General features: G+C 51.1%; 2 protein-coding genes across 5 annotated transcripts; one reads left to right on the forward strand and one right to left on the reverse strand.

Moving 5' to 3' along the window:
• Positions 1–372: 372 nt before the first annotated feature.
• RHBDD3 (rhomboid domain containing 3) lies at positions 373–3,435 on the forward strand (the record flags this gene model as incomplete). The annotated part of the gene is made up of 5 exons (XM_084253550.1): positions 373–520; positions 1,336–1,719; positions 2,640–2,802; positions 2,886–3,173; positions 3,258–3,435. The coding sequence occupies 5 exons, from the start codon at positions 373–375 to the stop codon at positions 3,433–3,435; spliced, it is 1,161 nt and encodes a 386-aa protein (XP_084109676.1).
• A 1,624-nt stretch (positions 3,436–5,059) lies between these two features.
• EMID1 (EMI domain containing 1) lies at positions 5,060–42,169 on the reverse strand (the record flags this gene model as incomplete). 4 transcript variants are annotated; one of them, XM_084254224.1, is made up of 15 exons in its annotated part: positions 5,060–5,184; positions 9,603–9,687; positions 15,940–15,984; positions 20,059–20,103; positions 20,208–20,270; positions 20,737–20,789; positions 20,943–21,032; positions 22,537–22,683; positions 23,454–23,543; positions 23,917–24,037; positions 25,801–25,862; positions 26,947–27,024; positions 34,430–34,533; positions 35,007–35,120; positions 42,069–42,169. In XM_084254224.1, 15 exons carry the CDS (start codon positions 42,167–42,169, stop codon positions 5,060–5,062), a joined length of 1,323 nt encoding a protein of 440 aa, XP_084110350.1. The 4 variants fall into 4 exon arrangements, with proteins under 4 accessions (XP_084110350.1, XP_084110347.1, XP_084110348.1 ...); XM_084254221.1 differs by lacking the exon at positions 9,603–9,687 and adding an exon at positions 8,563–8,653 and having other exon boundaries at positions 20,928–21,032; XM_084254222.1 differs by lacking the exon at positions 9,603–9,687 and adding an exon at positions 8,563–8,653 and having other exon boundaries at positions 26,947–27,030.
• Between the last annotated feature and the right edge of the window lie 28,455 nt (positions 42,170–70,624).

Below are 70,624 nucleotides of genomic sequence, written 5' to 3' on the forward strand. Positions count from 1 at the left end.
AAGCCCTGAGTTTGCCCTGGGGGTTTGCACGCCTGTCTTTTGGGAGTCCAGGGCCTCAGTTCAACTTTCCCGGTCCTATACCTCCCTGCCCAGGCACCTAGTCAGGACCTATCAGCACTCAGCCCTTTTGACCTGGCACCTGCTTGTCCTCAGATGTAAGTAGATGGGATGGCTAAGAATATGGTTAGGATCTGAGCAATCTGATTCTGGGTCTCCCTCTGCAGCCTCAGTTTCTCTTTCTATAAAATGGGGCTGTTGGTAGGGTAGTTGAAAGGAAGTCAGATAAAAAAAAAAGCAATGACAACTGTTACTGTTTTCCTTTACCCCTAGCACACAGCCCCAAGAGCACCCGTGACCACCTTCAGCCAAGCTATGCATGCCAGAGACCACCCTGGCCTACTGTGCCCGGCACTACCTTTTGCCTCTTCAGTCCTGATGCTGCTGATGTGTAGCCTGTGGCTGATAGGGGCAGGCCCCAGCCTTGCCCTGGCCCCGGAGCTGCTGCTGGACCCCTGGCAGGGTGAGGGTTGGCCCATGGGCCTTGAAAGAAGCAGACTTGCTGTAGCACCTGAAATCAGTTGGTAGGAGTGGCAACTGTACAACAGTTAAGAAGGAATAGGGCCCGGTGTGTCCTGGGGAAGGTTGGCCTTAAAAAAGTGCATGGCTGACTCATCCACAGCTAAGAAGGAAGGCCAGCAGACCCAGCTAGAGGGGCTAGAGAGGTGGAGTCTGTGAGTAGGACTTTTTTCAGATGACTTCCCTTTCTGATGGCTTTTCCTTGAAATAGGCTTTTAGCTAAGCACATGAATAGGGAGAAGGTATGGGTTTGAGAAATGACCCTGGCTGAGCACTTATTTTCCAATAATAACAGCAGCTCTCATTTAATTTGAGGAATCACTTGAGGCTCACCTCAGAGAGGTTAAGTGACTCATCCAAGGTCACACAGCTTTTGGGTGGAGATGGTGGGGAACTGAGTGGCCCTAAAACTGAAGCAAGCCGTCTCATCAGAACGTGTATTCTCAACAGGGCATACAGGATTCAGTGAGTATGCAAAGCACCTTCATCAGACATAGTGGGTGCTCAATAGCTGGTTACTCTTGAGAAGACTGAGTGGTGGGTCCAGTTATTTCTGTTTCATATAGCAGAAGAGCAGTCTCAGTGGTTGGAAGCTCTGGGTCCTCTCCACTAGTGCTGCCAGTGGTTCGAGTCCGGCTTCTGAAAGGGAATGCTGGCTTAGCAGGGCAAGGCAGAGGGGGGCTCCCAGCCTTGCACACATAGGTCAGCCTTGGGGGTTGGGGCCACTAACCTGGCACATAAACCCCTTCTTTCTCCCAGTGCACCGGCTACTGACCCATGCCCTGGGTCACACGGCCCTACCAGGCCTACTCCTGAGTCTGCTGCTCCTGCCTGCACTGGGCTGGCGGCAGGAGTGTCACCTGGGCACGCTGAGGTTCCTGCATGCCTCTGCCCTGCTCGCCTTGGCCACTGGGCTGATGGCTATGCTGTTGGCAGGCCTTGGGGCATCCAGCGCAGCTGGTGGCTGTGGATACATGCCTGTCCACCTGGCCATGTTGGCGGGGCAAAGTAACTGCCCTAGACAGCCCCATGGGGTACTGCCACCATGGCTGCTGCCGTGGCTGCTGCTCGCCCTGACACCGCTGCTCAGCTCTGAGCCACCCTTCCTGCAGCTCTTCTGTGGCCTCCTTTCTGGCTTGGCCTGTATCCTTTGCCTGGGCCCAAGGCCCATGTGGATGGGTTATATGTCTGGGTCGTAGGGTGCCTAGGAAGGAAGTGGACCAAGGGGTCAGGCTATCAATGTTGGAAAGCTGTGTACTCACCTTCCAGGAGCAGCACGGAGTCCTCTCTGACCAGACTGTGGGCTGGGGACTCGGCAGATGGAGGTGCCACATACAAATTAAAGGAGGCCTGGTTGGTGGCCCAAGGAGGCACCTAACCTGGACCTCTCCAATGGAGGTCGTGTCTGAGCTGAGATATGTAGGATGAGGGGTTCAGGTAAAGAGAAGTAAAAAAGGTGAATGGGCCACACTGGTTACCAAGTGCAAAGGCCAGGGGTGAGAGTGAACCTGGGGTCCTCTGGGCACTGAAAAGGGGTAACCTGGGGCTGGTGGCACAGGCGTGTTAAGCATAGGCTCTTGCTCCAAGATGCTTAATGTCTGTTGAAGAGAATAATGCAGTTGGAGAGAACAGTGGGCACAAGATGACTCACTGGACTTACATAGGATTGGGGACACAGCTGCCCAGGTAGCATATCACCCTGGCTGAGAGCACTAGAGAGGGGTATCAGTGGGCCCTGTCAGGAGTTCCTAAGCCACAGAACCTGAGCAGCTCACAGGGCTCTGGGAGGAGTGGGGCAGAGGGTGGCAACAGGATGAGACAGGTTTTGGGGTGAGGCACATCCAGTTCCAGCTTTTACTGTCTGAGTAGCTTCAGGCAGGTCCCTTTTCCTGTGAGCCTCTGCTGCTGCAGATTAGGGTGATGACACATCCCTTGCAGGGCCTTAGCGAGGAGACATTAGGGAATGCTCATCTCATGCTTGGTAAAGGGCCAGCCATACAGTGTGAGTTAACCCTGGCTGGTTTTGGTTTTCCTTGACCAGCCGCCCTGTCCTGGGCAGACAGATGCAGCTGGGGCCTTCTGGTGGCTGGAGCCCTCGGAGCAGCGGCTGCAGGTGCTACAAGAGGGCATCTTCTGCAGGACCCTGGCCGGATGGTGGCCACTCAGGTTCCTTCCCACCCCAGGAAGCCTGGCTGAGCTGCCTGTTACCCATCCTGCCGCAGTGAGGTGAGGGCAGTGCCAAGCATACTGGCCCTGGTGGTGGAAGCTGTGGCAGTGGCTGGCAGTCATGCCTTCTTCTGCCCCTCTAGGCCGCCTACCCTTGGACCTCCTAACATGGCCTCCTCTAGCCTCTGGTCCCAAGGAGGAGGTTCAGCCCCATACCCACCAGGTCTGGAACCTGTGCAGCACACCTGGGAGGGCTCATCAGAGCTGGGCCTGGCCTGGGCTGGGCCCAGCTTCCCCCCAGGGACCCCTTTGTGGGCAGCCTTGGATGACCAGATGCTACAAGAAGGGATCCAAGCCTCACTCCTCGAGGGGCCTGCGCAGGGACTGGAAAGCCCACTATGGCTGCCTAAGTCTTCGGTTTCCTCTCTGCGGTAAGGTGGGGTGGGCAGGAGTGGGGTACCCTGGTGTGAGGGCTGGAAATGACCTTCATACTTCCTCCCTGTCTCATCTCACAGGCTGCAGCAGCTGGAGCGCATGGGCTTCCCCACAGAGCAGGCAGTGGTGGCACTGGCAGCCACAGGTCGTGTGGAAGGCGCTGTGACACTGCTGGTTGGGGGGCAGGTGGGCGCCGAGACCTTGGTGACTGAAGGGAAGGGTGGATCTGCCCATCCTGAGGGTCCTGGACCCCCCTAGCACTGGCAGATCCTTAGGGACAAAAGGCCTGACCTGCAGGTGTATAGCCAAGCCCCTGCCCTGTCTCCTAAGAGACCCCCTGGGGTGCAGGGGGACCTCTGGAGGAGCAGGAGAGGACCCTTCAGCAGCCCACTCTGGTACTATTAAGAATAAAAAACAATTCACTTTTCAACCTGGACCTCCTTGGGGCAGCAGTTGTTTCTGACTCTTCTGTGTTGGCATCAGAGGGATGAGTGAGCAGTGAACAGTTCACCAACTGCGGGAGAGCAGCTTCCTGACATCCAGAGACACGATGTCACTGTCCCCACACCTCCTACAAGAAGCTGAGCCCTCCACCGCGGAGTGTTTGCTGGGCTGGACCCTCTTGCCAAGGCTCCTTCTTCGTTGCTGTTTCCCAGCACTGCTGGGTCCCCTGGGCAGGAAGCAATGGGCGGGAGTGCGGTGGGGGAGCTTCCTCAGCTTTGAAGCAGCAGCTCCTCCTTCCTGGCCCCCTCTCTGTTCTTGCCCCCTGCCCAGGGAGGGGAGGTAGACTGGAGCCAGGAGGGCAGAGGGGGTGGGGGGTTGAAGAAGCTGGACTTTGAAGGGTGGAGCAGGGAGCCTCATGTCCTGGAGCAGTCTGCACTCGGCTTCTGTGGGGGCTGTATCCCAGCCAGGGCCACAGTGGAGGGGCCACAGCCAGCCACCTTGCCATTTATGTTGTCACTGGTTGGGGGCCAGAAACACACTAGAAAATCTGAGTCACGCCATCAGTTTCCTTTTATAGGTGAGAAGGAAGCTGCCCCAAGTTCTGGCAGCTCCTCGCTCCCCGGCTGACTTTATTTGAGGAAGGGACTCAAGCTGCAGCCATTGGTGGACACCTGGCAAGGGGTAGTCTAGTCTCTGTTCTCACCCATGGCCCAGCTGCTCAGGGGACTCCTGGCGCCCTCAGCCTGTGCAGGCCAGCCTATTGCCCAGCTTTGCAGGTGGGCAATGAAGGCCACTAAAAGGGAAAAAGCTCCTAACCCTGCCCAGCTGTCCCCATTTAAGCATACACGGAGACCAGGCTGGGTAGGAATCAGGCTGGGGGCCTTTATTGGCCGGTACATGTTTATCTCCTGGTGTCACACACTTTTGTGGGAACAGGTGGCTCCTCTCCCACTCAGGACATGGGAGGGGCTAGGGACTCGGGATAGAACTGAGGCAAGGAGTCTTTGCAGGTCAGGTCAGATCAGGCAGCTTGACTTTAGGGTCAGGGACCCAGCACCAGAAAATGAGAAGAGAAGGGGAGGTCATTATCCCTGCACATGCTGAAAGTGGTGGAGCAGAATCCCTCTGCTTTGAGGACCAGGATCCTACCTGCACTCCCTCCCTGCAGGCCTGGCTCACTGCATTTCACAGAAGGAAACAGGCCCAGCGCCCTAAGCAAGGCCTTAGGCCTCTCCCTCCCTCTCAGGCGTCAGTCCATGATCTCCCTCATATGAGGCAGGAGCAGATGCGTCTAGGATGCCAGAACCAATCTGTTTACCCCACAGGCCTAGATGGCAGAAGGGACCCTGAGGAGATTAATAAATAGGGATGGGCAGTCCTGGGAGGCAGCTGGCCAAGTAAGCTTGGCCTGGCCCACCCTGAGGGGCCACCACCACCCTCAGCCTCTCTCGTGGTGGCTCCTGGGGGCCACGATCCGGTAGTTGGCTGTGTGTCTTCCCCTCTTGCCCCGCAGGAGGCTGGGGGTGTCTGTGCTGGCAGGGCCTGTCCCCGACCCTTCTGGTTCTGCCGGAAGGAAGGAGAGAAAACTGGGTTAGCGAGGTCTATGTATGGTGGCCACCTCCCGTTGGCCCTTTGGGGAGTGGGGGTCTGCCCTGGAGTCCGGAAGGCAGAGCTGTGAGAAAGAAGGGGGTTGTCTGCAAGCTGGTTAATGCACCCCTCCACAAGTTATCAGCCCCCAACCCAATGAGAGTACTCAGGGCCTCTATTTGATTTTCTGCCAAGTGAGGATAAATAAACCCATCATGTTTCTGAAGTTCTTAGAATGTAGTGAATGTCCCATAAAAGTACCGTTCTTTTTTTCTTTTCCACATTTTGGGATGGAGGTGTGTCCTGAACCATTCCCATTTCATAGTCAGGAAAACTAAGATGAGGGAGAGAGGAATTTTTCTTCCTCCTGCCTTGGGTTAGGCCATCTATATAGTGGGGAAGGGTTTAGTCTGGCTCTGCCACTGACCTGTGTGGCTTTGGGCAAGTTAACATTCTGTGAGGACCTCAGTTGTCTCATCTCTAAAACCAGAGGCACAGTTCTAGACATACTCTAAGGTCCTGGCCAAATCCAATACTTATTGAAGTCAGTTCCAATTTGGCTGTGGTGAGATATGCCCCTGAAAATAAGTTGACCCACAATGGTGAAACTGAATAAATGGCATTCTTACATCTGGAAAACTCCTATGCATCCTTCAAAACCCAATTAGAACTTCTAAGAATCTATCTATGACTATCCCCCCAATCCTTCTCAAAGTTAAAATGAGCAGGTCAGGCAGGTCAGAAGGATGGGTTGTTTTCTAGAGGAAGAAGATGGGTTGTTTCACAGGATGGATATCTTAGCTGAGCCTCCAAAACCATATTCACAGGATAGATTCACAGATTCTAGTAAAGTGCCATCTTCCCCTGAGGGCACAGCCAGGGGAATAGGCTATCCTTCATTTTCATAATTGTCCAGTGTCCTGACCCCGTGTGCCATAGCCCCCTGGCACCTCCGGGCTGTGATTCTAGGACAGCCCAGACATGTGTGGTCAGTCAAGGGATATTTCTTTGCCCTAAATCAGGAAGTAGGGAAGTGGAAGAGGAGGGTGGCATAGAGCAGGAGCTCCAGCATCACTGAGGGCCAGATGCTGGGCCCACCATGTCCCGGTTATAAGGCCTCAGCCAAGTCACAGAACCTCTGAGCCTCATCTGGAACATGAAGATAATACTATGTCACACACTTGCAGTAAGTTTTTAAGATGACCAGCAGTAGAAAGTGGTTTTCGTAGAAACTACTACTAGATGATTATTACGGTCACTGAATTGGTGTGCTTTCAACCCAGGCTTGTAGGTCTGTCCATCATAAGTCAGTCATGAGGTGCTGTTCTGACATGATCAGATTTGGGGCCTGGGTTTCTCTGGGTACCCTGAGTGCCTGGCTGAGTGGGTATGTCAGTGAACCTTTGTTTATGGAGCCAAAAGCACTATCACTTTATAGAGGGCAGATCTAAATTTAGGGTAGATTCCCGGCCTGACTGCTACTATGCCTCTGGCCCTGAGGGAAACATGTGAGCCCTCTGAACCTCTCTATCTTCCTCAGTAAAATGGGCATGGTATTGCCCACCTAGCAAGCTTGTTGTAAGGACTGGGGATGATCAATGTAAATCCCCCAGCCCAGATGGGCCAGATGTGTGGCAGTTTGGCAGCTGTTACTGTTATCATCATTATTGACTATGACCAAATATGAGCCCCTGCTGGGTCTTTAGTTTGTACCTGCTGTGTATGATGGGCCAGTGAAGAAAGTTCTATTTCCTTTTTTGCTATCCTCTTTACCCCCCAAGGACCCATAATCCCAGCAGGCTTGCGGGGCCTTCCCAGGTGACTGGCTCTTCCTACTTGGGGTGCCAGAGACAGAGCCAACTGGTGGGGCAGAGATCCAAGGCCAGGCATGTGTCTCTTCTGGCTTCTGCCCAAATCCTCTTGAGAGAGGTGGGGCATGACTGAAAAGGTATGCCGAGAGCCTGGGATTTGGTCCGTGGTCCACCCTTGTGAGTGGGGAGGTGGTCTGGTTGATGGTCACTGGTGTTACTGTAAATTAGAGAAGCCAGGTGGCATGGTGGGAGGAATTTTGGAAGCGAACCACACACATGCCTTCCACCCTCCAGGCCTTTACCCCTGCAGTTCTGTTCATCAGGGTTGCCATTCCCACCCGCTCTTCCTGACACACTCAAGTATCTTCCATGACCCATGCAGTGTCCCGTCTTCTGGGAAGTCTTCTTTACCCCACAGTGAGAAGTGACTGCTCCTCACCTACACTCTTTGGTGCTCCTGTACCCCAAGGCCTTCATCTCTATGAGTATTGAATATGCCACTCATCGGGCAGCTCCCCAAACTAGGTTCTCTTGGGATCTGCCCCAGTATCTGCCCAGACCTGGCACTCGGTCTATATTGCAGCTTTGCTGAATGAAGGAGGCCTGCCTCTCAACGGGGCCCGCCTTCCAGTGTGGGGCCTCGGTCTCCCCAGATGTAAAATAGACAGGAAGTTGGACATGATGTCCATGGCCTGTGTATACTGATGCACTAGGACTGGGCTGTGGGATGGAGCAGCTGTAGGTGGGAAAAGTGTGGCTGTTGCAGCCTCTTATTGGGTAGGTGAGAAAAAGGGCTCAGCCCTAAGGGCAGCCAATCCCTTCCTTTCCCCAGGGCCAGTCACAGGCTCCAGTTGAATGGGGGGGGAGACCTCCTTAGTCTCACCATGATGATGCAGGCACAGAGACAGTACTTCCCACTTGGTGTTAATCTTCCTAAGGCCCCCCGCCCCCAACCACCGCAACCTGCCTTTGAGGACATTCTCACACTGGGCCTAGATCCACTAGTCTTGGATCTTACTCCACAGCAACCTCATAGACAGTCCCTTAGGTTCTTTTTGACCTCTTGGCTTTTGCCCAGGATGTTCGTCTGCCTCTTCTCTCACCCCTAGTCCTTGCTCTTCAGGTCTCTACTTAGGGAACACCTCTTCCAGGAAGCTTTCCCTGAGACGTCCTCCTTCATCTTCCTGCCTGGGTCAGGTGCACTTCTATGCTCTCATGGTTGCCTATCTCACCTAGGATTTAAAAGCCAGTGGTTCCCCTAGTACCCCCATATTCTCAACTCCATGAGACTAGGACTATGTCTGTTTTATCTATTGGAGGTTATATAGCCAGCAAGGGGCCTGGCACGGAAAGGAGCACATTCATTCAAGAACTAGTTATCAGAGCCTTCTCTGTGCCAGGCACTGTCTACTGGCAAATGGAAAGACAGAGAAGGAGGAGTCCCTGGCCTGGGGCCAGCATTGGGAGGCACTGTCTGTATCCCCAGGCCCTTCCCAGGCCCTTTCTGAAAGGGGCTGCCCCTGCCTGCCCACCCTGCCATTACCTGGCCAGATGATGGCTTCCAGCAGGGTGACCCGTCTGGCCAGGAGCTCCAGCTGAGCCTGCTGCTGCAGAAAGCTCTGTAAGCTAGGAGCCTGATGGGAGATTGAGAAGAGCAGACGGTGCGAGTCCGGCCTCCAAGGGCTGGGCCGGGGAGCCAAGGGTAGGGTATAGGGGCCAGGCACCAGCCAGCTTCAGGACAGGTACCTGGAAGTGAGTCTCTATCAAGACCTCAGACTCTTAAGTGGGGACACAGCTTCCTTGGCCCCTCAGTGACCAGATGGGTGAAGAATTGCTGAGCAAATGCCTAGGCTGAGGGTCTCACTTAGGTCCCTAAAGGGACTTGCAGGGCAGGTTAGGAGGACCAGAGAGGGAACTGCAACTGTAAGGGATACATTCAAGGGCTAGGAGGACTTGCCCTATGAGCCTCTTGGGGCTCATAGGGCAGGGAAGGTCAGAACTGGTGGGTGGCATATTACCCAGAGTCCCTTGGGGCCTGAGCCTGGCTCTATCACCCATAATACCTTGCACTTCAGGAGTCTAGCTCCATGTTTTGTGGGTCTGAAAACTAGATCTGTTACTCATGATTTCTCTAGAGTTGAAGTCTCACTGGATCTGGATCCATTACCCACAATCCTCCTGTGGGCATGGGCTCTGACTTTCTTACCCATGATCCCCTGCACTGGCTGCATTACCCACAATCCCATGCTGGTCTGGAGTTTGGTACCATTGTCCATAATTTCTTCCAAACTTGAAATCTGTCACTTCTAATTCCCCAGCAGGCCTGGAAACCACATTACCCACGAAACCCGGAGGCCTGGGTGTGACCACAGAAGTAGGGGTTCCGGTTTCTAGGGCCCCCGTCACCTGTGGTAGAGGGACCAGTCATTGAGGGATGGGAGGTCTTGACTTCTCAGGTCCTCACCTGCTTGGGGCAGGGACTTTTTCCAACCTCATGGCTGGAATCAGGCAGCTCCACCCCAGAGGGTCGGGGGAAAGCCGGTGGATGGGGACTGGGCTGTCTGTCCGTCTGTCTCTACTCACCATAGAGCCCAATCATTGTTTCCAAGATTAAAACCCTCTCAGCTAAAATCTTCAAAGCCTCGCGTAGTTGGTGCAACCCCTCCCCCTGCGGAGGAAAGAGACAGATGCAGCCGTGAAGGGGCTAGGGGAGGGGCCCTGCAAAGCCTGTTGGTAGCCCATGCCCCGCCCTAGACATGCACCTGCAGCCCCACACCACCTGCCACAGCCCAGGGCCCAAGGACAGCCGGGATAAGACCAGGAGAGGGCAGGAAGGGTCAAGGCAGATGGAAGCAGCCCTCAACCAGTTCCTTTGAATTCCTCTGACTGCTTTCTCTCCACATCCCTGCAATTCTTGTTGCACTGCGGGCAGGGGAGATGGCAACCCACTGGGGCAGTGCTGCTGTGGAGCCTGCCACAGAGCCTGTGGCCTGACACCAGCTGTTCTCATATACCACCTTTGTGATTCCTGCCACATCCCTGGACCAGCTGTACTCTTGTTTATTTAACATTGTTTAAATACTGCATTAGTCTCATCCTAGTTAACTCTATTAGTGGGGTCAGGCTACTTTCTGATATTTCCATTCACATCAAAATGAACATACAAGTGGGCCTCCCCGGTGGCGCAGCGGTTGAGCGCTGGGTTGCGAAGCTGCCCGCAGCCTCTGCAGCGCCGGTTCAATCCCGGCTGCTCCCCGGCCACCGGAGGAGGGTCCCACGTGGCGCGCAGACCTCTCCTGCCACCCGCTGCTCCCCTCAGCAGTGTCCTTCGGTCCTTCTGCCTGCTCTGCTCCCCGCTCTGGCTCTGGTGAATTCTCTCACCCTCCCGCGCTTCTGACTGTACCCAGTGCTTGTATAAATAAATAAATAAATTTAAAAAAAAAAAAAGAACATACAAGTAAAATTAGGAAATGTTTAAATGTATCACTCCTGGGAAGCTGAGGCTTAGGCCTGGTTGCCCCCTCCCCAGTCTTTCTCACTTTTGGCTCATTTCTCCCCAGCTCTGACTACTCCAGGTCCATATTTTACATGTCCTAAAGCCAGGCCCTGAACCCCGCCCTCTCTTCTAAGCTGCACCCAGCCTCAGGGATGTGGCAGAGGGCCCGCAAACCCATCCCCCAGGCCTCCCTGCTCCATGGCTCCTCACTCCCTAAGTGGTGCCAGCTGCTGCCCAGGGCTCAGGCCAGAGACCAGGACTGGCCCACCCATCGCTGACTGTCCTTTCCTTCCCCAGCACAGGTTCCACAGTCTTGCCGAAATTCCACACTCCCTCGCTCCTTCCTCTTTCCTAGACCAGACTAAAGTTATTTCTGGAATGTAGATATCTTAATTCCACCAGAGCACGAGGATGGCAAATAGAACTATTTCAGTCCTGACACATCTCAGAGTCTCTCTTGGCACCCTTTCCTTAGTGCAGATTAAGTGGAGGGATGATGCTTATTGGTACAATTTTAATTCAACCCTTGAAGGTAGCGAGTTATTCCCACAGAAACATCTGTAAACCAACCGAGAGGTCTCCCAACATGCCCATTGGACATGAGCCTGTGAGGCCTTGCTGGGACTGTGTTATCACCAAGCTGTCCTGTCCACGTCTCATGGACTGAAATACCCTCATGTCACCAACTGGCCATTGTAGCCTAGGGGCCACAGAGTCACCTCTGGCTGCAGCCAAATTAATCCTTCTTCAAGTATTGTAGGAGCGGGATCTAAAAATGGATGGCCTCCACAAAGGATGTTAAGCCCCTTGGGCACGGACAGCAGGCCTAGCTGATATCACAAGCCTTCTGATTAGATGGAGGAGGGCCCCACATCCCCACCCATGTGGCCAAGAGTATTCCCCCTCATCTCATCACAAGGAAACAATCAGACATATCTTTATGGTGGGACATTTATAAAAAGACAGTCAAGAGAAAAGGGAAAAGGGCAGGAGACTTGTTCTAAATTAAAAGAGGCTAGATACGTGACAAGCAACATGTAAATCTTGAATAGATCTTGGATTGAAAAAACAGCTATAAAAGGCATTTTAGGGACAACTGGTAAATTATTGTTAGTTTATTAGGTGTGATGCTGTTATAGTGGCCCTGGGAGAATGCCCATGTTCTTTCTAGATGCACACTGAAGTATGAAGGGGGATCTGGATGAGCTTTGTAAGTTACTTTCAAATGAACTAGAAAAAGGTCTATACACCTGAAACCTACATGATGTTTTAAGCCAAAGTTACTTCATAACACTTTTTTTAAAAGAAGTAAATGAAAATAAATACATGTCTCTCGCCATGGTTATAGATCAAAGAGAAATACAACTGTACAATATTCTGAAAACGGGGCCTCCCTGGTGGCGCAAGGGGTTAAGACACAACCTATGAAGCTGTCCGCAGCCTCTGCAGCAGGAGTTCAATTCCCCAGCCAGCCAGGGAGCGACCCACATGGCACAGCAGACCTCTCCCACTGACTCGCCTGCTGCTCCCCTCAGCAGTGTACTTTGGTCAATCTGCTTGTTCTTTTGCCCACTCTGTCTCTGGTGAATCCCCTCACCCCCCACACCTTTGACCTGTACCCCAGCTCTTGTGTGCATAAATAAACAAATCTTTAAAAAAACAAAACAAAACAAAACAAATTGCCTGAGAAAGAAATTGCCAGTTTTAAAAAAAGAGATGATTTTCTTAATAAAACCCTGATATAATGAAAAGGAGTGATTCTATACCTCTCAGTTATACATAGTGGTGTAAACCATTGTTACCTTAGTTAAAAAAATAATTTAAAAAAGGACTTTAAAAAATAGGAAATGAGGAAAAAACCACTGGCAGGCCAGCTAAATAACGCAGCCCTTGCTACTGGGATTTCACAGAATGGGTAGCAATTTATTATTGTTTTTAAAGTAAAGATTAAATAAAGCAGAATTTTCCTCTTTGATTAAAAAATACCTTGATTAAACAGAAAAGAAAAAGGCTGTAAATACATGAAGAGATAAAGAGCAAATGAGACAAAACAGTAAGAACTGGTCAATCTAGAGGAAGGGTAGGAAGATACTCATTGTACTAGCTTTTCTGCATATTTGAAAAATTTCAAAATAAAAATTTGGAGGAAAAACTGCAAAAAAAAAAAAAATCTGTTATTTGGCCCTCTTCCCAGATGGGTGGCCTGCTGTTTGCACCCATGATGCCCCAGCCTGGCATGCACTCTGCACCTGAGATCTGAGAGTCCAGGGCCTGCTGGACATCCCCATTCCATGGGCAACACTCACAGAAACTCAGCCTGCTTGCTTCTCCCGCTCAGTTTTGCTTCCGTAAATGTTTGTTTCTTATACTCACCCCTTCCCGCAGCTAAACAAGCACCAGAGTGTCTCTTAGTTGCACTGACCTCTGTCTGTCCTCTCTGTCCCTCTTCAGTAACAGCCCTTGCAGTCTCTTGCTAGGAAGACCACAAGCCTCTTGCCTACTCTCTGTCTTTTTGCTTCATCCTTATTGCCCACTTTGCAAATTCCTTTTTCACAGGGCAATCAGAGGAACCTTTCATAAATAAAAATCTCACCAGAACACTCCCCTACTTATAAATATTTCAGTGACTCCCCACTGTCCATAGAATAAAGTTCAAATTCCTTGGGCCTCCCCTGTGGCGCAGCGGGTTGAGCGCCGCGCTGTGAAGCTGTCCAAAGCCTCTGCAGTGCCAGTTCGATTCCCAGCCAGCCAGGGAGATTCCACATGGCACAGCAGACCTTTCCTGTCATGCCCGCTGCTCCCCTCAGCAGTGTATTTCAGTCAGTCTGCCTGTTTGTTCCCCACTCTGCCTCTGGTGAATCCTCTCACCCCCCCTCCCCCCGCGCCTCTGGCCTGTACCCTAGCTCTTGTATAAATAAAAAATAAATCTTTAAAAAAAAAAAAGTTCAAATTCCTTAATGAGGTCCTGAAAGCCTCCTCTTTACCCCTTGCCTGTCACATTCTGCCACTTGAAATATCTGCAGTTCTATCACTCCAGGCTCACTCATGTCTCAGCTTTGTAAATGATGTTCCTCTCTGCCTGAATTTCCTTTGCCTGGTCCATGCACCCTTAGCCTGGGTTTCCTCCTCCAGAAAACTAAACCTTCCCCATCATAGCTGAGCTGCCTCTGTCCTGTCACTACTGATTACCTGTCCCACCCCCTCCCCTCAACCCCAAAGTGATGACCCTGAGGGAGAAGACTGTGTTTTAACTGCACATTGCCCAGTCTGAAGCCTGGCATGGACCAAGGAGGTACTTGGGGAAAATGTTAGCTGGACCCTTTGATCCAGAGACCCAAAAAGCTTAGGTTTAGTTCCCGCTCTCCCAACAATTTTCTCTGTGGAGTTGGGTCTTAGTTCTTCCTGTTTGAATAAAGAGTTGGAGCTTCAGTCTATCTAGTTGGAAAGGGGCTGGCTCAGTCCAGTCACTCCCAGGCAGTGCCTGCAGTGCACCTCCATAACCACTGAGAGTCAGTGATGAGCCACAGTTGGGTCACTGGCTATGAAAGTCACTGAAGTTGAGGCTGGTTGATGAAGTGTGTATTAGGAATGCTCAGGGCCCTTCCGCACACAGATCTCATCCCCGCCTACCTGCCAGTGACAGAGCTGATCTTTTAGCCCCCAAAGTCTCATGCAGTTCCCAGCCCAGCGGGCCCCCTCCGAGGCAGGCAGCAAGCAGGGACAGAAGTGCAGGTGGGTGCGGGGGAGGCAGTAGATGGGTAGGGGCACTGCTACCTCCTGGGGGTCCCTTCCACAGGTGGTCCTGAGTTCGAGACCTGATCTGGGATAGCTCAGGTATCTGTTACCCTGCCAGGATCCCCAAGCAGGGACGGATTGCTCAGCCTGATCCAGCCTTCACCTTGTTCTCCCAGCTCTCCTGAGCTGTGCGGAAATGTGATCCCAGAACAAGGATCTCTGGGAGAGGCCAGTGAAGGGGACTAGGGGAGGCAGAGGGCCCCCTCAGGTTTACGGGACCCCCATTTCATGCCCAAGCTGGCAGTATGCTTGCTCTGGAGCCACGGGAGGTGGAGGAGAGTTGGTAGGGGGGTGGGTGGCAGCATGGGGCTAGGAGAGGCTTGTTGGAGAGGTAGCAGGGCCCCAGAAGTCATGCAGGGTGGGGGGCCTCCCACGGCTGTATCCATCACTGACCCCACAATCAGGAGCAGAAAGGGCAGGGGATATGGTGGGTGCTTTCCATGTCCTCACTAACTAGTGTCTTCCAGGAAGCAGGGCATCCCAGCAAGACTACAACAGGAAGGAGGGCAGGGCAGAGAGAGGGAGACATGATACCAGCCTCCAAAAGACCTTCCCAGGTGTCTCTCCTGTAGGGGCGTCCACCCCAATCCTGTCCATTTTCCAAATGTCTCCTATTTCAGCGATGGCTTCCGGGTGCCTGCACTGTGAGGCTTTTGGTCCTCCAGCCATGTGAGTCTTGGGTGGACAGATTTCTAGACCCCAAAATTCATTCACTGTAACTATCGCTAATGATTGTGTAGGCTTATGGGACACCACATCAATCATGGGACTTTGGGTTGTGTGGCTTCGAGGTGCCCTTTCCCATTGACTATGTCTCCCGTGCATGTGAGTTTCTAGGCCTCCCTTCCCTTCTTCAGGAGCTCCCTCTGTGTATAGTGGTATCTTGATCCCCTTACCTCATTTTCCATGGTTCTCTCATGCACATAACAGTTTCTCTTCTCCTACTCCTTGTGGGTCTCCTATGTATGTGACGGCGTCCAGGAATGCATGCTAATTGTAAGTTTTTGGGTATAAAGGAATCTAGGTCCCCTGACCTCCTTTACATGCTGTGTACACATGTAAACAACAGTTTCTAGGCTTCCTGGATTTCCTTTGTGGATGGTGGTGTCTTACTTCCCTGACACTTTTACCAGGGGATTCCTGTGTACTTTGCTGTCTTTGTGCCTCCCTTCCTACACAGCATGTGTTTCCCAGCCCCACTCAGGTGACACATCTCCACACATCATTGGGTATTGTTTTCATGCTTCCCTTTCTTCTTTAGGTAGGGGAGAAGAAGCCAGAACCTTTGCTGGGAGGGGGCAATGGATGCAGGGCAGCCCAAACCGCCCAGGAGGAACAGGCAGTTACCCTGACCTAGGAAGGCACAGAGGGAAAAAGGCTGAGACAGGGATGAAGACAGAGAGAGCGCATCTGGGGCCTGCTGATAAGGCTGGCCCTGCCTGGTTGGGAAGGACAGGACTGGGAAAGGGGCCAGGGCTGAGATCTGTCAAGGCTCCTCCCGGGACACCAGGTTGCAAGGGGGATCTGGACGGGGTGTCCCCACTCCCAGGGCCTATTGGTGAGAAAATAATCTTTGAGTGCCCAGGGCAGGAGGGGGCAGTAGGAGGTCAGTGGCAGGTTGTAACTTACCCAATGGCCCCTCTCACCAGGGTCTCCTTTGGGACCAGGTTCTCCCTGCAAGGACAGATGGGGTAAAAGCAGTGAGGAAGGGAAAAAGGGAGGGACGGAGGGAATGAGAGAGAAGGGAGAGAGATTGAGAGGTTGGGAGACTGGCAGAAACAAAGAAGTAGCTTGCATTGGACTAACATTGGACAGAATACCAAAACAAAACAAAAGCTGGAGGGAACGGAGCGTGATAAAGTGCAATCAGACGCAGGAAATGAACTGAGTAAAATAATAAATTTACGGATTTTCCTTTGAGAGCACACCCCAGTCCTCTCAGGCTCGAAAACACCTTACACAGAAAGCTTTGGTCAAATTTTCCTGAGAAGTCAGAGGTTGGAGTTAAGACTGACATGTAGGAAATTGAGGGAAAACAGTAGAAAGCAAGGAGCCACAGTGGGGAGTGAAACCTGCACAAACATTCCCCTCTAATCCTTGGATGTTCCTTGAACTGCCTGTCTGCAGGGAAAGGTAGAACTGGGCATGGATTTTAGAAACTGCTCACCAAATGGGAGACAGAGCGTGCATTTTACACTTTACCAAGGTGTGTTAACATCTTAAAAAACCAAACGTAGGTTTACCATATGATCCAGCAATCACACTCATTGGTACTTACCAAATTAACTGAAAGCTAATAGCCATACAAACCCCTAAATATGGTATTTACAGAAGTTTAATTCATAACTCCTAAACTAGGAAGTGGGCCTCCCTGGTGGAGTAGGGGTTAAGTCTCAGTGCTATCACGCTAGTGGCCTGAATTGACCCCTAGCCAGGGAGCTGACCCACATGACACAGCAAAAGTCTCCTGTCTCACCTGCTGCTCCCCTCAGCAGTGTGTTTCAGTAGATCCACCTGTTCTCCTCCCTACTCTGTCTCTGGTGAATCCTTTCACCCCCTGCACCTCTGGCTTACACCCCAGTTCATGTATGCAAAAATAAATAAAAATAAAATCTTTAAAAACAAAACAAAACTGGGATGTTTTTCAGTAGGTGAGTGTATAAATATTCTGTGGCATATGCAGACAATGGCAAATTATTCAGCACTGAAAAGAAATAAGCTGTCAGGGGCCTCCCTGGTGGCGCAATGGTTGAGCGCTGGGTTGCAAAGCTGCCCGCAGCCTCTGCAGCGCCGGTTCGATCCCTGGCTGCTCCCCGGCCACCGGAGGAGGGTCCCACATGGCGCGCAGACCTCTCCTGCCGCCCGCTGCTCCCCTCAGCAGTGTACTTCGGTCCTTCTGCCTGCTCTGCTCCCCACTCTGGCTCTGGTGAATTCTCTCACCCTCCCGCGCTTCTGACTGTACCCAGTGCTTGTATAAATAAATAAATAAATCTTAAAAAAAAAAAAAAAGAAATAAGCTGTCAAGCCATGAAAAGATGCAGGAAACGTAAATGCACATTACTAAGTGAAAGAAGCCAATCTGAAAAGGCTGCAAACGTATGGCTCCAACTATGTGACATTCTGCAAAAGGCAAAATTATACAGACAGTAAAAAGATTAATGGTTGCCAAGAGTTAGAGAAGAGGGATGGATCTACAAGCAGTGCACAGAGGATTTTTAGGGCAGTGAAATTATTGTGTATGATACTACAATGGTGTACACATTTGTCAACCGCCCTAGAATGTGTAACATCACAAGTGAACCCTACATATATATTATGGAATTGGGGTGGTAATGACATGTCAATGTGGGTCCATTTGTTGTACCAAATGTACTGCTGTGGTACAGATGTCAGTAGTGGGGGAGGCTGTGCATGTGTGGGGACAGGGAATCTATGGGAATTCTGTGTATTTTTTGCTCAATTTTGCTGTGAACCTAAAACTTTTAAAAAGTGAATTTTATTAATTAAACAAAACAAAATGATTGACAAAAACAAGTCCAGCAATCTTATAGATCCAGGAATGTCAGTGAACTGAAAGCAGGAGAAACAGAAAGAAAATCATATCCTACCACATTATCATCTGTTGAAAACCAAAGGTAAAAAGAAAGTCTTAAGAGCCAAAGAAACATATATACACACATAGATATATGTATGATGGTCATTTTCTCATGAGAAATTTTAATTGTCAATGTAAGCCAGAAGACCACAAAACAACATCTTTAAAGTTCTAGAAGAAGAGAAAACTGCCAACCTATTAATGTATATCCAGTGCAAATATCTTTTAAAAATTAAGGTCAAGTAAAGACAGTTTCAGATCAACAAAAGCAGCAAGGATTTGTTGCCAAAAGACTCACATGACAAGAAAGGCTGAGATGTTCTTTAAGCGGAAAGAAAATGATACCTGATAGGAATCTGGAGCAACAGGAAGGCTGACAAGTACTAGAAATGCTAGATACTTCAATATATACAAAAGACTATTTTTTTCTGTTTTCTTTTTAAAGATTTATTTATTTATATAAGACCTGGGGTACAGGCCAGAAGTGCGGGAGGGTGAGAGGATTCACCAGAGACAGCGCAGGGAGCAGAACAGGCAGACTGATCGAAAGCACTGCTGAGGGGAACAGAGAGGTCTGCCACACCATTTGGGTGTCTCCTGGCTGGCTGGGAATCAAGCCCGCGCTGCAGAGGCTGCGGACAGCTTCACAGCACTGCGCTCAATTCTATGAGCCACCGGGGAGGCTCTGTTTTCTTAACTTTAAACATCAACTGGCTACGAAAGCAGTAATAACAATAATGTATTATGCAGTTATTATAAGAAATACAGAAGTAAAATACATTGACGGCAATAGCACAAGGACAGAAGAAGTGAATTATACACTTGTAATGGTCCTGCTATTACATGAAGTGGTATAATATTAATTCAAGTAAATTGTGAGAAGCCAAAGATATTATTATGCATGAAATAACCATGAAAATACAGCACAAGAAGATATAGCTAAAAAGTCATTAGTAGGGGCCTCCTTGGTGGCACAGGGGTTAAGTTTCAGTGCTAACAAGCTATCACCAGCCACTGCTGCACAAGTTCGAGCCCAGGCAGGAAGCTAACACTTATGGCAAAGCAGACCTCTCCTGTCTCACCCATTACTCCCCACAGCAGTGTATTTCAGTAGATCTGCCTGTTCTCTCCACTCTGTCTCTGGTGAATCCTCTCACTCCCTGCACCTCTGGCCTGCACCCCAGTTCTTGTATGCATAAATAAATTAATCTTTAAAATGGAATTGTAAACGACTCAATCCAAAGAAGGCAGGAGAAGAAGGGGGGTAGAAGAGATGAGGCCAACAGAACACCAATAGCAAGACGGCAGATGCAGAAGTAAACTGAGCCATGTCGATAATTATACATATCATTTACATACAATACAATATCATTATATGTAAATGAAATCAAGTCAGACTGTTTGACAAAAAAAAAAAGAGCAAGACCCAAGTATATGTTGTCTACAAAAAATGTACTTTAGGGCCTCCCCTGGTGGCGCAGCAGTTGAGCGCTGAGCTGTGAAGCTGCCCGCAGCCTCTGCAGCGCTGGTTCGATCCCCAGCCACCGGGGGAGGGTCCCACATGGCGCACAGACCTCTCCTGCCGCCCACTGCTCCCCTCAGCAGTGTACTTCAGTCCTTCTGCCTGTTCTGTTCCCCGCTCTGGCTCTGGTGGATTCTCTCACCCTCCCGCCCTTCTGACTGTACCCAGTGCTTGTATAAATAAATAAATCTTAAAAAAAAAAAGTTGCACTTTAAATAAAAAGACACAATTGAAAGTACAAGGGTTAGAAAGATATATCATGCAAACATTAGCTAAAGGAGCTATTTTAATGTCAAAGTAAGGAGTATTACCAAAGAGAAAGATATTTATGTTATAAAGATAAAAGGACCAAGAAGACAGTAAGATCCTGAATGTATACGTACCTAATAATAAAGTTTTGAAACACAATAGTCCAACTGAAGTGAGAAATAGATAAATCTAAAGAGTTGGGGAGAGTGGAAGAGAAATACAGAGTCAAAGAGACAGATATAGAAGGAAAGAGTGAAAAAAAGACACAGGGACAGAGCCAGAGCAAGGCGTGGGGGCTCTGGACATGGGAAATGGAGCTAGAGCAGGGGTTTGGGCCTCTGGGATCCCGGAGGGGGGTTGCAGGGTGGGTGGCATCACTCACCCGCTGTCCTGGGGATCCTTGGGGGCCAGGTTCCCCATGCAGTCCCTGAGGAGGAGGGAGGAAAATAATGGAATCAGCTATAGGGGCTCTGACCCAGGATTTCTAGGACTTCCCGGAATCCCCATGGAGGCAGGTGCCTTGGTACTCACTTTCTCACCCTTCTGTCCTGGGTGGCCAGAGATTCCTTTGGGTCCACTGGGGCCTGGGGGTCCCTAAGCAACAAGAGAGGGCCTCAGCCTTCTGCTATGGTAGGACAGAGTGGGCAGGACTTGGAGGGGCAGCTTGGCCTGGACCTTTGGGATCTTTCCCATTCACCCAATGCCTGCACACAGGAGTCATCTCATACAGCTCAGTGTTCAGAACCGGGGCCCTGGAGTCAGTCCCACCACATCTGGAAGCTGTTACATGTGAGCCATAGCCCTAGGGCAAGAATCTCCACTTTTCTTGCCCTTACTTGATAACAATACTGCTTCTAGTTATATGCACTGAATGAGAAGATTTATGGAAAGTAGTTTGCATATTAAATGTTCCATAAATGTTTGAGTGAATGAATGAAAAGATGGATAGATGGATGGATGGATGGATGGATGGATGGATGGATGGATGGATGGATGGATGAGGATAGTAGGTGGGGAGGGAATTGGACAGGTGAAAGGGAGCACTTGGAGAACTACTCACAATGAGTCCAGGACTCCCAGGGATGCCCATAGGGCCAGGAGGTCCAGGGGGACCTGAAATAAGACAGGATGTTCTCAGGGTTGAAACAGAATACAGCACCAAGAAGCCTACCATCACTCCCCAGGGCAAGAGTCCGCACTTCTCTTGGCACTTTTCAGTCACTGTCCTAGTAACCCACCCTTACCCCAGACCTGTATTCAACTTGCCTATGGGCCCTGGGGGGCCTGAGGGCCCAGCAGGTCCCTGGGGCCAGTGGCTGCTGGTCTCAGTAAAGGTATTAGACAGCAATGGGTCACCTGTAGGGGGAGAAAGATGGTGAGTACATGGGCCTCCCCGGTGGCTGGCGCAGCGGTTGAGCGCTGGGGTGCGAAGCTGCGCGCAGCCTCTGCAGCGCCGGTTCGATCCCCGGCTGCTCCCTGGCCACCAGAGGAGGGTCCCACATGGCGCGCAGACCTCTCCTGCCACCCACTGCTCCCCTCAGCAGTGTACTTCGGTCCTTCTGCCTGCTCTGCTCCCCGCTCTTGTGAATTCTCTCACCCTCCCGCGCTTCTGACTGTACCCAGTGCATGTATAAACAAAACAAACAAACAAACAAATAAATAAAACATGCCTCTATTAAAAAAAATTAAAAAAAAAAAAGGAAAGATGGTGAGTACAGGGTTGGGTGGCATCGGATGATCAATCTTCACTTGTTGCCTCTGCCAAGAAAGCTCTGACTGTCCTGTGGCTGGGGCCACTAAGCACCAGCTCTATGGGGGAGTGCTGGGGAGAGAGTTTTGGCTACTCAGGACCAGGAAGCAGGGAGACCTGGATTCTAACCCTGTAACAGTCTACCTGGTGACATCCAGCAAGACTGTCCACCGGGCTGAGCCTACTGTCACAGTAGGGAATAATAAATGGGAATAATAACGAAAGCTACTACTTTATTAACTCTCTACTTTGTACCAGGCTTCTATGGGTGGGTGTTATGGAGTTCTGGGAGCCGTCACCATCCCTGCTGTACAGAGGAGGAGACCGAGGCAGGAGGGGTTGAACCTGGCACTCCAAGCTCTGACCCCTGGTTCACATGTATAGGTCAGGCTGGGTAGAGGCAAAGGAGGTATTAGGGGGGGAACTTGGGGCTTCTTTGTGCAGGGGGAACTTGGGGCTTCTTTGAGCCCAGGGTGGGGTCATGGCCTTGGGAGCTAAGGGCTGGTTTCCTGCTGCCAGGTCTTGAGCTTCCTGGCACTCTGGGGGCTGGATCCTGGCCAGATCTGAGGTTTGGCAGGAGGGCCCAATGCCAGTGATTCAGAGAAGAGGATCTGGAGGCCACCTGGGTTAGAGGTTGGCCCCTTATCCTCCCTGGTGGTGCAGGGGTTAGGCATGAGTTTGATCCCCAGCCAGGGAGGTGACCCACATGGTGTGGGAGACCTCTCCTGTCTTGCCCGCTGCTCCCTTCAGCAGTGTATTTCAGTAGATCTGCCTGTTCTGTTCCCTACTCTGTCTCTGGTGAATCCTCTCACCCCCTCACCCACGCACCTCTGGCTTACACCCCAGTTCTTATATGAATAAATAAATAAAATAAAATAAAATAAATCTTAAAAAAAAAAGTTGACCCCTTATATCCCACCACAGCCTCTGGCCCTTAGTATTCCTCATCTGTGAACAGAGGAAGAGAACAGTGCCCACTGGAGGGTTGGGTGGCATGTAGCAAGTCTGGTTCACAGAAGGGGCCTGATAGACAGTGGTGGCATTGTCATGACAGTTATGCCAGCCTCATCCCACTCCCACATTCATCTGCTGGGACCCCAAGGAACTCACCATGCTGGGCGATCTGGGTGTGGGGCGGTCCAACAGGGGCAGGGGGACCTGGGGGACCAGGAGGCCCTGGTGGGCCTGGAGGCCCCCTCTCTCCAGGGGTGCCTGTAGCTCCAGCCTGGCCAGGGCTTCCTGGGGGGCCTTGTGGACCTGCAACAGAACCAGGGGGATGATGGGTACACAGGGCAGGAAGGTCCAGGGTGACCTCTGAGGGCAGCAGGTACAGGAGTGGGTTCTGGACCCACAGGCCTGGGTAGATCCTGGCCCTGACCTCCATGACCATCTTTTAGGGGTCCTCCCCAGGGGTTTTAGGACAATGGTCATTTGGTATACAGTAGGTGCTTAGCAAACAATGATTTCCAGAATGTTCTCTTCTTTCCCTTCCAGGCTCTTGGCTCAAATTGCTCCCCTTACCAGTTCCCACCTTGTTCTGCCTGGGGTATAGTTTGGCTCATTTTCAGTCCTCGTAAGATGGAGCCCCAAGATGTCACTCCTGCTGGGAAACCCTTCCCATCTCCATCCCATCCAGGCTCTGTCTGGGCTTCCTTCCTTGGGGCTCCATACCTGCAATGTTCCTAATAAGAACTCTGGTCACATGGGCTAGACGTGCCCAGCCTCCTATGTCTAGCCCCCTTCTCTGCCCCAGGAGCTCCAGGAGGGCAGGGACTGACCCCACCCTAGTACCCAGCTCAGCAATTGCTGGGACTAGGTTCCTGGGGAGCATGGACCAAATGAATGCAAAGGAAAGTTTTGGGGAACCCAGGTGGTAGAGGTGGTAGAGCTGAAAGACAATGAGGTGGAAGGGACCTGGGCCACTTCTCGCTAGGTCAGGACTGGGAAAGGAAGGAAGACCCCCAACCTGGGTCCATCTGGGATGCTTGTTGGGGAGCGGGGTGGAGGGCAGTACTGTAGGCACTTACCTGGTGGGCCTCTTATCCCCATGGGGCCCTGACTGCCAGTGTCTCCCTTGGGGCCAGTGGGCCCAGGAAGCCCCTGGATACCAACTCGATCTAGGGGAGAAAACTCATCAGTGTGGCAGCCGCAGCCTTGCCCTTGCCAGATCCTGGGCCTGGGCCTGGCCAGCACCTACCATCTCGAGGGAGCAGTGGGGCCCTGGAGTTCTCTCTGGCTCCTGGTAGTCCTGGAGTGGGATGGTGGTCAGGTCAGTGTCATCCAGCATCCCTGCCCCCAGTTCCCTCAGGGACAGAATTGGCTGGGCTTCCTAGGACTTCCATGCTCAGGTCTTTTAGAAACCACCCCCTCAGGCCCACTGGAGAGCTGGGAAGATCAGGACCCACTAGGGGGTCAAGTGGGGAGTCAAAAGCAGGGTGGATTCTCATGCCCCCAATTCATTCCCACACAGGCTGCCCCCAACCCACTCACCTTGGAGGCCTCCATCCCCGGGGCTACCCTGGATGGCTGGGGAGCCCCAGAGTGGGGCAGGGTCCTCAGGGGCAGCTGGGGTTGGGGGTACTGCCTGCTCTGGGACAGTGAGCACTGCTACCTGTGGAGGAAGAGGCAGATAGGGAGAGGGCAGATTCCCAGGGTCTCAGCAGAGACAGGCTGGCCAAGGGACCCAGGATTTCATCAGATTGACAGTGGCTTTCAAACTGCACAATTCATCACATTCACTGTAGAGAAGGCGATCCCCAACATCACTGCCCCCAGGCTGAGTTCCATGAATGTGATGTTGTTTGCTGGGTCACAAAGTTTTTTTCTTACACTTGCCTGTGCAAATGATGTGAAATTTCTCTTATTTTTTTTAAAGTACCAGGTGGTTATGGCCAAAAGACTTTTCAGGAAATCTGGAGGGAAGTTTGGAAAGTGGGGAGGCTCTGCCATGAGGCCCTGACATGTGTAGGTAGAATTCACTTTTGAACCCAGTGTGGGGAAGATTCTAAAGGTCACCACCTCCCCCCAGCCCCTACCCCAGCCAGCTGCTGACTGAGGATGAAATAGAGGCCAGAGTGCCCCCTGACTGGGCTGTGGGGGATAAGCGGACCTCAGAAAAGCTGAAACTCAGATCTGGGACTGAGATGCCCCTCAGGCTGGCTGGCTCCTTCTGGGTAGGAGCTTGGGGGAGAGTGTGGGATTCTGGGGTTCTCATTCCTTGTAACTGGGTTCTAGCACATATTGTCTGAAAGTTTGGTTTCTCCGCTGGATTCACTGGGGCATCTTTTCATGTTAGAAAATAGAGGCGTGGTTAATGGCTGTCTAGTATTCCATAGAGACTTGCTCCCCAATTATGCGACCACCGCTTCTGTTGTCTGATTTTCCAATTTCACTATTAATATTTAGCACTTTGACAAACAACTTCACATCTAATTTCCCTTTTTTAAAAAAAGATTTATTTATTTATGTGTATAAGAACTGGGGTGTAGGCCAAAGGTGTGGGGTGGGGTGTGTGAGAGGACTCACCAGAGACAGAGCGGGGAGCAGAACAGGCAGACTGACTGGAATATACTGCCGAGGGGAGCAGCGGGCGAGACAGGAGAGGTCTGCTGCGCCATGTAGGTAGCTCCCTGGCTGGGGACTGAACACGTGCTACAGTGGCTAGCGATAGCCAGCTAGCTTGATAGCACTATGTCTTTAACCCCTGTGCCACCAGGGAGGCCCCCACATCTATTTCCTTAAGACAGTTTCCCAGAGGAGGGAATGATGTAGGAAGATAGGTAGATGGAATGTGTATGTGTCTTTTAGAAAATCTGGAAGAACAGATGCTTACATGCTGACAGGTGCTCTCTCTAGGGGCACAGGCAAGATGATTGAATGGCTTTGTGCTGGGTTTCTCACGTTTTTAAATTTTTAATGACCTATTTTTCAATTGCTAAAACCATTTAATCTTCATATAATTTGGGAAGGGCAGTAGATGTTTTGCTTTTGAAGCTGGCAAGACAGTATTATGGGAAGGGGACAAAGGATGAAGGTGACAGGGGCTAGGAGGGGATCCATCCCCAAGTTCTGGGGGTAGCTATGCATATCTGTCCGGGGTGGGTGGGGATAGGGTGCGTGGGGGAATCTTCTCAGGTCTCCTAGAGGAAGAGCAGGCCAGGCTGTCTGACTGTGTCTGCCCAGGTTTCCTGAGGAGGGGCACTGGAGGGGAGACCGAAAAGGCTAGGTGGGCAATGCGAGGGTGGTTGCTGCCTGGCATGGGTGGTTCCTGCGCATGGGTGCTGAATAGCTGCTCAGATCTGCACTGTGGGCACACTGAGCATGGTGGGTGCAGGAGTGGGGGCGGGGAGGTTGGAGGAGGGGGCAGCTGCTCACCTTGGCCTCCAGCACCTTCAGCCGCTCAGTCAGCTCCAAAACTTTGCTGCAGTTGAGACAACCTGCAGGGAGGGGGAGGAGGAGTGGGGTCAGCGGTCCCAGGTTTCCCCTTGAAGCCCCTTAGCCCCAGAGGCAGGATGGAGGGAAGGGACAGATGCCTGATGACCCTAACCCACTAGGTAGCTCACCTTAGGGAAGGGACTTGAGTCACAGTGGGCCCAGGGGGGACCAGGCCCTGCAGGTCTCCTTTGACTCCAGCACCCCCAGAATGGACCATTTCTCCCAGAGCAGAGCCAGGGGACAGACTCCTGCAGCCTCTGCATCCAAAGTCACTCCTTTCCGGGAAGCCAGGGTGGGAAATCCAGCTGTTTCCCACCTGAGTAGGGCTGGCCTGGGCCTGTGGGCTTTGGGACTAACCTAGTGTGGACAGACTGCTTCAGAGGTACCACCCTTTGACACCCCCTCCTGAACCGCTGTCCAGCGCCTCTGTCTTCTCAACAAAGCCCCCGGGCTGTCGCGAGGGCTTTGTTCCTCAGCTGCAGGGCACTGGCTGAGCACTTGCTTGCAGGTCTCCAGGCCTCCCCCTGGTGCTATGGTTCCAGTGTCACCCGGTTCACACCAGAGGACACCGAGCTCAGAGCAAGGGTGGAGTGAGCGCTTAACAAGCACAAAGCCCGGAGTCCAGTCCCGGTGCTGCCCCTTCCTGGCAGTGGGGGCCTTGGGCAGGGCATGCCCCCTCTCTGACCATCAGCTTCCTCCTCTTTAAAATTGGGACAATGATGCCTTCCTGGGGTGGGGGGACAGCTGTGAGGTTCAAACAAGTTGATGATGGAAAGCACCTGGCATGGTGCCTGGAATATCGCAGACACTCAGATAATTTAAGTAAAAAAGGGAAAGTGGGTGTGTCTACAAGAGTTCAGAGGTCATGGGTCTTGGGATACCTAGATCCAGGTCAGATGTTCCCCTGGGGCCCTTCCTGTCCCCCTCCCAGTTTTCTTTCCAGTTCAGGGTGGGCAAAGGCAGGGGTTAACCCTGACCCTGTGCTGCTGGACCCCGCTGGGTTTCAGAACAGTTATTAAATTGTCCCTGCCCCTCCAGACCCCTCTCCAGCCCAGGAGGACCCCAAGCAGTCACCCCAGGACCCACCTGAGAAGGCTGTGGGCCGAAGCGCCATCCGCCGCATGGTGTTGCCTGACCACCCTGGCTCGATGAAGCCAGAGGCGCCTGCAACTGAAGGACAGGGGGTGAGATCCCTGCTGCTTTGCCCCCATCTTATCCTGCCAGATGCTCCCATCTCCATCGTAGCCCCAACAGGGTTCCCTGCTCCCCTTAACTTAACCTGAGACGGAGGCCCAGAGAGGTGGAGCAGTTTACCTGGGTCACACAGAATGAACCCGGATGGGCCAGAACAGGCTGCCAACTTGATGGGGCTAGCGAGAGGGTCAGCCATCTGGGCAGGCTGCACGGGAAGAGCCACATGCAAGGTGGGGTCCCAGCCCTTCCACTTGCTGACCTGTGTGACTTCTCCTCTCTGAACCTATTTTCCCATCTGTTAAATGGGATCTTGAGGCTTCTGTACCTCCTCAGCTGGTGTGAAACCTGAGGTTGGCCTTGTGCAAAAGATCCACTGTGCACACACAGGATCTGGCACACAGTAGGTGTTTAGTAAGCCACAGCTGCAATATCACTGTCTGCTCTTGCCCTGCCCCCTTGGTGGGCAGTGAAGTGGATCCAGCCCTGGTTTTAAATGAAAACCAGAGGGAGGCTGGCTGCCTGGGAAGGCAAGGGGACCCACCCCCCACTGCCACCCCCACGAGGAACAGGCTGCTTAGGCTGGTGTGGCTTAAGGGGCCTGGTTTTCTCCACAGCTGGAGGGACATTCTGGCTAAGCCAGGAATGGGGGGTGCAGCTGGAGGGGCTCTGGAGTCAGGAGTGGCAACTGCTCCACTCTGCTTCCCGCCCCCCGCTTGCCTTTTAAGGTCACGAAGTGTCGTCTGGGGGGAGACAAGACCCAAATAAGGCACAGGCCTGGCAGCTCAAAGCCAGGCTGTGGGTTGGTACAGGGAGTGAGAGGCGCCAGGAACTCAAACCAGACGGGTCCCTCTGGCCAGGCCCCAGCAGAGAGACTGCCAGACTCTTCTCTGGGTCCCACCACGGGGCCTTCGCTCAGACTGGGCCTGTATCCCCAGTACGCCCTCCTGGGCCAGTGACTTGCCCTGGTGCAGGGGGTAAATCTCACCCAGGACACAGAAAGGTGGGTTGGCAGCCCAGGCCACTGGGGCAGAGTTGGTGGTGGGGGGTGGGGGGGGTGGGGGGGTGGTTCTCTGGGTAGGGTGGGTGGAGGGAGGATGCCACCAAAAGCCATGCCCAGTGTGAAGTGCTTTATGCAGTCCAGCTGGATCCTACGCGGTAGGCAACATCAGCTAACATTTGTTTAGCACTTACTCTGGGCCTGGCCCATTCTGAGCACTTCACATATACCGTGTTCATTCAGAATCCTCACAAAACCCGGGAATGAATGCTAGTATCACCCCCACTTTAAACACATGGAAACTGAGGCACTGAGCAGCTCTGCACTGCCCCCCATGCTCAGATAAATGGCTGAGTGAGTATGAAGCTGTCTCGCTGAGGGGGGGCGGGGAGGGGCCCTGAATGGGGCAGAGGAAGCAGAGCGGTCAAGAGTCCACCTGAAGGTTGAAGCCTGAATTTGAACCCAGATTAGTCTACCAGGGCCACCTGGTACCTCATGTTAGTGCCCGAGTCCCACTGGGCAGAGGCTGAGAGGCCCCTGCCTCCTGAGAATGGCCTCCCCGGGCCCTCCTCATCCTCTTTGCTCCCAGATGAAGCTGTAAAGTGCCATTTTATGAGGCTTTCTAAGAGGCCGAACAAAAGAAGCCGCCATCCCTCCAGCCCTGTGCAAGTTTGAATTTTCTTGGGGATGAAGCTTTGGCAAAGCATCTCCCCTGCCTACTCTTCCCACCACGCTGCTATCGTTTTCCCTTTTTTTCCATGGCTCTTTCCACCCTCTAAATTGGCATCTGCTGTGCCAGTTCCCCAGTCTACTGCTGACTGTCTGCCCCCGGGCTGGAATACGAGGCCCCACCAGGGCTTCATCTGTCTTGTGTCCAACCTGAAAAAGTGCCCGCACGCAGTAGGGCCTCAACAAACAAACCATTTGTTGCTGAATCACTGTCTGAAAATGAACTTTAAACAAGCAAATAAAATCAAAATAAGATGGATGGCAGACACAACGGTCTTGAAAGTGAGTTTAAAGTTCTGCTACTGTGGCACCGGGGTGTCCCCGACTTAGAATCTGTGGACTTGTGGTTGGAAATTCTGTTACGGCCAGTTTGCTTTTGGATATTTCACTAGGAGCCAGAGAGAACCAGAAGCACAAACGAAAACAAGGCCTGACCAGCAAGGCAGACAGAACTGGCTCCAACTACATGGGAGTTAAAATTAAAAAAAAAAAAAAAGTTTTAAAGAAATAACAAAACTGTCAAAAAGGCCAGAAAATATTGGCTCTGAATTCAGGATTCACAAAAAATATGCCCCACATTCTGGCAAATGGAAGAAATACTTAAAGGACAAACCAGGTTGTCAAATGGCCCTCCCCCCACAAAATTCCACTAAGGAAAAAGCCGTGGGTTGGGGGAGGTTTCCTGCAGGACAGAGTGCAAATCACCCCCCCCCCCCCCCCCCCCCGCCGGTGTTGAGCACGCCCCTGGGGCAGGCCCCCGCGGGGTGGTCCATCCTCGGGAGCCCCAGCCCCAGCTTCACCCCCTCAGGAGTTCCTGGTTGGTCTGGGCACCACAAACCCCACCTTCACTCTGGGAACCTGACTTTGGGTCACTTCCCACCACTAGAGGGGTCCCAACACACACAGCTCCCCCACTCCAATTCTTGTAGCTGACGCTCCCTTGTCACCTTGTCCAGGAATGCTTCCCAGGAGAGACCAGGGCACCAGTGATCACCCTAGGACACTCTCAAAGCCCCCCTTGAAGCTCTGATGTCTCCTTGTCCTGACCTCCACAAGGTCTGTGCCACCTGCAGTTTCTAGCCCGCTGCCCCCAAATGCAGCTGCCCTTCTCTCTGCCCAGTGCCAGGCCTGAGAAGCCTCAGTGCCCCCTTTCCATTGGGTCCTCCTTGGAACACTAAGGCCCAGAATGGAGAAGCTACTTGTCCACATGGCAGGACCGGAGGAACTGGATTCCAACCCTGAATGGGGGTGTGAGAAGTTGGGGTGGTCCAAGGCCTCTACTTCTGACTTTCTCTCTCAGGAGAGGGTCTAAGAAAGGGGTTCCCTCATTTACAAGTCACCCCCAGGTCTTCTGGGTCCTGTGACCACAGCCACAGTGGTGCTGCCTCCCCAATCCCAACCCATTCTCCTCTTGGGAATTTTTTTGTAAATGTAAATATTTGTTGCTGTTGGTCTGAGCTGAGGATTGGGGTCAGGGCTGGGGCCGGAAGCTCCCAAGAATCCTTTAGCAGGCCTCTGGGAAGTCTCAGTCCGAGTCCCACCTGGCCCCCTTCTGCCAGTAAAATGAGGTTCCCATTCATTTCCCATGTACCCACTGTACACCAGATTCTGCCAGGCACTGGAGAGACCATTGTAATGACAGCAGGGTGGGGGCCACTGTAGCCAGTTGGGAGCCCCAAGAAGGTGGCAGGCAGAGTGGATAGCCACTGCCAAGGCCATGGAGTAAGAAGGCCAGTGCAGTCTGGGGCAAAATGGAGGCAGGGTGATGCTGGGGTGCATCAATAGGGTGCCATGAGGGTGGAGAGGCTGGGCTCCTGACTGGGGATAGAAAACAGACTGGCCAGAGTTGAGAAGTAGAGGCCGCCAGGCCTCCCAGGCAAAAGGGACTAGATGGGTGGTAGACACGGGTAGATTCGTGCAAAGTTTAGCTTGAGGGACTCTGAATCCCAAGCATAGGCTTGGCACCATACTCGGCTCCTGGTTAGAGCACCCAGTGAAGGAGGGAAGCAGCACCCAGCCCTCAATGGTAGAGCAGTCAGTGCCAGAAGGACCAGGGTGGAACCTCCAGTCTGTCTTAAGCTTTTTTTGCTGTGTGATCTTGGGCGAACTTCCTTTCCCTGGTTCCCTGTCACAGAGGACAAGGGTCGTGGGGGTCCGTGGAGGGAGTGGGACAGATGTGCCAAGGACAGTGGGGAGTGTGAGCGGGAAGCACCAGAGGCCACCCAGTCTGAAGGTGGAGTCCTGGGGAGAGGACTCCGAAGGAGCCCCTAACTCCTCTGTCTTTCCATCTGGGAGAGGCATCTGCCAGCTTCATCCCCATGGTCTGAACACTCTCCGCTGGGAGCCAGTGCTGCTGGCTGGACTGAATAACCCAGGGTCAGACTGACAGGCTTTGAATTAACTGTGACCTGGAGCAAAGTATTCCCCTCTCCCAAGCTCGATTTCCACATCTGGATCTTCTGCACACAACATGATGGCACCATGCCGTGAGTGCTTAGTCACGGAGCCCAGCAGGAGGAGGATGTGTTAGGGTCCTCCACATTACCAGTGAAGCCCTGAGGCAGGGGGATGTTGTGCAGATTTCAGGTCAGAGTCCTGGAGAGTGGAGAGAGCGTCCTGGCCACCTTGCTTATTTGCAAGGTGACCTTCAGTGAGACCCCACCCTCTCTGAGCTTTATTCTCCTACTCTAGACAATGAGATTGAGAGGTGAGAGATTAGCCTGCAGGGAGTCCCCAGAGGCAGGGAGTTCCTGCAGGGAATCCCCAGAGGCAGGATGACCCTGAGGCCACAGCAAAACCCACCAGCTTGGGGCACTGGGTGGGGGTGAGGGGGGGGGTGGGACAAGGTCACATGGAGCATTCTTGGCCCTTCCTCATCTATTTTTTTCCCTGGTGGGTGCAGGCAGCCAGGGAGTAGGCGGCAAGTGAGAGCCTCCGCCGGGCTCCCTGCCATGCAGCCCCACCTCCCAAGGCCAGCAGGCACTGACAGATCCTAGGTCAGGCCAGTCCCCATCCTAGCTGTGAGGGATCTCAGACCAGCCCCTTTGTCTCTCTGGGCCTCAGTTTCCCCATCTGTAAAATGAAGCCATTTCAGCCTCTTCCTCAAGGGTTTTCAAGAACATCAAAGAGACCATTCCCACTCATCAGTACAATACTGAACATTCCCATTCTGCAGAGGGGAAAACCAGCACTCAGCTGTGAAATCTGCTGGCCTTCTGAGCATCAAGTCTGCAGACTCCAAAGACATTTCTGCTGAGCAGCTGAAAAATGGTTCTCAGAGGTGGTCTCTGAGGGCCACCACAGAACCCCCCAGACAGGGCTAGAGAGGAGGAAAAGTCACCCAATTCCAGGTGACTTTCAGAGAGGTGAAGCTCACGCACCAAGTGTAGCTCATGCAGGGCTGGATTCTGGAATGATAGGTATTCCTTTTCCCTCTCTGGCTCACCCAGGCTGCCCTGGGCCCTGTCTTTCCTGATGACACAGCTGTATGGCCCCAGGGTCACGTCACAGCTTTATGGCCCCAGGGTCACGTCATAGCACCCGGTAGACAATAAGTGCAGTCACAGCAGGGAAAACAGCCAGGGGCCCAGCTGCAGCCAGCTGTCAGAGGAAGGGCAGGGCCGGGTGGTCAGCAATGTCCCTATGCTTCCCTGCCCCTCACGCCCATGGTCCCGGCAGAGCAGTTTTCCAGAACATTCAGGCCTAAGCATGTCTTTACTCAACTCCAATCCTATGGGCATGGGGAGAGGCCTTCCTGTGCGACTCTCGTCCCAGGGCACCACAGGCTGCCATGCTACCCTGAAGCAAGATCCCTGGGAGTAGTCTCTTTTAGCCTGCCCATTTCATAGGTGAGGACACTGAGGCTGGGGGCTACCCAAGGCTGTGGCAAGTGCACCGCCCTTTAGAGAAGGCCCCTTAGAGAAGGGGTGTCTACCCAAGTGGGCATGAGAGCTGCCTGAATTGTAGCTCCCCGCTCCCAGCTCTCCCCTCCAGCCCAGCGCGCGCCCCCACCCCCCAGGCTCTTGCACAATGACTTGTACAATGCACAGGGAGTCCCAGGCCCAAGGCCACACAGCTGGCCCACAAAACCCAGGCTACTCCCAGCCCTCCCCAAGCTGGGACCTGAGAGGGAGTGGGCAGGTGTGGGGGTCGACTTGGCCTGCCTTGCATCAGCAGTTCCCCTAGCCCTCAGCCTGGCCTCCAGCTGCTGAACTCAAGGGCATGTGTTCTGCCCCCACCCATCCTGTCCTCACCCGCTCCTTGATGGTCCCAAGGCCTGGGGTTTTCTGTCCTTGAGAGGGAAGCCAGGGACAAAGTGGCCTTGGTCTGGGGCAGCTCTCCTAGGCCCAGGTGGCCTCTTCGGCAGCAGCCCCCTGGCTCTCTTTCTGTCCCTGGGGCCCTTCTGCTTTCCTGCTTTCCCCCAGCAGGGAGGGGAGGGTGCTTTCCCGGCTCCCTTCATATCTCCTTTCCCAGCCCCATCCTGGCCTTCTAGCTGTCTCTGCGCCCAAAACACCTGCTGTGGCTCGGGCAGCTCCCTCTCCCATCGGCTGCCCTTTTCTTCCCCAGCTCTGTCGAGGACTCTGCCAGCCCACTTGAAACCATCAGGCTCCCTTTGTGGCCCACTTCCTGGTGAGCTCTGGCCCTACCCGGAGTGACTCTGGGCCCTGGACCCATCTCTCCAGGCCTCGGATACCCACTGTGGACTGCAGCTGGTCAGGTCTCCGGGAGGTGAAGTGTGTAAGTCTCTTGGGAAGCACCAAACACAGTGACTCTGTTAGCATCCCCTGACGGGGAGGCGTGCTTCACACGTCTGTTTCTGGAGGTCTTGTGATCTGCATTCACATCAATGTGGTACTCTGGGGTCAGAACGCTGGAAAGAATCTCCACTGACGTGTCCACAGCCTGGGTCTGGAGCTGCTTCTATGCCAGTCCATCCCCTTTAGGGACATTCTTGGGAATGCAGCCCCCAGTACCCCCAAACTTATATTCACTGGGTTCAGCCAGGTCGTGGGGATGGATGCCCTCAAAGAGGCAGGTGCCTGTGGGGAGAGGAGACTCCAGGTCTAGTGCGCTGGCTCCTGGAGGCCTCCTCTGTTCCCCTGCTGGGTGCTTGGCCCTGAGCCACCCTTGGTGCATGCAGAGAAGAGGGGGTGAGGTGAGAGGGGTCCCTCTGCTGGAGCACACTCCACACCAGGCACCTGGTCACATCTTCCCTCCCTAAATCCTGACTGTCACAGGGGAGCTGTGTGCCCCTCACCTTACTGACCTCGGTTTCGCCACCTGCAGGATGGGTACAAGTCTCCACTCACCCAGAGGCACGTTGCTTCCAGGCGTTATCTGTTGCCACATCCCATGGGAACGTCTGCATGGGTTTTCCCCAAGTTTGGAAAGGCCGGGATGTCATGACTTAAGGAGAGAGCCACACCATGTGTATGAAGATCCTCCAAGAGCCCTGAGGGCCCCGCGGGGCAGGAGCTCAACACCAAGGGCATAGCTGGCACTAACTCTATGCAGCAAGCCCCAGGGTGCACTTGATGGTGCACTGCAGCATCTACGACCAGCCACTGTTTACCTCTCCTTCCCACGCACCAGGGGACGCACCTGGCCTGCACCTGGCCTGCACCTCCAGGAGCCAGCTGGCAGTCCTACCTTCCTCGCAGCTCGCCCCCGAGTGCCCGGGGCAGCACCTCCACTCTCGAGCAGTCACCGTCTTGTACACCACCTTGTATGTGGGTCTCACCACGGTTCTGTAGCTGAAAGAGTGCCCAGGGGGCCCGGCTCAGACAGGGTCTTCCACACCCTCTCCCACTGTCCATGAGAACAAACCCAGGGCCTCCGGGGCCTCTACCACCTCCAGGGCCCCAGGGAGCGTCTCTCTTACATGTGAGGACCCGGCTCTTCCACTCCCTCCCATCCTCCCAGTGGGGGGATCTGGATACCATCTGGGCAGGTAGCCCCTTAAGACAGCCCTGTAAGGCCTGTCCCCAACAACGAACACTCACCGAGAAGGCACATGGGTGGACGGTGGACTCCCTCCCCCAGGAAGCTCAAGAGCACAAGGGGAGGTGCTGAGTGGGCAGAGGGTAAGGTTCCCTTTGCCTCACTCACCCCTGGGGTCCCAGCATTCCTTTCCCCGTTCCTGATGCAATCCCACCCCAGGCCTTTGCTCAAGCTGTGTCTCAACCTGGAATGTCATTAGCTCCCTCTCTACCACCGGCTCACTTACCTGTTCCCTGGGCAGCTCATGGGCCAGGGGCAATTCTGCAGCACTCGCTGAAGGTAGGTACCATTCTGTACGTGGCATGAGATCGTGCGGGTCACTATGTACGAGCACCAGTTTCTGAAATAGATCCACAGAGAACGAGCTCGGGGGCCATGCATAAACCCTTGCCAAGGCCTCTGAGAGCACAGGAAGAGACCCGTGTTATCTCCAGGACCCCCTAAGTCTCCTGGCAGAGAGACTCCAGAGCTCTCAGAGCCCTTTGAGCCCCGATGGGAATCTCGGTGCTGCCTGTGCTGGTCTAGAGGGGATGGCCGTGCAGGGTGCTCTTGGGGGCTCCTGAAGGATGAGTTGCAGGGGGCAAGATGGGAACAGGGTGTCCTCCCTGAGGCTCCCTCTCCTCGACATCTCTTCTCTCCATCCTGACCATCCAGGTCACTACTGCCCCCTGCCTCCCGCCTGGACAACAGCAATGGCCCCTCCGCCTTGCCCCTCTGGCTCTCCCTGGAGAATGTCATCAAGTGGAAACCTAGCCTTGCCCTCCCCTGCCTAGCCCCATCCCCTGGGTCTCCAGGGCCACACGGGCCATGGATCTCTGACCTCCAGGACTTTGCTCATGCTGGGCCCCCGCCTGGAGCACCCATCCCCCTTCTCCCGAATGGACACCTCCTACCTTCAAAGTCCCACTGCACTGTCACGTCTCTCTTGTCCTGTCCCACCTCCATCCCGACCAGAGCAGAACGGAAGGTTCCCTACCCTGGATGTGCAGCCCTCTGTACAGCCGTCATGCGGAGCTAAGCTGCTGACACGTGTCAGCCCCTCCCTCTCCGGGCAGGCCAGAGGAGAGGCCCATCTTGTGTTCGTGTTCGTTCTGTGTGACAGCCGGGGTGCACAATTGATGTTCCAAACGTGGAGGACTGACTTGCCCAAATGTGACCTAATAATCACATTATGCTGCATGTATTGAGAACTTACTGTCTGCTAAAGGTATTTATATCATCTTCCCATGGTAGTACCCACCCTCCCCCAAAGCACACACACTTAATGGGGGAGGAAACTGAGGCCCAGAGAGAGGAAAAACAACTTCTCAGGTGACAGAGTTGGCGCATGGTAAAGTTGGATTTGAACCCAGGAAAGTGACTCCATCCCAGCGCCTCAGCACCCATCTCCTGGGCCATGGGTTACGGCTCTGTGGAGGTGCCAGCCTGGGAGCCTGCGGACCCTGGGCTAGAGGCCACAAAGGAAATTCTGGTGGGTTGGGGGACTCAGATTAAGAAGGGTCACCTGAAATGGCACCTCTCCCAGCTTGGCAAAAAATGCAGGGTCCATGACCCCATGCAGAGTTGAGGGCCGCTGAGCATCTGGAATGTTCCAGCCATCACAGAGGGGCTTGCCATCAGTGAAATCCAGCACCTGGGCTACTGCCTGCCCCTACCCCAGTCTACCTAAGGAGAAAGTCCTTGTCTGGGACCAGTTGATGAGCTTGCTCTGGGACCCCAAGGTCTAGCATTCTGTGTTGTGCGAGACTCTGATAAGCAGGAGGACACAGCCTAGCCAAAGGCACGGAGGTGGGGGAGCAGGGAGAAGGGATGTTTCTGTTCGGCCCTTTGAAGCGGCAGGAGCTCAACACAGCTCTTGGCCAGGTGTCCTAGGACAGAGGTGACAGGTGCTTATTGCAGCACAGGGGATAACACACAATGGGGAGTAGGCTAAACAGCAACACAAGACCTGAAAAACCAGATGCTGTGACAGAGCCCAAGGTGGAGATGTGCAGACCACCGAGCCTGGTTAAGGGAATAAAACATGCGCAAACTGAAAGCTAGAGAGCAGTTGCATTCCTACTAAAATAAGAAAAGGAGAGAAAACCAAATGACTATTTATATGTGTGTATTCACATCTACATACATGCAAGAGTGAGCCTGATTTAGGGGAAATCACCACTCACATCAGGGGCACCTCTGGGGGTGGGGAGGGGATTCCCTTCCCTTCCAGCTCCTGTGCTCACAGCACCTTGCTCATCACACCTGCTGCCAGGAGCTGTGCCCAGGGCCTCCCATGCACCCAGCCACAAGTTCCGCTTTACCCACGGAAGGCTGAGGCTCTGGGTTCCAGGATGTGCCCTCCTAGGCACCCATGGGAGCAGCACAGCATACCTGGAACTCAGGTCCAGGTGACCCGAAGCTAGCACTCAACTTCAGGCCGGAAATGTTTCTCCTAAAGAGCTGGTGGAAGTTTAAAAAGATTCATTTTTAAAAGATCTTCCCACACACACCCTTTAGAGTTTCTGGGCCTCTAGTGCTGCAGTTTTGAAACCGTCAGCGTTTTGTTTCAGGGAGAGGACATAACCTCTTTGGGAAACCGATGTCGTCGCAGATACTCACAAGAAAAAGGCATGAAACTTGGGGTATAAATTTAGGAGTCTCCCTGAAGCGTGAGGGACTTCCCCCACGCTGGCCCAGGAACTCTGAATGGGAGAAGGAGGGAGGGAGAAGGGGGCAGCCTGGGCAGAGGACAGTCAGAATCTCTGGATAAAGGAGGGGGTTCCTGGGCCCGGAATTCAGACTTGATGCCAGTGGACAGATGCACACACACACAGGCACATGCATGCAAATGTGTGCACACACATCACTATGCACATGGTGAGCACACATGCAGATGCACAGGCACACACGCATAGACACATGTGCTCACAGCTCCTGAACATGCATGCCCACGTGCCTGTACACACACACCCACATCAGCACACAAGCAAGCCAAGCAGATCACGTAGCGACAGAAATGACTGTCTTCCCTGCACCCCACACCTGCAGACGCAGGGCCCTGTGTCCTCGCACACACCCATGCACACACTTTGCCTCCCGAGCCCCTGGAGTAGGCGGTGGGAGGTGGGTCTGTGAGCGCTCACAATTGCCTGAGCTGCCTGCCCCCTCTTTATACCGGGGGCAAGGTAGAGAAGACAATTTCCCCCCCTTCCTTAATTAAATCTTTTCCATGTTGCTAGCTCATTTCCCACAAGCTGCAGTTTGTGTGAATCTCCTGCTTAGGAGACATGGAGCTGGCAGCCTACTAAGCAGACATTTTACACACTCGGGCCAGGTTCAAGGTCAGCACAGCTCTCCCTCTCCCTGAGGTCACCAATAACCACACCACTCCTCCCTGGCCCTGAAGACCCCAGCCCTCCTATCTCCAGGATAAGCCCCAGCTCCTCCACAGGGTCCCAGCCTGACTGCCACACCCTTGCCCTTCCGTCCACTTTCCGGGGGCAGCGGGACAGCTCTCTCTAAAGCACGGATTGAATGGTGCCACCACCTGCCTGGAGAGCACAGCCCACCACAGCTGCCACTGCCTGCAAGCCCTGTCCTGCACGCTGCCTGCCTCTCCCACACATTCATGCCTTCTCTCTTTGACCTTCTTCCCAGGTGCTGAATTCTCCCACAACCCAGATCTTTGCATAAGATATTCCCTCTGCATGGAAAGCCCTCCTCCTCCACCCCCACACCCTCAATACTCCCATTCATTCTTAGGGTCTCAGTCTTGAGGCCCCAGGCTGGCCAGGGCACTCCCAGGAGACCCCTCACACACTCACAGCTGTACCTCTTAGTTTCCTCTCAGGTAAGCTGGGGGAGGGCATTGGCAGGGACCAGTATAGGGCTCAGTCCCAGGCACTCAGGGAGGTCTGCTGAATGACTGAATGACCAAGACCTAACGGAGGCCCTGTGCCAAAGAGGCAGTACTAGAGTTTATTGAGGTGGGTGTTAATACCTGGAAGCCCCGCCTCTAACCCGCTACATCTGGGGGACTTCCTTTCCAGTGTCCTGATTGGTGACAAGCTGCTCCAGGCCCACCTCCTGTGGCATGGGCCATGGCAGGGGCTGGGAGGGGGTAGCACTTCTCTCCTGAGCCTGCCACTCTGCCCACTCAGCAACTCCTGGGCCCCCAAAGGCTGCAGGGAGGAGAGAAAACAGGCCAGACCAGCTTAGCTTGGCATCAGTCACCCCCACGAGGGCTCCCCCACCTGCCCTCTACCTCCTGCCATGAGGGGCCCAGGGGACTTTGTCTCCACAGGGCCCAGGGATGTGATCTGGAACAGTGATAAGGCCTAATTGCAGAAGGCAACCAAGGAGGCCAGGGGAGCCAAGGGCTGCACTGAAAAGGAGAGGAAAGACAGGAGGCGTACAGGGTGGGGGTGGGGTGACTAAAACCAGAACCCCACACTGGAGGTGATGTTTCCATCCTGACTCTCCTGCTCCCTAACTCAGTGACCTTACACAGGCCCTGATGCTCAGCGGGCCTCACTTTGTCCATCTACAGATGGGGATAGCAGAATCTCCTCGGGCACAATCTCCCAAAGCACACAGCTGCTAGTTCTTGTTCTTGGACTGTGACACTGGCCCCATACCAGGCCGCTGTGGCCCTGGGGCTTGGGAACACTGTCACAATGCCTTCTACACAAGGTCTTGACTATGAGACATTCAGAGGGCAAAACAGGTGCCAAGGTAAGTCACTTGCCCCGTTCACACATGTGGGTAGAGAGCTGGGACTTGAGCTCTGTGCAGAGGGCTGGGGAAGACGCCATCCATTTAGGAATGCTCCACTCTCCTTGGTGCTAGGAATGGTCCCAAGGATGCCAGAACTCCATGGGGAAGAAATCTGGGCCAGGATGCTGGTGACGGCTTCAACTCCAGAGTCACAGAGAGGTCGTTGAAAGAAATAGGATGCAGGCTGGAAGGGACTTCAGGGGGGCAGAAAGCCGCCCCAGCAGGAACTTGGGAGGCGGATAGGGGCAGTGGCAAGCCAAGGCAGCTCAGCACAGTCCCTGGGCACCCAGTTTCCGGGGGTCTCGAAGTCTTGCCACATTCCTGGGGCTGGGGGCAGCTCCTTGGATGCCTTCCCAGGCCTCCCCCTCCCCAGGCACAAAGCCTCTTTTCTGCGTCTGTCCCTTGGCTGCCAAAGGGTGCCTGAGGCTCCAGGCTGGAGGTGGAAGGAGGCTGATGGAGCATGACAGCCCCGTGTTGTATCCAACGATGCTGGGCTGGGGCCACAAGGAGAGGTTCTGGCAGCAGAAGACCACAGACTCCTGGAGTAGGGGTCCCCTTCCCCACCTAATGTTGGCAATAGCAGCAATGACCCTGTGAGAGTCAGGCACCAGTCCTTCCCATGGGGACTGTCCACCCTCAGAACAAGCTTGTGAGCAGGGCACAAGGAGAGGAAAGAGGGAAACGCAAAGAAACAGACCCAGGGATGTGACATGACCTGCCTGAGTGTGACCCACAGAGTCAAGAATACAACCCTGTTAGGAGCCAGAGCCCCTAACTCCAACCATGCCCTGCAAACCTTTTCCAGTCCCTCAAGCTGACAACCCCTCGCCTTCTTCCGGGCGTGGGGGGATGCTGGAAAAAAAGACACTGGAATGGGAAACTAGCTGGCGGGACTGAGGTTCCACTTTGCCTCTAGGCCTCAGTTTTGTTTGTAAACCAGAAACAACAGTGTTGTCCACGGGCATGCGTGAGGCTCAGAGCTGTGAGCCTTCTAGGAACAGATGGGGTACCAGTCCCCAGGGACATAAGTCACCGTCCTGTTCCCATAAGGAAGACCTGGGGGTGAAAAACATGTGCTGGGAGGCCCTGCCCTGGACTGGCTGGAGGACAGTCCGGGTCTTAAGTCTTCTCAGCCACCATCCTGAGTCTGACACAGGGAATTCCAATCAGAGACTTGGTCATCTTAGTATCTGGGGGCTAATATCCTGGGGGCTAACTTAGTATCTGATACTGGGGGCTAACATCCTGGGCAGGTCATCTTCCCTCACCGAGGCTCAGTTTTCTCCTTTGTGAAACGAAGACCACAAAAACGCATGTGTCTCTGGCAGTCAGGAAGATTCTGGAGGTGACAGAGGCAGGTAAAATGCCCAGCCCGGAAAACTATGGCCAGCAGGCAGCAGGTGATGGCTGTGACATCTGCCACTATTCCAGCCCTGTCTCAACTGCTCTTTTGGCATCCGTCGCCTCACTCCAGCCTTGTCTATGTCACCTGCTCTTGCTGGCCTAGCAGAGGCACGCTGGCCCCTGACCACAGGGAAGAGGCATTTCTGAAAAGAAGCAAAGAAATGAGGCCGCAGGGGGTGGGGGCCAGGCAGGCCTTTGAGTGGGATGAAAAGGCCTGGCTACTCTGCATTGTGTGCCTCAGACAACTGGGCTGGCCCTGCAGAGGGGACAACCAGGGGCGGGGTCTGGTTCAAACACGTCATCAAGGCCAGAAAGACAGATCAGACTCCCAGCTCTTCTATTAATAGTGCCTGAGCCTAGAAGCTTCTATTAACGGTCCCTGAGCACGTGAATTCCGAGACCTCAGTTTGTTCATCTGCTGAATGGGGCAGTGCTCCCCACCCCCTCGGTCCTGGCAGTGCTCCCCACTACAGAGTGCAGAAGGGGCCGCCTCCCGAGCAGGGGAGACGGTCCCCAGCGCCTGCACAGCCGGCGTCCCCCGCGCGCGCGCGCAGGAAGTCAGAGCGCTCCCTCCCGGCTCTGTCCAAAATGCCAGGTCCCTGGGGGCCAGCACTGACCCGCGGCCCCGAAGCCCCACCCCAGCCTTCCTCCTCGGAGGGAAATAAATAGCTGGGGTACTAAAAAAAAAAAAAAAAAAAAAGCCAGGAGCAGAGAAAAGGGAGGGGGATCCCCAAGAGTCAGCTGGGGGTGTCCTGGATCTTTTCCATGTTCAGAGAGAGGGGCGCTTTTGGGCTTTGGGGAGACGTCTTCGTTTTGCCCCTCCCCCCCTTTTCTGGGGTTCTAGGGGTGAAGTGGTGGGCGTTTCGCGGGCGTTGGGGGCTGCTGGCTCTGGACCCAGGGGCAGCGGACCCCTGCTCGCCAGGAGCCTCCGCCGGACAGCGGGGAGCGCAATGCGGGGCTGGCTCTGTGCGGGGGACAGGGTCCCCGTCCTCAGCCCGGACTCGCGCAGAGACCCGGCGGGCGGGTGTGGGGGGCACCTGGAGCCGGGTGTGGGGGGCACCTGGAGCCGGGTGCCGGGCCAGCCCCGGCGGCGGGCCGCAGAGGTGCTGGCGGGGGCCGTCCTTACCTGCGTCCGGAGAACGGGGCTCCCCCGACGCCCCACGCGGCGCCGCCCCCCGGGAGCAGGAGCGCGAGGCAGAGCAGCGCCCAGGCCCGCGGGCCGCCCATGCTGCGCCCGGGGCCCTCCGCGCGGCCCCCGGCGCCCGCCGCCCCCAGCCTGCCGTCCCCGCCCGCCCGCCCGCCCGCCAGTCGCCCCGGACGCGCGGCTCGCGGCTCCCGGAGCAGCGGCAGGAGGCGGGCGGGAGGCGGGCGCGGGGCGGGGGCGCGATCCGGCCTCGCCCGGCCCCGCGCGCGGCCCCCCGCCCTCTGCGCCGCCGCTGCCAACCCGGAAGGAGCCCCGGGGGGTCGGGCGCCCCCGCCAGGAGAAGAGCCAGGTGCCCGCACCTGAGCCCCACTCACGCCGCGGGGCCCTTCTGGGGGGCGGAGGTGCGGATTCGGAGATGTCCCCCCACGTGCTGCGGACTGGACAGCGAGGCCGGGAATCAAACCCCCGGCGCTGGGGAGCCATCCTGGGCCTTGCCCCGCCCCTGCCGGAGGGGCCCGTCCACTCAGGCCGCGAAGACTCCCGAGCCAGGCGCGCCACAGCCGCTGGGCGCACAGGCCTCGCCGCTCTTCACACCTGGCCTGGGATCAATCTTCAGACCATCACTCTCCCGAGGTGGGCACAGGTGCACCCATTTTTCAGAGAAGAAAACCGAGGCCAGGCACCCTGGAAGGAGAAAACCCGCGCTGACCTCAGAAGGGCAGTGTCCTCTCTTGCCACCATTTTACAGATGGAGAAACTGAGTTGCAGGGGCGACCTCAGCCGCCTAGGGCATCCTGTCTGTCGCTGGAAGAATTTGGAGCTGGACTGGATCTGACTTCAGAATGTCAGCACTTGGCCACAGCGAGGAGAGTGCAGACTGTGCACTGGTGTGGGTTGGGTTGGGCTGGGTTTTCTCATCTGTCACAAGGCAAGGATGAGCTTAGAGGGAAGTTTCTTCCTCGGGGGGGGGGGGGGGGGTACGTGGATAAAAGGGCTACCCACAAAGGTGTGTGCAAGGGTAGTGTGTACCTGTGAGATGTTTGTGTGTGATGGGTAAGTGTGATGTACGACGTGTGTGACGGATGAGTGTGCGTGTGTGACGTCGTGTCATAGGTGATGGATGTGCATGATAGGTGTGGGATGTCTTGTGTGTCTATGTTAGGAGTGTGTTTATGTAAAGGGACTGTAACAGGGTGGTCCCCAGGAAAGGGGGAGGTTCCAGGTTTCCTGCCCCACCCAAAAGGAGGGTGGAGCTGAGCAGAGAGAAGAAGCTGCAGAGGAGACTGAGGAAGGAAGCAGGATGGAGCCAGGAGACCTGGAGGAGGCGCATGGAGCCTAGAGACACGTGAAGAAACTGCGCTTGCCTTTTGGTCGTGGACTGGGTGACACAGATGTGGGTGAGACCCGTGGGGAGGTGACAGTGGTGGTTTTTGTCTTGCTTTTGATTTTGCTCTTCTCCTTCCAGACTTGTCTGTTTGTTTCTGATCTTTTTCTGCAGGTCCCCACTGGAAGATGCTTTAGACGTGGGGCAGGTTTTGGGGCCTTGCTCTGGGCCAATCCCATTTGGATGGAGTTTTACCCACGAGGGGTCGGGTAACTTTGGGTGCTTGATTTAGAAACTAGACTCTTTGCCTTTCCTGTATTGTTTCCTAGTTGTATTAAAGTTCCTTCCCATTAAAGTCTCATATGTTTTGTGTTGACGTGGTGGAGGGCAGAACCTATTTGGAGCAGGCAGGTTTGCGGGGTCTGGGCTGCCCCTCTCCCTGCCCTGTCACAGAACTCAGAGGGTACCCAGAACACCCCCCCCCCCCAGCTCCAGGACAGTCTCCAATACCCTCCCTTCTGCCCAAATTGATATGCACCATGAAGTCCTAAGTAGGGGTCCCCTGCCCTACTCCGCGGTGCATGGAGGGCTATTACGTGGGTTCCTGCTGTGGCTTGTCCAGATCCAAGATCACTACTGAAAACGCTCCACCGGGCAGGATCTGCTAGCCCCTACCTCTGAGTCCTGGGGTTTGCCTGTCCGGGACTCCCCAGGGCTGTGCAGTACCAGGTCATAGGAAGGTGTCTTGATACAGAGGGATCCTGTTTAAACTTTCTCTGCCTGGGTGAGCTTGCACAAGTCCTGCCCCATTCTGAGCCTCAGTTCATCTCTGTAAGGGCAAAACTTGCAAGTTCCTTATGGGTGTGTGGATACGGTTGAGATACCACTGTAGTACCCCGCCCCCTGCTTCATGTGGTCTCCCAAGTGCTCCCCTCTTCCTCCAGTGACATCACAGCACCAACTTTGCCCCCTCAGGGAGCTGCCTTCTTTCCTGTGCAGTTTTGGGGTACCTACTATGTGCCATCTGTCTGACCCTCCAAGAAATGCAATTTTGTACCTTCCTGGTTAACCCTTGTTTTTGACACAACTGGATCAGTGGCTTCATTGCCTGGATGAATTGTCCCTCCCAAGGGCCCATCTGCTGAGAGGATCCCGGGCCCATCTGTGGTCAGGTCAAGTGGCTGGGGTCAAAACCCAGAGCCACAACGACACTTTGAAAAGCATGAAGCAGTTTAGGAAGGAGACATGTTGGGCAGTGTCTTCTGTCCCGGGGAGGATCTGGGAGGACCTCGAAGGGGTCCAGGACCCCCAATGGTTGCCACAGAATCTGCTGGTACCACAGATCTGTTTGCAGTCTGTCTGAGATGCTCCTGTGATGGATGGCATACACACTCCTTTACCAATGCCACCCAACTGCCAGGCACTTAGGCCACTGAGGAATTTCTCCAGCAAGAGACTTCTCAGTAAAAGCTGTTAGCAATAGTTTCACAGTAGGGAGTGTCCTGTCCTTGCTGAGGCTGGGGGTCCCCTGATCTAGGGTACTTTTTATAGCTACACCTAGACCTTGTGGTCAGCCTGGTGGTTACCTCAAGCCCAGGTGTTATTTCCGGAACAACCAGATAAGTCACTTTCCCTCTCTGAATCTCATTTCCTTGCCTGAAAAGAAAAAGTCATGGAATCTTTTAAAGGTCCCTCTGGGGGCCTCCCTGGTGGCGCAAGGGGTTAAACACCACACTATTAAGAAATCCGCAGCCTCTGCAGCATAAGTTCGATCCCCAGGGAGCAACCCACATGGCACAGCAGACCTCTCCTGGCTCGCCCGCTGCTCCCTCAGCAGTGTATTTCAGTCAGTCTGCCTGTTCTGTTTCCCGCTCTGTCTCTGGTGAATCCTCTCACCCCCCGCATCTCTGGCCTGTACCCCAGCTCTTGTATGTATAAATAACTAAAGCTTTTTAAAAAATAAAAAAATAAAAGTCCTTTTGGCTCAAGTCTGTGCTTTTGGGGAAGTGCGAAAGCTCTGGGTCTCCATGTAGTGGTCCTGGGGCATAGCCTGAAGCCCCCTTTTGAAGTGTACTTTCTTGGTGGAGGTTGGGCTGTTTTCTGGTGCTCTTTCCTCCCTGAGCAGGAAGGGGCAGAAAACACCGTGGGGGCCAAGGTCTTGGTCACTTGAGGTTTCAGTGTTTGCTGAGATGGGGAGGATAGGGTCCCCCCTGGCTCAAGGTCTGGAGCCTATCCCAGTGGGCAGGGCCTCCTCCCTGGGGGTCTGGTCCTGTCAGCTGCCAAGCCAGACCACAGCCGCCAGTAACGACAGCAGCTAATGTTCCTGAGCGCTGACCATGTGCCAGGAGCTGTGCTAAGCATTTTGCTCATGTTGTCTCCTGTCCTCTCCACCACCCAATGCCCAAGGGGTTGCCAGGTGTGGGGCTTCCCTGAGCTTCATGACTGGTGAGTGGTGCCCTTACCTACCAGGTCACACTGCCATCCTCTGGCCGAGCTCTGCAGGGGGCATTTTTGGGGGTGGGGATAGAGAGAACTCAGCTCAAATTTGAACTCCCATCTGGGAACTGATGAGACAAAACACATGGACACACACATGTGGACCACACAAGGACACAGACTAGATACACACACACACACACACACACACTCACTCACTCACACCCTCCAGAAAAGGCCATGGGGTCCCGGAAACATAGCCCTTCTGGTGTGGATTCACTGACACGTCCACCCTGGCCTATTCCAAACAGGAAATGCTGTTCTCATAGCAAACAAACCTGGGCTGCATCCTCTCTGCTATGAGATCCCACTGGGGCCTGTGCCAAGGGCCTCTTTCCTCTGCCTGTGTCCCACAGGACAGCTTTTCTGGCTCAGGGGGTGCCCATAAGATCCACCCTATTCGCACACCAGCTCCTGTGAGCCCAGCACCCTATCTCATCTGGACTTGTTTTGTGCCCATTCTGTAGGTTAGGAAGCAGCCCGAGGGGACCAAGGGGTGCCCAAAGCCTGTGGTGGCTGTTCCCAGAGGCCCAGGCCTGATGGTCCAGCAGCGGGTGGATGTCATGAAAGGGAAGTAGCCATATAAACATCAGTGGCCTTCACAGCTTCTGCCCAGACAAAGGGCGGGGCTGGAGGGCTGGGCCTTCTCCCTGAGCTTCCAGGTTGGAGAACAATGCTTCCTCTCTGTGCTTTTGATCTGGAGGCCTGGCCCTGTTGCCCATTGGTTGCAGAGCCTGGAGCACCCCACTGGGCAGGGGCAGGGACACTGGGGGGATCCAGAGAGCCTGCAGCTGCCTGGCCAAATTATTTATGCTCCCTGGCGCTGCCCTTGTTACCCAGCTCATTCCTTCCTCACAGAGCTGGGACAGATTGAAGGGAGAGATGGGAGGAAGGAAGCTGTCGGAAAACTATAAATTACAGCTCTGAGAAGGCCTTCTCACCCTCCTCAGGAATCCTCAGGGTGAGAGGTCTGTCCCTTAGGGAGCGGGAGGACGACGACAGAGTGACAGGGCTGTCACAAGCGAGCATGGGAGGACAGGTCTTGTATTGGGAGTGAGGGACCTGAATGTTCTGTGTGATCTGCAGTGAATCCCTTTTCTCCAGGTCTCAGTGCCCCAATGTAGAAAAGGATGGTGATGTGAGACTTGGGGACTTTTTCTGACTATGCTTTGTTAATTGTAAAGGAATGGGTAAATGAGAGGCCTTCTTTTTTTTAAAGTTTTTTTTTTAATTTATTTTATTTATTTATACAAGCACTGGGTACAGTCAGAAGCGCGGGAGGGTGAGAGAATTCACCAGAGCCAGAGCGGGGAGCAGAGCAGGCAGAAGGACCGAAGTACACTGCTGAGGGGAGCAGCACGAGCGCTGCAGGAGGGGTCTGCGTGCCATGTGGGACCCTCCTCTGGTGGCCGGGGAGCAGCCGGGGATCGAACTGGCGCTGAAGAGGCTGCGGGCAGCTTCGTAACCCAGCGCTCAACCGCTGCGCCACCGGGGAGGCCCCTGAGAGGCCTTCTTAACAACGTTTGTCCAACTTCCTTCCTCTGGTACCTTCTCCCAAATCCCCTCCTTTTTGTCCCCCACCTCTGTCCCACATGCTTTCTATGAGGTAGTTTACTCTGCTTCTCTTTCCATACCTCCCTTCCTGCTAAAAAGGACTTATGATATCCCCTTAGGCAGCTTCCCCCCAGTTGGAAGTAGAGGGATGAGCTGTTTGTTCACACTAGAGTGTTAATGACCGATATATATGGTTAATGTTATTGAATGTTGGGGGTCAGTTAACAGGGATTCTTCCTCATTTAAACCCTAAACCACTAACTAGTAGTGGAACCCTAAACTAGTGGAGTAACCATGGGTCCAGAAGCAAGGCGTGCTAAATGAGAGAACCTTCTGTCTGGGAAGGTATCCATTATCCAGCTGGACATGTCACTCCAAGCTGGACACATGTGGAGCAGTGGCCATAAATCCTTGCAGCTAGATGGATTTGGCAGGCATGAAGGGCAGGCAATGGGAGCTACTCATAGCAGAGACCCTGGAGTTATCACTAGTCTCGCTAGTCCTGGTTGGCCTGACTCACCTGACATTCTCCAGAAGAATGGATTTTACCTTTGAGGAAGCGATTCTGTGGGAGGAGAGAATGAGAGGCAGAGAGAAACAGAAACAGAAAACTTAGAAAGAGAGCTAGCAGGTCGTAGATAGAGGGAGACAAGTGAGCTAGAGAGATGGAAAGACAGAGAATCTCAGAAAGAGAGATAGACAGGCCGAGAGGGCACTTTGGAAAGAGGTTCCAGTTTGCTGGTCTAGGCTCCTATAGAAGCCAGGCAGGACCAGAGCACCAGCCCAGCACCACCTAAGCTTTACCCATTCCTCTGTACCCCATAGGCTCTGGCTTCCCTCAGCTCCTCATGCACCCAAGGGTGGGCAGTCGGTCCTTTCTCCATCTCCCACTATTCCTGACAATGGGTTCTCAGCTGTTTTGGGCATGCACGGGCAGCCCTAGAAGGCAGACAGAGCTTGTGGGTCCAAGAAAAATGGATTCTGAGCTTGGAGCTAGGTCCAGGGAGTCAAGTAGGTGGACAGTCTGATGGGGGATGTGCACTCTGAGCACCTGGCTCCAGGCTTTCCTTGCCCTACCCTGTCATCCTGCTCTGTGGGACTAAGCCTGGATCCTCCCCATCTGCCCACTCCTCTGTTCCATCCCTTCCAGCCTCCATTCTTTCATGAGATATGACCTTGGTCTCTTTGGTGGCCTCTCATCTCCTCTCTGACCCTTCCAATCCTGCAGGATCTTCCCAAAGGCAAATGAAGCCTAGTAACCTTGTGAGGAAAATCTTTAGCTTCTCGATTGTCCTCAAGTTGAGAACTGAATATGACCTAGCCTGCTCAACCTCCTTTTGCCCCAGACTCGGACACCAAACACCTCTCAGGTCCCTAGTCCATGCTGGGCTCTCCAGTTGGCTGAGACTTTCCCATCCTTTTACCTCTGCCTGCCAATGCCTGCCACCCTTCAGTCTCAGCTCAGACATCACCCCCTCCCTACTCTAGGAAGGTGTCCCACATCCCCAAGACTGAGTGACATGTCCACTCAGCTTCCCCACTCACAGTATTCTATGCTGGAACCATCTGTTGATTTGTCTGGTTTCCCCGATGGATCATAAATAGGCATGGATGCTGGACCCTTTTTGTAATTTTTCTAAGAGTTTTAGGATAGGTATAAAAGATACATTTGGGTACACAAAACTTTCTGTGCAGAGTAAAAGTAACATGACAAACTAGAAAAATTTCATCATGTCAGTCAGATAATTTCATATCAAATGGTTAATTTCCTCCACACATAAAGAGCTTTTACAAATCATTACATCAATCAAAGAGCCAATAGAGAAAAAGATGAAAGTTATGAACAGACAATGCAGAATAAAAGGCATTTAATTTCATTCAAATGAAAGGCAATGCCAGTGAAAACCACAATGAGATAGCATCTTACAAAACCAATGTAAGGACTTACATTTTTTTATAAAATGGGTTGGCAAGGGTGTGGGGGAAATGCCATTTCACAAATGCCCCCTTTAGAAGGCAGTTGATAATATATAATAAAATGTAAAGTGTATATTCCTGTGACTAGCAATTCTGCACTGAGGAAGTTATCTAAGTATTTTGTTATGGAACAATTTCCAAGATCAGTTATTAAGTGAAACAAGTACGTACAGTTATACATAGAAAATGCTGTCTAAAGAAAAATGCTGCCCTTTGTAAGGACATCAGATATACACATTCATGGCCTCCCCGGTGGCGCAGCGGTTGAGCGCTGGCCTGTGAAGCTGCCCACAGCCTCTGCAGCGCCATTTCCATCCCCCGCTGCGGGTAAGGATCCCACATGGCGCGCAGACCTCTCCTGCTGCCCGCTGCTCCCCTCAGCAGTGTACTTCGGTCCTTCTGCCTGCTCTGCTCCCCACTCTGGCTCTGGTGAATTCTCTCACCCTCCCACTCTTCTGACTATACCCAATGCTTGTATAAATCAATAAATCTTAAAAAAAATACACATTCATCAATACTTGAGTCATGCATTTACTGTGCATATAGGGAAATTAACCACAGCAATTAAACAAATTTTTTAAGAAAAAAAATTTTTAACTAGCATTGATTTACAACACTGTATGATGCAGAGGTATAAGATCACATTTCTTTAAATGTGTGTTACCACACCACACCCACTACCAAGGGGGAGCACTGTTTGTAGAAGCAAAATATTGGAAATAACCTAAATGCCCATTGTAGGAAACTGGTAAATTAAGGTATATCCACCAATGGGATGGCCATTATAAAGAATGAGGGGATGAACAAAATGTATACTCATACAGTGGAATAATAGTCAGCCATGAAAAAGAACATAGTGAAGATACATCCTATGGTAGGTGAACCCTGAGAACATTATGTTTAGTGAAAGAAGTCAGAAGAAAGGGCACATGATGCATTTATGTGACAGGTCCAGAACAAGCTAATCCATAGATACAGAAATTAGATTGGGACCTCCCTGGTGGCACAGCAGGTTGAGCACAGTGCTGTGAAGCTGTCCATAGCCTCTGCAGTGCCGGGTTCGATTCCTGGCCAGCCAGGGAGCAACCCACATGGCACAGCAGACTGTTTCTGTCTCCCCTGCTGTCCCCCTCAGCAGTGTACTTCAGTCAATGTGCCTGTTCTGCTGCCCACTCTGTCTCTGGTGAATCCTCTCACCCTCCCACGCCTCTGGCCTATACCCCAGCTATGGTATAAATAAAAATTAAATCTTTAAAAAAAAAAAAGAAACAGAAAGTAGATTAGTGGTTCCCAGGGACTGGTGACTGAAGAAGGGGAGTGACTACTGATGGGTACAGTTTTCTTTCTAGGGTGTTGAAAATATTATACAATTAGATAGATTGCTACACCCTTGCCAGCCCATGTTATCAAAAAATTTTAAGTCCTTAGGCCTCCCTGGTAGGCTAGGGGTTAAGTCCCAGAGCTATCACCACTATGGCCTGAGTTCAATCCCCGGCCAGGGAGCTAACCCATACATGGTGCAGCAGACCTCTCTTGTCTCGCCTGCTGCTCCCCTTAGCAGTATATTTCAGTAGATTTGATCTGCCTGTTCTGCTTCTGATGAGTCCTCTCACCCTGCCCGCCCCTCACCTCTAGCCTACAGTCTACAGTTTATCTATGCAAAAATAAATTAAATTTTTTTAAAAGCATTTAAAAACCCCCAAAACTTCAAATCTTTTTTTTTCTTTTTTAAAAGATTTATTTATTTATTTATACAAGCACTGGGTACAATCAGAAGCGCAGGAGGGTGAGAGAATTCACCAGAGACAGAGCGGAGAGCTCTTGTGGGCATAAATAACAAAAACAAAAACTCATTGTCCAGTACCTGGCACATACTGCTCAGAAAAAAAGTATCCTTATTGATACAAAGCTTGTTACATGTAATTTGTGGAGTGAGATCTGGGCAGCCTGGAAATGTGAGTCCCTGCCGGACAGAAGGGTCTGTCTTTAGCCAAGAGAGTATTGGGGAAGAAACTAGGGTTCCTGAAGGCTCTTTCTTACTAACTGTTGCCTGAAACACTCCATTTGGACAACCTTAGGCTAAAGAAAGGGAAAGAGATGTTAACATTCCAACTCTATTGTGTTTACATGAGACTAAACAGCATCATTCATTTGTCATTTTGATTTTGTCACTTCAGAGAACCTGGCTTCTTTCTAGATACTCAACCTGCAATTAGGAAGCCCTGCCACTAGGTGGCGTTTTGGGTTGAATCCACACAGACACGAAATTTTTTTTTTTTTTTTTTAAGATTTATTTATTTATTTATACAAGCACTGGGTACAGTCAGAAGTGTGGAGGGTGAGAAAATTCACCAGAGCCAGAGCGGGGAACAGAACAGGCAGACTGATGAAGTACACTGCTGAGGGGAGCAGCGGGCACAGCAGGAGAGGTCTGCACCATGTGGGACCCTTGCCTGCCGGCCGGGATCGAACTCCCACTACAGAGGTTGTGGGCAGCTTCACAGCCCAGCGCTCAACCGCTGCGCCACCAGGGGAGGACCAGACATGGTATCTTTTTTAATGGCCTCCTCTGATCATAGAAACTGCCTTTTGGGAAAATAGACAGGGAAAGAGAAGATCTTTTTGATTGATGGAAAAGAGTGTTGTGCTCATTTAGCAATGTCTGCTCTAGGTGAAGGAGTGGAAAGTGGTACCTTCTGTGCCACGCATCTGGCAACTTCTAGACTCTTTCTGAGTAGACAAATGTGTTTTTTTATTTAATGGTACCTCTTAAAATAAGCAAGAATTTTTTAAAACACTTGAGCATAAAAAAAGACTATGACGATGGTTCACAGGTGACTTGGTGGAGGGAATTTTATGGGGACTGCAACTGAGAGGAGAAAGCAAACTGTATAAAAATGAATAATGTAAAAAATATATATAGAAATAAAAAAGAAAAAAAAACACTTGAGCATAAGTACCAGAATTACTAATAACTGTTTAAGAAAGAATGCTATAAGAATTATTTTTTGTAATAAAGAATATGCAGTTAGGGCGTGGATACGTATGCAGTAAGGTATTTGAGAAAGCAAACACGTAGATATGGCATTACTTATGAATCATGAATGGTTAAACATTTCCATTTTTTCCACATTTTAAAGACAGAAACCTTTAATGACTTTTCTTACCTGTTTTTTCCTATGTGCTCATAAGTAACTCTCATTCTTGGAGATGAGATGTTCCCAGCTTCCCTCAGGTCTGCGGCTGTCTGCTTGATTGACCTCCGTCTCAGTGAGCCAATGTCTTGGAAGAAACTATAAAGGAGCAAGAAAGTCTTTTTGGCTGCACTCTTCCTAGGAATTGCTGAGTTTCAAAAAATCATTATTTTTCACCAATAATCCCTCAAAGTCTTCTTAGAATTTTTTTTTTTAGTGGCAAAACATTATAATAACAATATAATATCATTTAAAAAATGTTTAAAGAAAATAATTCACTTGTATTCCACCCACATTAATAAAATGATTCACCAGGTTTTTGTTTGAGGTTTTTGCCTCCTTTCATTTTAGTGCCTTTTTCTCCCCCAAAGAAAGAGAAATTCCAATCCCTTGAAAATCTTTCCCCAGTCCTAGGCAGCTGAAAATCCTCCTTTCTCTTGCTCTTAACTGTCTGTCCTTTGAAGTCAAAGCTGGTTTCCTTTCTAATCTGTGCTGAATGGTCCTTTCTTGATAGTCACATGAGAGATTGGAGGGAGCTTCACAGAGGCTGTCTTCTGCAAGGCTTGGGAGTTATCAGTTTTCACATACGCAGCTGCCCATTCATACTCCATGTAAGTTTGTGGAAATTCTGGGTGTGTCTATTTCTGTTGCCCTGAAGATCTCTAATATATCATGCTTGTAATTTAAGATGTAATTTCCTTTTAAGTTAAAAAGCAGAATCACCATTCCTAGGTATGCACATAAGAAACATGAAGACATATATTCACTCAAAAACTTGCATACAAATGTTCAAGGCAACATTATTCATAATAGCCAAAAACTAGAAGCAACCCAAATATTCCTATCAACTGATGCATGCTAAGCAGCACATGTTGTAGCTATGTAGTGGAATATTATCCAGGCAAGAAAAAGGAGCAAAATACTGAGCTATGCTACAGAATGAATGAACCTTGAAAACACCATGCTAAGTGAAAGAAACCAGTCACAAAAGACCCCATAGCATATGAATCCACTAATATGAAATGTCCAGAACAGGGAGATCTATAGAGACAGAAAGCAGATTGGTGTTTGCCAATGGCAGGTGAGGAGCTGGGAAGTGACTGTTAGTATGTATGAAGTTTCTTTTTTGTGTTGATGAACATGTTCTAAAGTTGATTGTAGTGGAGATAGCACAACTCTGAACATGCAAAAAACATCAAATTATACATTTCAATTGAGTGAATTGTGTGATATGTAAATTACATCCCAATAAAGCTGTTATCTGTAAAATACACACGTAGTCAACAGAAGTTGAGATTCTAAAGGTGAGTAAAATATTTCCTAAGAATCTGAGGAAGGAAGATGGGCAGAGGTAGGAGATGGAAGGAAAGGTCTGACCTCATGTCCCCCAGAAACACATTGTGGCTCTGGTTGTGCCCTGGAGTCACAGGGCACATGGGTGGCCATTCTTCAGTGAGCAAGATGGACGTGGGGAGGGTATAGCCTGGGGGAGGGGAGAGAGAGCCCTGACTCATGAGAGGTAGCAGGGCCAGGCTGTGGGAGCTTTGGGGGCCTAGTCTGGGCTGTTTTCTGAGGTCCCAGGAGCCATAATGAGGCTTTATGTAGGGAAGGATATGAGTCTGGTCTCTGCTTTTGAAAGCTTCCTCTCATTGCACGTGCTAGAGGTCAGGAGATGGGAGTGGTTGTGGTGAGTCAGCTCGGTTGGGGATGTCTGGGGTAGGGAGAATTAGTGGGTTGAATTAATGGCCCCCCAAAAGATATAACTATATCCTGGAATCTCTCTCTCTATGTCCTTATTTGGAAAAAAGTGTCTTTGAAGATGTTCAATTAAGGCTCTTGAAGTGAGATCATCCTAGGTTACCTGGGTGGGCCTTAAACCCAATGACAATGTCCTTATAAAAGACACCCAGAGCAGAGGCAGACAGAAGAGGAAAAGGCCCCCAGAAGGCAGAAGCATACTGGAGTGATGAGCCACAAAGCAAGAAAGACCCTCAGTCTCGGAAGATACAACAGGCAGACTCCTCCTCCTCTAGAGCCTCAGCCTGCCGACATCTTCACTGCAGACTTCTGGCCTCCAGGAGAGTGAGATGACACCCGGTTGATTTGTGGTGCTATATTCCAGCAGCCCAAGGACACATGTACAGAAAGTCACCACAGGCCTGGAGAGAAGGGACAAGGTTCTAGAGATTTTATGGAGGTAGAAATAGCTTCTCTGTTCACACCTCTTCTCCTGCCTTGAGAACCTTATTCCTCTAAGTAACTCATTCTTGGAGTTGAGATGTTCCCAGCTTCCCTCAGGTCTGCGGCTGTCTGCTTGATTGACCTGAGCTGTGTCACTCACCTATAGAATGGGGCCAACAACAGCTGCCCTGCAGCTAGGGCTCGGGGGAGAGTGTATATCTAGAACCTAGAACACAGCAAGCATTCAACATGTGATGATGAAGCCTTTAAATTTATCAAACCCTAGAGGGTATGTGAAATACCATTTCACTTCGCACATATCCCCAACACTCAGAAATACCATTTCACTTCGCACATATCCCCAACCCTTCACACATATCTCCAACCCTTCGCACATATCCCCAACTGATATCTCATGGGGTGGCTCAAAGGAGTAACAACACCATGAGTTTAATTGTGTCCCCTCCCACCCCACCCTTACAAAAAAAAAAAATGCTGAAATCCTAACCCCTGGTACCTGTGGACATGACCTTGTATTTGGTATGATCAAGTTATGATTAGGATAGGCTCTAATCCAATATGGCTGTCCTTAAAGTGAGGGAGTGTGGACACAGAGACAGACGTGCATAGAGGGATAACAATGTGGAGGCGAAGGGAGCAGGCTTCTTCAAGCCCAGGAGCACCCCAGGCCACCAGCAACTCAGCGAGAGACAAGGAACCACTTGTCCCAAGGGTACCTGAGGAGGCACCAGCTGACTGACACTTGCATGTCACTCTCCTTACCTCCCAAACTGTGAGACAACACATCCCTGTGGTGAAGCTGTCCAGTTGGCAGCACTTTGTTACTGCAGCCCCAGCAAGCTAGTATGGTAGGTGTAGATGATTCTCACTGCCTAAGGAAATTGGGCATTCCAGGTCCTGCCAATGGTGGGGGCTGCTGCCAACCCCCCACCCTGAACAGTCCCTGGCCAGGCCTGTGGCCAGATTTGGCTGCCTCTCCGCCCCCACAGCAGGGCACCAGACACTTCCAGGATGGAAGTCTGGGGTGCATATGGAAACCCAGAGGGATTTCAAGTTCAGCCCCATCCCGGTCAGCAGGGGACCCACCATCTGGATCCTGTTTGCTGGCCCCTGGTTGGGAAATATGAGCAGTATTGCGGAAAGTGGTCAGAGAGGAAAGCAACTCCCTTGGTGGCCAGGGCCATGAGAGAGAGGGCAGGCCCGAGGTCCAGTTCCTGGGTGGAATCCCGAGCCTGTCACTTTCTTGCTGGGTGACTTCAGGCACCTCGAGTCACTTCCCTTGCCTTGGTTTTTTCACCCATAAAATGTGAACAACAGAACTTACTTTCTTGTGTTCTGCCCGAGAGAACTCCAGGGGTCCCACACACATTGCAGGAGGGGATCAAAGGTGGCATGTTGGGGCAGAGCCAGCTCAAGATGAAGGCTGGTGCTGGCCTCCCTGGGGGAGCTCCCTGAAGATGATGCCCTCAGCCCTAAGGTCACTGCAGCTTCATGTGTGGCTGGTTCTACCCTTCCTCTGGCCTCCTTGCTTCCCAGGGACAAACTCCCCGCTCATGAGTGGCCCTGGACATCGATCCCGGATGGAATGGCTCTTGGGTAGATGGTGATTGCAAAAGACTTTGGGATCATCCTTCTGCATGGAGATCTTCGTTGTCCAGGGAGAAGGGGGTACAGTGGAAGGTGAGACCCAGACGTGGGGCCCAGAAGCCAGATAGACTTGGGTCAGCCACTGAGCTGAGCAGGACACCTCAGCTTTCTTCTCCAGGCTCAGGCTCCTCATCTGTAACCTGGAGATGAGAATAACTGGTTACCTGAGAGGGCAAATGAGGACTCGGTGGGGTGATATACAATGCCCAGCCTGCGCCTGGCGCGGGATGAGTAGATGGTCTTGTTACCATTAGGGGGCAGGACAGCTGCCGGCTGAATGTGCATCAGGACGCCCCTGGAATGGTTTTTCTTTTGGATGCATCAGCTCACTTTCTAGCCATTAGCCTCTTCTAGAAGTTGCACACAGATAAAAGGTCCCAGTTAATGAGGATTCTGGTTAAGGTTTTAAAATTCACAGCAAGCCCACTCTGCATAATAATGCATCAGAAACACAACAATCCTTTAATCTAGAAGGAATTAATTGCTGGGCCCAGAAATTCAGAGCACGCTGACAGACTCCCTAATTTCTTGAGCTGATGGTTTCAAAAAGCGACTGATTTTTAGAATGGCTTCTCTCTACAAGTAAGACTCCCACAGTTCTGACAAAGGGTGAGATTGTCTTGATGTCTTACTCAGTAAGAATCATGTATGTGGGGTCTGAATTAATGTCAGCTCTGAACTTTCCCTGCTGGGTGGAACGTGGCAGACTTCAATCCCCAGGAGACTCAATGCCAGCTCTGTGGCCCGAGCATACCAGGCACTGCACAGGGAATGTCCTCACTTGTCCCACACACGTCTGCTCAACGCCCACTCTGAGCCTAGGCTCAGGTTCATTTTGGCAGCACAGGACTGGGCATGACCAGCCGTGAAGACAGACTGTAGAAAAGCCCACAGTCAGAACACTGCACTTCGCACTTTGTGATAGGAAATATGGGAAGAAATGAGATAGGGTTATTAAAAAGAATAACAAGGACCTAATATACATGGCAGGACTTGTGGTGGCGGGGGGAGCAGGGCAAAGAAAACCTTTGTAAGCTGAAAGCTGAAGGATGAGGGGAATTAACTGACAGTAAAGAACTTAGTATCACTGGGTGAGCAAACCTCCAGTGCAAAGGCCCTGAGGTACGAAAATACCATTATGGAATCTAGAAGCTGTCCTCAAGGAGTTGGCTCTTGGAGGGACATGGGACATGGAAAGAACATCCTGTTCATTGTCAAAATAGTTAGATGAGGAGAAAGCACCACACATGCTTCATACCAGCTCACGTGCTCTGGGGGCTGTGCTGTGCCCAGGGGAATCTGAGCTCCATTTATGCCTCAGAAAGGACCATCTTTGGTACAGATTGGGAGGTGGGAGAGTTAAGGGTACAGATTCTGGATCAGATAACATGGCTTTGTTTCCTGATTGCCCTTCAAGAGAGTTGAGAAAGTCCCCAGTTCCCAGCATTGCATCCTATTTAAAATTTTTTATTATTTTATATACCATGAGACAATATTTAAATGATTTTAATGAGATATAATTGATATATGATAAACTATTGACGCTTAGAGTGCACAATTTGATAAAGTTTGACTTTATCTACATCTGGGAAATCATCTCCACAATCAAGACGATGAACCTATCCACTCCCTACACCACATGCAGTTTTCTCACGCTTGTCCTGATCCCTTCCTCCACCCCTTCTCCATCCCAGGCAACTGCTGATCTGCTTTCTATCATGATAGATTATTATGCAATTCCAAAAATTTTATACAATTGAGATGGTACTATAGGTATGATCAGACTTTTTGGTCTGATTGCTTTTTCTCTACCTACTTATATTACACTTCATCTGTATTGTGGTGTGTGTCAACACTTCATTCCCTGTTATTGTATCTCCCACCACTTGTTTATTCATCCACCTGTTGATATGGATGGTGCTTTCCAGTTTGGGGCTGTTAGAATAAAGTCACTATGAATGTTTACATCTCACAAGTTTTTATGTGGATATACATTTTCATTTCTTTTGGGGAGACTTAGCTAGGAGTGGAATTGCTGGGTCATAGGATAGGTGCCTGTGAACTTTTATTTTTTTAATAAGATTTATTTTGTATTTATTTAGGCATAGAAGAATTGCAGTAGAAGCCAGAGGTGGGGCGGGAGTAGGTGAGAGAATTCACCAGAGACAGTGGGGAGCAGAAAGGCAGATCTACTGAATACACTGCTGAGGGGAACAGTGCAGGAGACAGGAGAGGTCTGTGCCATATGTGGGTCAGCTCCCTGGCCAGGGATCAAACTCATGCCACAGTGACTGGCGATAGCTTGATAGTACTGAGACTTTAACACCTCAAGGAGGCCCTACATGTAAACTTTTAAAGAAACTGCAACTCCTTTCCAAAGTGGTTATAAAACATTCTATGAGAGTGTCAGTTTTTCCTCATCCTCACCCATACTCGGTATTGCCAGTCTTCCAGCTTCTGGTGACTGCCCAGCATTTCTTGACTTGTGAGCTTAACTCTCATCTCTGTCTTCATCCCACCTTCTCCTTGTGTGTCTTCTGTATAATTTATGGGATTTAGAACCCACTCGGTTAATCTAGGCTGATCATCTCAGTGCAAGATCTTTAACTTAATTGCATCTGCAAAAACCATTTTTCCAAATAAGGTAACATTCACAGGTTCCAGGAATTAGAGTGTGAATATATCTGGGCGGGGGGGGGGGGCAGGGGTTTTGGCAACATTTAGCCCCCTACAATTTTCTCAAGATCATTTTTTGAAAATACTATCTTTTCTCTACAAAATTACCTTTGTGCCTTAGTGGAACAAAGAATATATATATTTCCGAACTCTTTGTTCTGTTCCATTGAACTACTTGTCTATTTTTATACAAATGTCACACTATCTTAATTGCTGTAGTTCTGTAATAAGTCTTGAAGTCAAGTATTTAAATCCTCCAACTTTGCTGTTTTTTAAAGTTGCTTTGACTATTTCTAAGTCCTTTGCATTCCATATAATTTTAGAATCAGCTTATCAGCTTATCAATTTCCACAGAAAAAAATCTGCTGGGATTTTGATGAGAATCGTGTTGAATTTAGGGAGCAGCAACTATATTGAGTCTTTCAATCCATGAACACGTTATACCCCACCACTTTCTTGGATTTAAACAAGTCCTCAAAACAGTGCTCAGTACAATGTTTCACACTTTCAATTATATTTATCCTTGAATATTTCATATTTATATACTGTTATCAATGGCATTTAAATATTTTTAAATTTCCAATTGTTGCTGGTAATGCCATTAATTTTTGTATCATACATCTTCATTACACTCACTTTTTAGTTCTGATAGTCTTTTTGTAAATTCCATCATATTTTCAACATGGATGTACATGTTATTTGCCAATGAAGACAACTTTTCCTCTTTCTCTCAAATATGGGGGGCCTTTTATTTCTTTTTTTCCCTTGATAATATTGACTAGAACCTCCAGTACAAAGCTGAACAGAAGTGGTGGGAGCAGATGGGGGAACGCATTTGGTCTTTTTTCACTAGATGTAGCTGTAGGGTTGTATTGTTTTGGTCGATGTCCTTTACTAGGTAAGGAACCTTCTATTCTTGGGTTAAAAATTTTGATCAGGAATGAATGTTGGATTTTGTCAAGTGGTTTTCCTGCATCGATTGAGATGATCTTAAAGTTTTTATTTTCCAGTCTTTTTTAAAATGGTGACTCACACTGATTTTCCAAATTTAAAGTGACTTTACATTCTTAGAGAAATCCCACTTGTATTCTTTCTTCTTTTTTTTTTTTTTAAGATTTATTTATTTATGCATACAAGAGCTGGGGTACAGGCCAGAGTTGCGGGGGCCAGTTTAAGAGGATCTACCAGAGACAGAATGGGGAACAGAACAGGCAGATTGACTGAAATACACTGCTGAGGGGAGCAGCAGGCCAGACAGGAGAGGTCTGCTGAGCCATGTGGTTTTCTCCCTGGCCTGGGATCAAACTCGTCCTGCAGAGGCTGCAGATTGCTTCATAGTGCGGTGCTCAACCCCTTGCACCACCAGGGAGGTCCTGTGATGTATTATTCTTTCGTGTATGTGAGTGTGTGTGTATGTGTGTGTGTGTATGGAATATTCAGAAAAGACTCTGGCATAGTGGTGTGAGGAAATCTGTGACACATTTCCCCAGAGGAAAAAAATAATTGGTAAAAATCATTTGAAAAAACAACTATTTAAAGCCTCTAGAAATTTCCCTAAGGGCATACAGGAAACAAAAAAACATTTATTCAACAAAATCCCAGAACATTAAGAGTCTGTGACATTCAAGCTATGGCCTGTTTCTTCCCTCCCCCACCTACCTGAGTTCAGAAAGAATCAGTAAACTTGACGATAGGCTCATAGATAATGGAATCTGAAGAACACAGAGAGAAAAAAATACAGAAAAATTAACAGAGTCTTAAAGCAATGTGTTACAAGGGGAGGAAAGGAAAGAAAGGAGGAAATAATTTAAAGAACCGATGACCAAAAACTCTCCAAATTTGATGAAAACAACAACATACACATTGAAGAAATTTAATGGACTCCCAGTAGGAAAAATGTGAACAGATTCACATCTAGACACACAGTAAAAAATGTTCAAAGGCAAAGACAAAGAGAAATTCTTGAAAGCAGCAGGATAAAAAAATGAGTCATCACATACAAGTGTCAGTAAAACTAACAGCTGACCTACCAGAACCAAAAGACGCCAGGGTGCAAAGTCACTGAAAGAAGAAATAACATCTATCAAGAATCTGCTATCCACCAAAATTATCTTTCACAACTGAAGGTGAAATAAAGACATTTCCAGATAACCAGAAACCAAGAGAATTTGTCCTATATGATAAGATTCAATTTCCCAAAAATTTTAGAATTTTTTGATTCTATGTTCATGAGTGATATTGGAGTATAGTTTTTCTATTCTTGTAATATGGATCCTAGTTTTGGTATCCGTGAAATGCTGGCCTCTTAGAATGAATTGGAAAATGTTTCTTGCTGTTCAGTTTTCTAGAAGTTTGTGTGGAATTCGTATTCTTTCTTTCTCAAATGTGTAATAGAATTTCCAATCCCAATGAAGTCTTTTAGACATGAAATTTTGTTGATAGAAGGGACTTTAACAACAAATTCAAAGTCTTTAATAGATAGAGATATTTATGTTCTCTCAGTTCTCGAATGAACTTAAGTACATAATGTCTTTCAAGGAATTTGTTCATTTCATCTAGTTTCCATGGCTGTTGGCATAGAGTTATTCAAAACAGCCCCTTATTATAGTTCATTTTTTTAAAGATTTATTTATTTATGCATACAAGAACTGGGGTGTAACACCTGCACCACCAGGGAGGTCCCCTTATTTTCTTTTAAGAATCTGTAGATTCCATAGTGATGTCACATCTGTAGTATCTTTTTTCTTTTCTACTGATCAATCCAGTAATCAGTTTTATTCTCGAAGAAGCAGTTTGGGTGTCAGTGACTTTCTTTATTGTTTTTCTGTTTTCTATTTAATTGATTTCTACTCTGATCTTTGTACCTTTTTTCTGCTTACTTTGGGTCGTGCTGCCCCAGGCAGTCAATCACAGCTTCCCCAGGAATGACAGACTTGCCGGAGACAAGTCCAGCTACCTGAGACATCTGTTTGCATGTGGGGAGGGACTACTTGGAGCATGAAGTCAGATGAAGACATAGTCAAGGTATGTGTAGAGACACAGAGCAGATACCAAGATGGTATTTGGGCTCCCTGGATCCAGCTCAATCTGAAAGCATCAGCCCCTAGACTTCTTGGTAATGGGAGCTAAGCTGACTTCATTTGTTGCTTGTTTCTTCTTCCCTTCAGTGATCCAGTCCTTATCTCAAATGGCCATCAAATACAGCAAATTCCTGTAACTTTTTTGTAAAACAGTAAGCTCTTTAGTAGAGGCCTTTTCCCAGGGCCTTGCTTCTCATAAGCAAAAGGTCACAAGTTATTTTCCTAATAACAGACTCCCCCTCTACCTCCTTTTGGGAAATTTTTTTCCCTTTTGTAGTCTCCAGGAACTTAGAAATCATTTCTGGAGTGTTTGTTTTTTTTTTTTAAGAATTATTTTTATTCATACAAGAACTGGGGTACAGGCCAGAGGTGCAGGAGGGTGAGAGGATTCACCAGAGATAGAGCGGGGAGCAGAACAGGCAGACAGACCGAAGGCACTGCTGTGGAGAGTAGCAGGTGAGGCAGGAGAGGTCTGTAACGGCATGTGGCATCTCCCTGGCGCCAGCCGGGAATTGAACCCGCGCTGCATAGGCTGCGGGCAGCTTCACAGCGCTGCGCTCAACCCACTACACCACCAGGGAGGCCCTGGAGTTTTCTTATTCTTTCATTAAACAGCAGTTTTTCTCTTCCTCTTTCCCATTGCTCTGTTGCCCCCCCTGGGGTGAAAGGCTGAGATCAGGGAGATATGTAGGTGAGAAGGGGTCTTCTGTGGAGGAAGCTCTGAAATATTACTGGAGGCTATCAGGGCGGGGACTCTGGGTCTATAATCCTTTCCCAACCAGAGATGCTCCAGTGCTTCATGGTAGGTCCTGAGGCTAGAAATGGTAAGGGACTCACCTGGACCACCCAGCAGGACCCAGGCCCCTCGGGCGGCTCCAGGAGGCTGGCTCTGAGACAGTGGCTCTACCAGCAGGTTACTGGAACATGTTCTCAGGAAGGACACTGGTCTTACAGTTGTACAAGGAGGCCTTGGCTAGTCCCTTAGGGACTTTGCTGCCAGTAGGCCCTTCAGAATTGTGCCAAAGTGAACCATGGGAGGAGTACCCTCATCCCCCCACATGGAGGCACAGCAATCCATGGTGCATCCACTCTCTGGGGTGGGCTGCTGGGGATGGGGTGTCCCTGGGCAAGGCCCCAGGCAGCTGGGGACAATGAATGCCTCATCCCTGAAGGGAGGTCTGGGCAGCCTCCCTCAGAACATCCAGTGTAGGCTTAAAGTTCATGGCATGAGTGCCTCTGTGACCTGCTTCCCTCATCCCCCCTGTTTCTCAGATTCTGTCTTTCTGAAAGCAGCTGCGGCACATCTGGACTCTGTCGGAAATAGACAATGCATACACTGCTTATGGTTTGGGACACTTCCTGTAGCCTCCATGCTGGGCCCTGAGGCTTCCAGCGAAACTCTGCTGTGGACAGCTCAGCACACTGCTCCGGGCCCTGAGTACTGGCTGCAGGGTGTATCTGAATGGACAGAGGGTTTAGCTGGGCTGTGGGAGCCAATTGGAGGAGCACAGGAAAGGTTGCATGCATTCTAATAATAATAATAGCAAACTTGAGCTTATATACACCAGGCACTTGCTGAAGAGCTTTACAAACTTCATCTCAGAATCCTTACAGCCCTGTAAGACAGGTATTATCCTACCTGGGACACAGTTCCACAGAGTTGGTACATGTCAGGACCTACATTCACACCCACACTGTCTTAACCCCCCCGCAGAGCTGGACTACCCAAGGGAGCAGGGAATCCAGGAGGAGATGAGCAGAGGTTTCCTTTGACAAATTTATCCAGAATCTGGCCAGATGGCAGATTGTGTTACAATAGTGTTACAATTGGTTACAAGGAGGGGATGGGGCAGTGCCATTTTGTGATTGACAGTCCTCTAAAGGTCTCAGCTGGCTTTGCCCAAAGCTACTCTCCTGAACTGCTCTGCTATCCCCGCTCCATTGTCACCCTCCCTCTCCCTGGCCCAATCCAACTAGGACTAAGCTACCTTTAGTGCTTTCCAGGCCTCCCAGCAAGGGGACTGCCAGCTCTTCAGGGCAGCAGAGGGTCAGCAAGGGCAGGATCATACATGGATGAAAGACCCACTCAAAGTAAAGGCCAGTGCATTTGAATCAAAGAATAATCTCTATTATTGTCCAACAGGCTATTAAAATGCTTCTCCTGGTGGCACAGGCCTTAAAGACACAGCACTAGTAAGCTATTGGCAGCCACTGCAGCACAAGTTCAATCCCTGGCCAGGGAGCTAACCCACCTGGAGTAGCGGGCCTCTCCTGTCTTGCCCCTGCTCCCCTCAGCAGTGTATTTCAGTCGATCTGCCTGTTCTGCTCCTCACTCTGTCTCTGGTGAATCCTCTCACCCTCTGCACCTCTGGCCTGTACCCCAGTTCTTGTATGCATAAATAAATCAATCTTTAAAAAATATAAAAATAAAATGCTCCTCCTCTTCCACCTTCACATCTCTGTGAGGCTGAATCTCATTTAACCAAAAACAACATATCAAACACAACAGAATGTGGAAGCAGGTGGGAAAATGCGGTTGTCTTTTCTGTACCAGAGCTGGAAAAACCTTTTTATCAAAAAAAAAAAAAGACTCTTCTTACTAATGTTTTTTTTTGTTTGTTTTTAAAAAAGTTATTTATAATAAAAATAAATTTTGTGCTAATGTAACAGGGTGATCCCCAGGAAAGGGGGAGGTTCCAGGTTCCCTGCCCCACCCACATGGAGGGTGGAGCTGAGCAGGGAGAGAAGCTGCAGAGGAGACTGAGGAAGGAAAAAAAGCAGGATGGAGCCAGGAGACCTGGAGGAGGTGCATGGAGCCTAGAGACACGTGAAGAAACTGCGCTTGTCTTTTGGTCGTGGACTGGGTGACACAGATGTGGGTGAGACCCGTGGGGAGGTGACAATGGCAGCTTTTATCTTGATTTTGATTTTGCTCTTTTCCTTCCGGGCTTGTCTGGTTGTTTCTGGCCCTTTTCTGTGGGTCCCCACTGGAAGATGCTTTAGACTTGTGGCAGGCTTTGGGGCCTTGCTCTGGGCCAATCCCATTTGGATGGAGTTTTACCCACGAGGGGACGGGTAACTTTGGGTGCTTCATTTAGAAACTAGACTCTTTGCCTTTCCTGTATTGTTTCCTAGTTGTATTAAAGTTCCTTCCCATTAAAGTCTCACGTGTTTTGTGTTGATGCGGCGGATGGCAGAACCCATTTTGGATAGGCAGGTTTGTGGGGTTTGGGCTGCCCCTCTCTCTACCCTGTAACACTAACACGAAATGCATTTGTTATTTTCTAAAGGAATTAATAGATTTTTTTAAGTTCTCAATTTAAATTTCCGATGGCATATATTAGGTTTCTGTTGCCGGTGAAACAAATCACCATAAACTTAGTGACTGAAACAACACAGATTTAGTCTCTTACCGTTCAGAATGTCAGAAGTCAGAAATGGGTCCTGCTGGGCCTACGTCGCGGTGTTGGCGAGGCTGTTTGCTTCTGGAGGCTCCAGGGGAGAAGCCAGTCCTTGCCTTTTCCAGCTTCCAGAAGCTGCCCTATTTCTTAGCTCACAGCCCTGCCCCACTTCATCATTTCCTCTCCTGCTACCACCAACACATCACTTCTCTGACTCTGACCTTCCCGCCTCCCTAGTGAGGCCATTGGGCCCACCTGGGTAATGATGCTGGCTAATTTCCCCATGTCAAGATCCTTAGCTTGATCATGTCTGCAAATCCCTTGGCTGACAAGTTAAGATATTCACAGGGGCTCACAGCTCTGCTCTGTTCCTTCTGGTTACTTTAGGGAATAATCTGTTCTCTGCCTTTCCCCCTTCCCGTTTGTAGGGTAAAGAAAATGTCAGGCTTTTCTGCCCTTCCGCCATCAGGATAGATGATGGATCCTTGTCCTGAATGCATGCCTGATGGCGGGCACCTGGAATAGGGTGTGGGCATGGGTGGATGGGATTCAGCTGAGCTGAGACTGTGCTTTTTTTTTTTAGAGGAATTTTTTTTTTTAAGATTTATTTATTTATTTATTTGTTTGTTTATACAAGCACTGGGTACAGTCAGAAGCGCGGGAGGGTGAGAGAATTCACCAGAGCCAGACCGGGGAGCAGAACAGGCAGAAGGACCGAAGTACACTGCTGAGGGGAGCAGCGGGCAGCAGGAGAGGTCTGCGCGCCATGTGGGACCCTCCTCCGGTGGCCGGGGAGCAGCCGGGGATCGAACCAGCGCTGCAGAGGCCGCGGGCAGCTTTGCAACCCAGCGCTCAACCGCTGCGCCACCGGGGAGGCCCGACTGTGCTTTTTTTAAGGGCGGCGTCACAGGGACACCAGTAGCAGCAGTAGAAGCCGAAGCCGAAAGAGAAGCCGAGAAGCAGCAGAACCAACGCCAGAGAGCCCAGATAGAGTAAAGACTTGCTGGGGGCTGGCAGGCCTGCCAGCCCCCCAGCCAGCACCCCTGCCTGCCATATGCCTGGTGAACCCCAATAAAAGACCTGCAAAAAACCACTGAGGACTCTGACTCCTCCTTTACCCGGTCTGCATGGGATCAGAAAACCTGCACTGTGTCCTGTCCTGCCTTTACACCATTCTTAGAGCTGCTCACATTCTTTGGCTTGTGGCCACATTGCTCTGACCTCAGCATCTAGCCTCACATCTTTCCTCTTCTGTCATTACATCACCTTCTCTCAGTCTGAACAGCTGCCCACCTCTTGGACCCACATGAACAATCCAGGATAATTTCCCATCACAAAGTCCTTAATTTAATTATAGCTGCAAACCCCCTTGTGACAAGGTAACAAAGTCACAGATTCCAAGAATGAGGATGTAGATATCTTTTGAGGGGCATTATTCCACCTATTACACATGGCAAAATTGATAGATGTAGCCTCCATACACGATGAGGGGTTCCTTATTCAGTTATTAGGAAGAATGTCTAGAAAATGACAGCACAGCATTGAACCAAGTGCAGGGTCCCTCTCAGCATGGGCCCTGTGTGACTGCACAGGATGTATGCCTGTGACCTTCATCTCGTGGGCCTTCACCTGCCACGCTAACAGTTGGACAGACAAGACCCACACCTGTCAGGGGCAGGAGCAGCTGTCTGGAGAGGCATGAACCTTCCTGCCCCAGGAAGGTGCCAGCAAAGGTAGAAAGTCACCTGCCTAGGATGCTATGGGGGTTCCTGCCCAGATGCCGCCAGTCCTGATGGTCTATGAGCAGATTTTCTGGACTGTGACTTTAAATTACTTGGTCCTGGCATTTAGGAAAGTACCTGTAACCAGAGCTACCCTAGGTAGTCCTGGTATACACATGGGGCAACCAGCTTCCCTCAGAGCCTCAACGATTCTTTTGAGGATGGGTTTTGTATCTCTCACACATGGGCCCACCCACCAGGGGCACAATCTGCATGGTGCCACCCTCGTCTTCTGTTGGGTACCCATGCAACCCCTGGTGCCAAAGGCTGTAGTCATTGTGGGCTGTGGTTCTTGGGGTTGGGGTCCAGCTGGGAGCTCCAGGCATGCCCCTATCCCACTTCCCATGAGGTGCCCCAGGGAGATATATGCATGAAAACATTGACAAACAGGAAATCAATATGTAACTTGGTCTGGGACACCCTCAGGAAAGCCTGCAATGGGTCTGGGGCTTTTGACGTCAGGAGGGCTCCTCTGGGATTACACGATATGACCACTGGTTCTGGGCAAGCCACAGAAGGCTTAGTGTGCCCTTCCAGATAATAAAACTTCTTGCAGCAAGGGCTCAGGAGATCATGTGGGCAGTCCCTCCTTCCGATCAGGCGTTTTTGGCTTGCTGTGCGCTGTTTTGAGGAGAAAACAAAACAGGACTCACCCGCCAGGAGTGCCAGATGAGGTAAGAAAGTTGTGACCTGCCTCAGTGAGGCCCACAGTTATAACTGGCAGTGCTGAGCCCACCATTTCTGCCTGAGGACAGGGAGGGAGACAAACCCTCTGTCCTCTGAAGTGGCCTCCAGTGGTGCCCACAGAGCTCGGCTGGGGTGGGTTTCGTCACTGCCATCCCACCACCCACAGAAGGCAAGCAGCAGCACAAACTGTATCCCAAAACTGCTTAGCACAGTCTTGGGCAGGGAAGAAAGAACAGTAAAAAAAAAACCCTTTGATCTTTGTCCCTTGATTTCTGGGAAGTTCCATCTCATTGTGACTCAGAGTCGGGAGAGGATGGGCATCTCTCTCTTTGGCAGGTTCTAAAATACATGTTATGATTAACTAGGCTAATGGGTGGTTTTATGCTGCAGACGCCTGGTGAACTGGGCGAGAGTCCATGGCTCAGGTTCCAGGGCTAGGGGTCTCCTTCATGCTTCCTGCCAGCGTTGTTGCAGGGTTAGTGAGCTGCACTGGCCGGGAGAGGAGGGAGAGGAGCCGTACGTAGAAGGCCGGTCCCACTCGGGTGTACAACCGTAGACTCCATGAGAGAAGAGGCCATGTCTATATTTTTTCCTAGGGCAGTTTTAGTTTGACAGCAAAATTGAAAGGAAGATTCAGAGACATCCCACACATGCATGGCCTCCCTTGTTACCAACATCCCACACCAGAGTGGTACATTTGTTCCAATTGATGATGATTGAGTTAGATTGGGTTTGGGCCATGCATAATGACATGGATCCACTATCATTCCATCACAGAGGATTTTCGCTGTCCTAACACTCCTCTGTGCTTCACCTATTCACTCTTCCTTGCCCTCCAAATTCTGGCAACTATTGATTTATCTTTCTGCTATTGCCAGTTTTACCTTTTTCAGAATGTCATAGAATTGGAATCATATAGTACGGCACCATTTCAGATAGGTTTCTTTCTTTCTTTTTTTTTTTTTAAAGATTTATTTATTTATACATACAAGAACTGGGGTGCAAGCCAGAGATGCGGGGGGTGAGAGGATTCACTAGAGACTGAGTGGGGAGCAGAACAGGCAGATCTACTGAAATACACTGCTGAGGGGAACAGAGGGCGAGACAGGAGAGGTCTGCTGTGCCATGTGGGTCATCTCCCTGGCCAGGGATCGAACTCATGCTGCCGTGGCTGTGGGTAGCTGCATAGTGTTGCATCTTAATCCTTGCGCCACCAGGGAGGCCCCCAGGTGGGTTCTTTCATTTGGTAATACGCGTTTAAGTTTCCTCCATGTCTTTTCAAATTAGATAACTAATTTCTTTTTAATCCTGAATAATATTCCGTTGTCTGGATGATCACAGTTCATTTATCTATTTATCAAACAAAGAACATCTTGGTGGTTTACAAGTATTGGCAATTTTGAATAAAGCTGCCATAAATATCCACATACAGGTTTTTTGTGTGAACATTTTCAACTCCTTTAGATAAATGCCAAGGGGCACTATTTCTGGATCACATAGGGAGAGTATGTTTAATTTTATAAGAAACTGCCCAGCTATCCTTAAAGCGGCTGTACATTTTGCATCTCACCAGCAGTGAATGACAGTTCCAGTAGTTCCATATCCTCACCAGTATTTGGTGTTGTCAGTGTTGCAGATTTTGGCATTCTAATAAATGTACAACAGTGTCTTGTGGTTGTTTTAATTTTCATTTTCCTGATGGCATATAATTTGGAGCATCTTTTCATATGTTTATTTGCCATCTCTATATTTTCTTTGGTGAGATGTCTGTTATGTTCTTTGATTCATTTTTAATTGGATTGAGTTGTTTTCATATTGTTGGATCTTAAGAATTTGTATATTTTGGATAAAAGTCCTTTATCGGATGTGTCTTCTGCAAATATTTTCTGCTATCAGTGGCTTGGTTTTGCATTCTCTTGACATTGTCTTTTGCAGAGCAGAAGTTTTTAATTTTAATCAAGTCCAGGTTATCAATAATTTCTCTTTAGGAAAGTGCCTTTGTTGTATCTAAAAAAGTTATCACCCTACCCAAGGTCATTGGTCAACTAGGTTTTCTATATTACTACCTAGGAGATTTTTGCTTTTCCCTTGGAGAGATCCTGCCTCAGGTTTATTTGTACAAATAGCACAGGAGAACATTGCTGCCAGGCAGACAACAGCCCAGGGGCTACAGCAGTCCTTCTGTCCTCACATGGGCAGACAGAGTTTTCTATTCTGGAGTCTTTGTGGAGGCTGAGCTTGGGGGCCTCAGCACCTTTAGGATCCTGCACTGCAGCCACAACCTGGGCTTTGATTTGAGCCTGGGCCTTTGACCAGAAGAGCCTAAGCCTTTCGATGATGCCGGCATGAACATATTTCCCAGTCTTGGGGTGAATGGTATAGGCAGGTTGGCTGTACTTGCAACTGCTGCCCTGTGGGATGTTGTTTTTGACCTCCTTGGGCTTTACAAGGACCTTGACAGCTTTGGCATGCACACTCATGCCAAAGAAATGAGTGTGGCTTTGGCATTATTAGCTTTC

The sequence above is a fragment of the Talpa europaea genome (assembly GCF_964194135.1).
Source record: "Talpa europaea genome assembly, chromosome: 14".
Lineage (NCBI taxonomy): Eukaryota > Metazoa > Chordata > Mammalia > Eulipotyphla > Talpidae > Talpa > Talpa europaea.